The sequence below is a fragment of the Bos indicus genome, chromosome 8 (assembly GCF_029378745.1).
Source record: "Bos indicus isolate NIAB-ARS_2022 breed Sahiwal x Tharparkar chromosome 8, NIAB-ARS_B.indTharparkar_mat_pri_1.0, whole genome shotgun sequence".
Lineage (NCBI taxonomy): Eukaryota > Metazoa > Chordata > Mammalia > Artiodactyla > Bovidae > Bos > Bos indicus.
Genome location: NC_091767.1, coordinates 87177303 through 87249391, shown reverse-complemented (window position 1 = coordinate 87249391; position 72089 = coordinate 87177303). Strand labels below are relative to the sequence as shown.

The 72089-nt window shown below is 40.6% G+C and overlaps 1 protein-coding gene across 1 annotated transcript; it reads right to left on the bottom strand.

The window, feature by feature from the left end:
• Window positions 1-27885: 27885 nt before the first annotated feature.
• DIRAS2 (DIRAS family GTPase 2) lies at window positions 27886-64344 on the bottom strand. The gene is made up of 2 exons (XM_019966626.2): window positions 64181-64344; window positions 27886-31791 (listed from the first exon to the last, which is right to left on the bottom strand). Exon 2 carries the CDS (start codon window positions 31753-31755, stop codon window positions 31156-31158), a length of 600 nt encoding a protein of 199 aa, XP_019822185.1. The 5' UTR covers window positions 31756-31791; window positions 64181-64344; the 3' UTR covers window positions 27886-31155.
• Window positions 64345-72089: the final 7745 nt, after the last annotated feature.

Below are 72089 nucleotides of genomic sequence, written 5' to 3'. Positions count from 1 at the left end.
CTGAAAACAACTCAGGCAAATATCTTATTATTTAGGCTCTGTGCAGCTTAGAGGGCATGCAAGTCTTCAAATGACCTTGACTGGTAAAGGCAGGTGAAATGCACTTGATTAATTACCCACAATATCAACATTTTTCAAGGAACTAATCAAATTCTACCACATACAATGTGAGCTACATTCCATAGGAGCTATGATGAATTTAGAAATTTTCATCAGAAGTTGATGATGATGTCAGTTCATTCTATTCTCTTTCAAGGTGAGCAGATTATTTTGGTACTTCAGTGTATCAAGGTATTTATTTGTTCTTTCAGTATAGGCGGGATTTATGTTTACCAAGCATATGAGCATGATTTCCATGGTTCATTGTATTTCAGGGGCTTGTACAGAAAAAGACTGTATACAAACATAATGCATCACAAATACAATTATCTTATTTTAGATAAAGATTTCCATTTCTCTGTAGTTTATATCTGTTCAGTTTCCATTTCCTTTTTTTTAACTTCTTTATGCTATGGAGAGAGGAAGAGACAGAAATACTACTATTGTCAGATTTTGCCAGTGTTTCCATGGTTGCCAATGACATTCATGTTTTTTCTTCATAGCGCATAATAAAGCATGTATTATGTAAATAATTTCAAATGCCATCTAAAATTATGTTCTCCTGTAGAATTAGAGAACTTGGAGGCTAAGTATGTCTCTATTCTTTTATATGATCTAGAATCTCTTTTGAAAAATGATCCCACATTCCTACAACTAATTGTCATGGAAACAACTTCGAATATCTAAAATTCACTGTCAACTGGTAGTAAGAGGTCTTAAATGCTGCTCCAACATTGGCTGCTCCTTGAAGCCTCATTAAAACCATTTGCTTCACCTTTCCCACTGTAGCTAGTACTTTTATTTATGGGAAATTTAGATACCGTTCCTGAATCTTGAAAGAGCTATTCCTGCCTCCAAAATCTTGCCCAGGAGACCATCTTCAGCAAGCTCCTCTGAGACAGTGGCCTTTGTCTAAATCCACAGTCATATGGATAGTGCATGAAATTGAAAATAACTTGAACAAAATAATAGGTAAATGTAAACCAAAATGATAGACGAGATTAGGGTAGGCAGACACCATTTCCCCATGTGGCACGTGATATCATTTCCAAACACCAGTATAGAGGGTTTTGCATCCTCCTTTGTAAGTGCATAATCTCAGGACAAACTGTAGATCTACCAACAGAAGGAGCAGTGCCGGTTACCCAGGGAAATTTCACTGCTCCCTAATCTCAGTGCCTTGAAGCAACAAAGGTTTATTTCTCATCCTGCTGCATATCTTCTGTCTCTTAGCTTGGGCATGTCTTCTGACAGGGTCTAGGATGTTAAAGCAGCCATAAATTAGAGCTCTGGGGGGTTTGAGACAGGCAATTAGGATCTCTGGAATAAAAGTAACACACATTATTTCTATTTACAACCCATGGGGCAGAGTTAGTCATCTGTTTTACCAAACTTTAAAGGGGCTAGGAAATATAGTTTTTCCCCATACCAAGAGGAAAGAAGCCAGCAAGGAAGAAAATAGCTGGGAAATGGAACTACCCACCAATCCACTATTCTGGCTGGGTAGAGGGTCTCCTCTAAAAAGCAGTGAAATTGCCCTGGGTAACTGGCGTTGCTCCTTCCTCAGAAGTTGTGAAGAATTGAACTTTCCAACAGTATTAGTCAGGATAGCCTACATTGCATGCAAGTGATTCTGAAATACTGCCCACATTTCCCCTACCTTTCTCCATTGTTTTTTTTTTTTTTTTTTTTCTCTTTAATTTTTAATCAGTCTATGTCAAGAAAAAACAGGATTTGATCTAGCTTCCAGCTGTTATCACTAACAGTGTAGCAATTTTATGGATCAGAGTTTTGTTTGTAGCTGGGTAAAGGATAGAAATGGTATGGACCTAACAGAAGCAGAAGATATTAAGAAGAGATGGCAAGAATACACAGAAGAACTGTACAAAAAAGATCTTCACGACCCAGATAATCACAATGGTGTGATCACTGACCTAGAGCCAGACATCCTGGAATGTAAAGTCAAGTGGGCCTTGGAAAGCATCACTACGAACAAAGCTAGTGGAGGTGATGGAATTCCAGTTGAGCTATTCCAAATCCTGAAAGATGATGCTGTGAAAGTGCTGCACTCAATATGCCAGCAAATTTGGAAAACTCAGCAGTGGCCACAGGACTGGAAAAGGTCAGTTTTCATTCCAATCCCAAAGACAGGCAATGCCAAAGAATGCTCAAAGTACGGCACAATCACACTCATCTCACATGCTAGTAAAGTAATGCTCAAAATTCTCCAAGCCAGGCTTTAGCAATATGTGAACCGTGAACTTCCTGATGTTCAAGCTGGTTTTAGAAAAGGCAGAGGAACCAGAGATCAAATTGCCAACATCCGCTGGATCATGGAAAAAGCAAGAGAGTTCCAGAAAAACATCTATTTCTGCTTTATTGACTATGCCAAAGCCTTTGACTGTGTGGATCACAATAAACTGTGGAAAATTCTGAAAGAGAGGGGAATACCAGAACACCTGATCTGCCTCTTGAGAAACCTGTATGCAGGTCAGGAAGCAACAGTTAGAACTGGACATGGAACAACAGACTGGTTCCAAATAGGAAAAGGAGTTCGTCAAGGCTGTGTATTGTCACCCTGTTTATTTAACTTATATGCAGAGTACATCATGAGAAACGCTGGACTGGAAGAAGCACAAGCTGGAATCAAGATTGCCGGGAGAAATATCAATAACCTCAGATATGCAGATGACACCACCTTTATGGCAGAAAGTGAAGAGGAACTAAAAAGCCTCTTGATGAAAGTGAGAGTGGTGAGTGAAAAGTTGGCTTAAAGCTCAACATTGAGAAAACGAAGATCATGGCATCCAGTCCCACCACTTCATGGGAAATAGATGGGGAAACAGTGGAAACAGTGTCAGACTTTATTTTTCTGGGCTCCAAAATCACTACAGATGGTGACTGCAGCCATGAAATTAAAAGAGGCTTACTCCTTGGAAGGAAAGTTATGACCAACCTAGAGAGCATATTCAAAAGCAGAGACATTACTTTGCCAGCAAAGGTTCATCTAGTCAAGGCTATGGTTTTTCCTGTGATCATGTATGGATGTGAGAGTTGGACTGTGAAGAAGGCTGAGTGCTGAAGAATTGATGCTTTTGAACTGTGGTGTTGGAGAAGACTCTTGAGAGTCCCTTGGACTGCAAGGAGATCCAACCAGTCCATTCTGAAGGAGATCAGCCTTGGGATTTCTTTGGAAGGAATGATGCTAAAGCTGAAACTCCAGTACTTTGGCCACCTCATGTGAAGAGTTGACTCATTGGAAAAGTCTCTGATGCTGGGAGGGATTGGGGACAGGAGAAGAAGGGGATGACAGAGGATGAGATGGCTGGATGGCATCACTGACTCGATGGACATTAGTCTGAGTGAACTCCGGGAGTTGGTGATGGATAGGGAGGGCCTGGCGTGCTGCGATTCATGGGGTTGCAAAGAGTCAGACACAACTGAGTGACTAATCTGATCTGATCTGATCATTCCTAAGAAAATGATTGATAAACACATCCCTCAAATCCTAAACTGTCCCTTCAAATATATGTTATCTGTGAAGCTGATTCCTTTTCTTCTCTGGATATTAGACAAAACTCTGATCTCCACTGTATTTTAGTGCAGACTCTCTACCAAAGTAGAATGCTGGGATAGTGTGTGGTCATTCATTTCTTAAGAAATTGTGTGAAGAAATTCTGATGTTAAATTATATAGCAAAATCACAAAAATGTACTTCCATCAAGAGATGGTAAACTCATTTCTGCATTACCTTGCTCCAGGTTTTCCAACGTGCCAATTTCTCCCTAGTCTTTGCTGTTGATGAGAGAACCAACTTTTCCTTTTCCCATCCCACTTACTGCAGTGCTCTAAACAGATTTCATACTCAGTAATGATGACAGACTAAAGCCCAAGGCCAAAAGCATGGGAACACCTGATTAAGCTGTTTAATTCTCTTAAAAATATGAGAAACATTTATATGCCACTAAAAGAACCCAATCTTCCCCTTCATCCACTTCACCCCTATTCTAGGTAGATAATAGGACTTGCCTGAGATACTAATCAAACCATTACAAGAAGTTTTGCTTTTTCTGCTTTTCATATTCTTAGGAAATTTCTTATTTCAGGAAGTACCCAGAGGCAAAAATTGATGAGAAAGTAGAGAGGGAAGTAGAAGGAGTTAATTGTTGCCATGATCAGCAACAATAGGAAGATCACCTGAGATGTCATCCTGCCTTGAAACTCCACATTTATCTATGATACCTTCAGTACCAAGGGAAATTAACTTTATCATTGGCAGAAAAGAAATGGAGGCCAAATGACATCCAGGGCAGCATGAAATAAAAATTTTGCAATGACTTGAAAAGAAAAGAATGATGGGAGACCTGAGCCAGCATCTAGCACGGTCTGCTGCAGGCTTTCCCACTGCAGAAACAGAGCCATGGCTGCCGCATGCATCTGTGAGCAGCCACTGAGGAAAACACCCATGTCCCATTACGATTATGCTAATATGATTTTAATTGATTGCAAAAGTTGATAGTTTTACTTGAAATTGCACTGAAATTTTGCTTTTGTAAAAGAGAAAAACTTAAGAAGTTCAACCAGATTGTGTGCTTTCCAAATTGCATGTGTGCATCCGTGCTCAGTCACTTCAGCCATGTCTATTTCTTTGTAATCCTATGGATTGTAGCTCACCAGGCTACAGGATTTTCCAGGCAAGAATACTAGAAAGGATTGCCCTGCCTCTGGGGGATCTTCCAGACCCAGGGATCTAATCCGTGTCTCTTATGTCTCCTGCATTGGCAGGTGGGTTCTTTATCACTAATGCCACCTGGGAAGTCCCATTTCACATGTTAAGTAACATTAAAATACAAATAGTGTAGATTACCCAGAGGCTCACCAACCTCTTTTTTTTTTTTTTTTTCAAAGTTATTCATTCACTGTTCAAGTTAGAAAAGCACTGTTTTGGAGTGAATAATTGAGATTTTTCAACAATTGCATTCATCTCACATGCGAGCAAAGTAATGCTCAAAATTCTCCAAGCCAGGCTTCAACAGTACATGAACAGTGAATTTCCAGATGTTCCAGTTGGATTTAGAAAAGGCAGAGGAACCAGAGACCAAATTGCCAACATCCACTGGATCATCAAAAAAGCAAGAGAGTTCAAGAAAAACATCTATTTCTGCTTTATTGACTATGCCAAAGCCTTTGACTGTATGAATCACAACAAACTGTGGAAAATTCTTCAAGAGATGAAAATACCAGACCACCTTACCTGCCTCCTGAGAAATCTGTATGCAGATCAAGAAGCAACAGTTAGAACTGGACATGGAACAACAGACTGGTTCCAAATAGGAAAAGGAGTATGTCAAGGCTGTATATTGTCACTCTGCTTATTTAACTTCTATGCAGAGTACATCATGAGAAACGCTGGGCTGGATGAAGTGCAAGCTGGAATCAAGATGGCTGAGAGAAATATCAATCACCTCAGATATGCAGATGACACCACCCTTATGGCAGAAAATGAAGAATAACTAAAGAGCCTCTTGATGAAGGTGAAAGAGAAAAGTGAAAAAGTTGGCTTAAAACTCAACATTCAGAAAACTAAGATCATGGCATCGGTCCCATCATTTCATGGCAAATAGATGGGGGGAAAAATGGAAACACTGAGAGCCTTTATTTTGGGGAGACTCCGAAATCACTGTAGATGGTGACTGCAGCCATGAAATTAAAAGATTCTTGCTCCTTGGAAGAAAAGCTATGACCAACCTAGTTCAGCTCAGTTCAGTTCAGTCGCTTAGTGGTGTCCAACTCTTTGTAACCCCATGGACTGCAGCACACCAGGCCTCCTTGTCCATCACCAGCTCCCAGAGTTTACTCAAACTCATGTCCATCAAGTCGGTGATGCCATCCAACCATCTCATCCTCCGTCATCCCCTTCTCCTCCTTCAATCTTTCCCAGCATCAGGGTCTTTTCAAATGAGTCAGTTCTTTGCCTCAGGTGGCCGAAGTATTGGAATTTCAGCTTCAGCATCAGTCCTTCCAATGAATATTCAGGTCTGATTTCCTTTAGGATGCACTGGTTGGATCTCCTTGCAGTCCAAGGGACTCTCAAGAGTCTTCTCCAACACCACAGTCCAAAAGTATCAATTCTTCAGTGCTCAGCTTTCTTTATAGTCCAACTCTCACATCCATACATGACTATTAAAAATCAAAGATGTTACTTTGCCAATAAAGGTCCATTTAGTCAAAGCTATGGTTTTTCTGGTAGTCATATATGAATGTGAGAGTTAAACTATAAAGAAAGCTGAGCACCAAAGAATTGGTGCTTTTGGACTGTGGTGTTGGAGAAGACTCTTGAGAGTCCCTTGGACTGCAAGGAGATCAAATCAGTCAATCCTAAAGGAAATCAATCCTGAATATTCATTGGAAGGACTGATGCTGAAGCTGAAACTCCAATGCTTTGGCCACCTGATGCAACGAACTAACTCATTTGAAGAGACCCTGAAGCTGGGAAGATTGAAGGAAGGAGGAGAAGGGAACAACAGATTACGAGATGATTGGATGGCATCACCAGTTCGATGGACATGAGTTTGAGGAACCTCCGGTAGTTGGTGATGGACAGGGAAGCCTGACGTGCTGCAGTCTATGGGGTTGCAAAGAGTCGGACACGACTGAGTGACTGAATTGAACTGAACTGAACTGAACTGAGACTTTGGGTAACTGCTGAGGATGAGTGTAATGGGATAGCATTACCGCTCCCTTCTGTGTGTGTCCATTTGTGTGTGTATGTGTGTGTGTGTGTGTGTTGGGTGGGTGTGGATGGTGTGTCTTCAAATTTTTTGGTAGAGACATTTTGACAAGAATGGTAACAAAGCCAGGCTAGGGATTATGTTGTTTTCTATGATTCAGTCACCTTTAATCCTACTGTTCAGAGTGTCTAACTGACAAATACAGTTGTGCGAGGTGACAGTATAAATAATAAAAGGACAGGGCAGGTGTGTCTTCTCTCCTTTCCTACCAGAATACCAACTTCACTGTGAGTGGCCAGGTTTACCAGTAACACTCTTGCTTCCTTTGTGGAAGAGTGGCCATGGAAGACATTGCTGGCTGTGAAATTCTAGCTAAGGCTATGAGGTAGGGATTCCAGAAAGCTCCATTAAAGTGTGGCTGCCATGGCACCCTTGCTTCCCCTTTGCCCTTCCTCTTGCTTGCTGGGTGGGATGTGGCCCTGTTCTTGGTGATGAAGCAGCTATCTTTCGTGGAACCAAGATGAAGGCATCTAGAGAAATCTGAGGACCTCTGCAATGCGTCCCTTCAAGCTTCCTGGTTACCAAGAGGAAGATCTTAGTAATCAAGCCAGTATTGAGGAAGTTCTAGTCATTGTCATTAAGGTTTCCCTTATACACAACTAAGTATAGGCCTTCAGAAGAAGGACAGCCGAGCTCCTCGCAGTCCTCTACTAATGCTGTGTGGGGAGGGTGGCGACCTATCACAAAGACGCTGACCCTCAGCAAGGTGTCCACTGACCCCAATTGGCCTGGAAGCTGGAGAAGGAGGCCCCAGGACATCAAGAGGGGACTCTGGGGTTTATATCAGGAAATGGAAGCAAATTCCTCCCCAATTCCCCAGGAAAACTTCCTCTCAGAGAACTCGAAGGGAATAGGATCTTGAAAGGAAGGATAAAACTAGCTCTTTCAGAGTACCTATATTTAGCACTTCCTGAAAGCAGCTATTTTGAGTTGTGTGTGAATGAAAGCAACAGAGGACTTTAAAAGAGGGGAGAGAGAGAGATCCTGTGAAAGGAAGCAGTATATATTTAACCTAGAAGAAGACGAATTCAGAGCACCACATATTTTGGTCCAATTCTAGTTGATTCGTGGAAAGCATGGTCTTACAATTAATGAAAGAAAGAGGAAGACAGAGGAAAATAATTCAAGATTGAAGGTAGAGTTCAAGATAAGAAATGAGATGCTATCTCATGTACCCTGCCTGGGAACGGCTCTCATTGATTGAGACAATCACTGCTGTGACATTTTGAGTGTTTACTATGTGAGAACATTATTCCAAGTCTTTTGCCCCTCAGATTTCATTTAGTCCTAAAAGATATTGCTTCCAGCTTCAGCTGAGGAAATGAAGGTGTCCATTTGCCCCCAATCACAGTACAAAGCAGTGGGTCAGGCTTTGACACTGTTATTTTCTGTCTAACAGCAGAAACAGCCCTACGCTAACAGACTCTGCAGAACTTCTTGTTTTAAATGTGATTGCAAAAAATCTCAATTAAGAAAGTCTTCAATTAATCGAGTGTTCCGGGTAACTTAATTTCCTGGTTTAATTGAGCACTAACCAGAAAAACTTTTCCAAATGTTTTTCCAAAGTATGTAAGACACATTTTCTTGACTTAGTGAACCCAATTTAATTTTTTTTAGATAACTAAGTCACTGATGGTGCCTCAGGCTGACTGTTCTTACCATCCAATAGCACACAGTCTGCTTGGTGTTGTAGAGATGTTTTTAGGTGTTTTTTTTTTTTTTTTTTTTCCAATCTTCTACTAATTAAGGCTGACAAGGACATCTATGAGTGGAAGATTATTTCTTTTATATTTCAAATTAGTTTCAGATACGCCTAAAGTGCAATGTTAGGTCACTGGGTTAGATATTTCAGCTATTTTTAATGCTTCCAAAAATGTTTCCAAAGCCTACAATAGTTTTCACCATCAGCCCTCAGTATTATAATTACAAAAAAAAAAAAATGTTAGAAAGTAATTGTTTGCAATGAATTTGACTGTAAATTGGTAACTGATGAGTTGAAAGATCACTGAAGATTCTCATGAAAGTAGCATGAAGATGGATAGCAACCAGAAAGGAAGAAAATGCCTGGAGAACAAAGTCTCAGAGGGGAAAAGTGGTAACACACTTTCCTAAATTGCAAGCAACAGTGTCCTGATGATTGTTTCACAACCAGTGCTCTTCCCAGGTGGCACTAGTGGTAAAAAACCTGCTGCCAATGCAGGAGACATAAGAATGTGGGTCCGATCCCTGGGTCAGGAAGATCCCCTGGAGAAGGGCATGGCAGCCCAGTCCGGTATTCTTGCCTGGAGAATCCCATGGACAGAGGAGCCTGGCAGGCTACAGTTCAGACGGTCGCAGGATTGGACACGACTGAAGTGATTTAGCCCACTTAGGCCACACATGCATGCTTCAGAAAAGGGAGAGAAGGAAAGGAAAGCCCTGATTTACAGTGTTTGTTATGATGTACACATTTCTCTTGTGGTTGTTCTCAAATCACTTAGCTCAGAGTTAGGAAAAAATGGGCTCAGTTGAATCTTGTGATCCTGCAGGAGCTGGCACCATCACACCACTGACTACAAGGGAACAAGGGGACGATTAGAAGGGGTAGTGAGGATAAGGATCTTCGGGTGTGGATCTATCACCACATCCTCCACACTCTCTGCCCAAATTTCTGGACACTTACAGGGACCTCTAAACAGAGGGCTGAGGGCTGGATGCTCTGTGTGGTCAGGAAAAAGTCACACCCCTTAACCCTGGCACAGCTGAAACCCACAGGAAATTTCCTGTGTGTGAGATGGGTGTCCCCTAGCAACCATCATGTCCCCTAATCTTTTCATGTGATAGTTTTCAGTCTAATGAGACAACAGATGTCTTGAATAATGCATCAGACTTCATTGCATAGGCAATATCTCTTACTGGTCATCTATTTCTACCAAATTAGAAAAAACTAACAACACAAAAATAGCTCATTATAAGTGACAGTAAGTGCTTGATTATGGCTAAGTATCAAGATTAAAAATGGACCCAGAAAAGAGAAGATATTTCTCAGTGGGCCCTATTTTCAGTGCTTTATCTAATTTTGGCTGCAAAGCATGTAACACCCTAAAGACAGAGGTTAGAAGTTTCAGCAGAGTGATCATAGCAAATGGATTCTTAATCTAGTCACTTATTTCATTTGACTTTAGGAAGTGCTTCTTCATTTTTTTAGCATTTGGATATGGTTTTGAAATATTCATTGCTTTATTTCTCCAGAAAAATTAGAAAAAAAAAAAGCATAAAATACTGGAGAAATGTTGATGATTGAGCCATCTCACAAAATCCTGGATTCCTATCCATGACAGAGATTGCCAGTGTATCTACCTTGCCTTTTATTTTCTGTATTTCTGATGCTTTGACATCTGGGGCCTTCCTGACCCTGGAAGGACTGTGCGTCCCAGAGTTAGCCAGCTCCCAGAGATAGTAAACTACTCACCTATGAGCACACCTTTTTTGTGCAAGTCAACCAATGCAGAGCTCACATCCCAACCACCTTCTTTCTGGGGCTGTCACATTCATGCTTTTCCCTAATCACCCTAGAACTAGGCACCAGACAATCAAAGACAGCACTTTTGCCCCAGAGTCTGCTGGAATTATTCAAACTAGCCTATTACTCTGTCTTGCTCATTCTTTCCCAGAGAAACCATAATAAAGATTATTTTCCACATTTCCCCTCTCCCTCTGCCTCATGTTACTTCCCCACATGTTCCCCTACTCACCGCATAGCATGTCATGCCCCACATCTTAGGATCTATGAGTATAACAAACTATCTTTTTAGTGACAATTGTTTCCTGATCTGATGGTCTAACCATACCTGAAAAACAATAAAGTTTACATTTTAAAACAACCAATTGTCTTGCAATACCCATTTTTCCCTTCTTGATAACAGATCCTGAACTTCTAGATAAGCACGCTGCCTCCCAGATAAAAAGATAGTCATTTTTGAGTATCCCTGGCCACTAGCAGTGGCTATATGAATAAGTTCTACTCAGTGAGGGGAAAGAGGTGCTGTGTACTCGGCATGCTTTCCTTTATGTTCATCCTCTTGCTGTCAGCCTGCAGGGACTCTGATGGCTGGAGCTCCAGCAGCCATTAGTATGTGTCGCATATCCCAGAGAAAGGGGAACTGACTCATTTGATAAATCTAGATCCCTCGTGATTTCATGAAGCTATTGGACTCCTTTCAGTGACAAAAAATAAAAATCTATCTTGCTTCAGTAACTATCACTTGAGATTTTGCTCTTACATTCATCCATATAAGGTCATATAAAATATTCTTTTTAATGTAAATAATCATAATATCTTGACCTGGAGTAACTCAAGGTACTCAATATGTTCCAAAAATAAATGACTTGATCCTGCTACTGACATTATCAGTATCAAAATGAAAATAGTTTAACTCATTTTTAATGTCAAAAACCCTGCGAGTGCCTTTTCTTTCAGCTGTCAATATACTTAGTGCTACAAAGCAGCATACTACAATATATGCCCTGCCTGCTCCACTTTTCCTAAATGTAGAAGACTGCCAAGGTGCTGGTGACCATGATTTGATCACATCCCCAAATTTCACTTTTCCTTTGAACAATAAATTAGGAGCAGGAGGCGAATCATTAACCACCAACTGCTTTGGAGAATAAAGAAGTGTTTGATCTGGCATTCAAGTAAAGCCTTTACCTACTCATATTGACCACAGTGTATCTTGTCCCGACGTGTTTCCTCCTACAAAATAATCACAAATGTAACAAATAACAATGACAAACACCTTCTTTTATAGTAGGAATTCTCTGTTGACCTCTCATGTGTTCCACTGGTACACCATGGACTGATTCAAGTGTGGAACAGAATCAGCAAAAACACTAACACTTTGGTCACTGCTTTTCCACATGGTATGCCAATAATATTATATGATATCTAACAGTGAATAAAGGAATTTTAACAGAGAAAAACAGTTTCGGTTTTTCTCTCAGAGCATCTGTGATAAACATAGAGTCTGGTCTTGTAGGACTTTCTGTGATAGTATGGCTTGTGTTTCTGTAGCAAAATATTACTTGTGATTTATTAATTTTCTTTATCAACAATTCACTAACTTCACACTTTAAAATATTATTTTGTATTGATTCTGTTGAAAATTAGATCATAATTGCTTTTCTCATGATGGTAAAACTTTGAGGAACTGATAACCTTTCTGAACGAACAACTCATTGACATGAGGAGTCCAGACACATAATATTAACTTGTCAGATATTTTCTTCTCATTTTGTAAACACCTTTGTATAGAAGATCAGGGGAGGAGATTTCTGGCTTAGAAAATGATCAAGCTCACAGATTAACAGGTTCACTGTCTGCACAGATTTCCAGTGCTTTATGACACTGCACGCACACTCAGTTGCTTCATTTGTGTCCGACTCTTTGTGACTCTATGGAGCCTGCCAGGCTCCTCTGTCTGTGGGATTCTCCAGGCAAGAATACTTCAGTGGGTCACCATGCCCTCCTCCAGGGGATCTTCCCCACCCAGGGATCAAACATATGTCTCTTAAGTCTATTGCATTGGCAGTCAGGTTCTTTACCATGAGCACCACCTGGAAAGACCTTTATGACATTATATGTTTATTATTATATCTTGCCATTATGCTTCATTGAATCATGAATTAGACACTAAAAAATATAATTCAACAAGCCAAGAAAGTCCATGTAAAAAGTATAAAAGCACAGAGGCCAAGGTGAAATGCATAATACTAGCCCAAAGGACTAGCCCCAGTGGCTTAGGAACAGCTGCTGAGAACACAGCTATTAGGAACTCAATGCGATTTCTGTGAAAATCAATTCATTTTATAGCTCACATTAGTAAAATTTATAGACTGAACAAAAGTGCCTTTCCCTTGAAAACAATGAAACTGCCTACAGGCCATTCAGTTGACCATATTTTGAATTTTACTGGCTTATGGAGCAAAAGCAAGGCATTCTAGAATGCCTGAAGAGTCTGATTGACCAGCTTTTTGCATCATTTCTGTAAAGTAAATCATTTTTGATTGACATTTTTCAGCCTAAATTTGAGAATTTTTTTAATTGTCCAAGGAAAATAAAAATAAAAAAAACCCTTTACAAATGTGACTCTGACATACTCTAAGAATTTCATCCTTTATAGTATTGTATTTATTTGTATTGCATAGGTTTATTTATTCACTATTATTTTAAAAGGAAAAGTTTGATGAGAAGGAAACACTAAATTTTGAGCTAGTAGACCAGGAATTAGTCAAGGAACTAGTTAAGAGAGAGTGGATTATACTGCTGTAAGAAACAGCCCCCAAAATCTCAACAGTACCGAACAACAAAGGTTTATTTCTCTGCTGGGCTACATATATACTGCAGGTTATCAGGTGGCTTTGCTCCCATCTCATCCTTGTCCTCACTCTGAGAGGCAGGCCAGTGGGTCAACCACTGTTTGGACCATTACCATCCCATAGGAGAAGTGAAGCAGACTCAGAGGGCTTCTTATTGAGGAATAAATGTCCCAGTCTAGATATGACAAGTATTTCTTCCATGCACACACCTTGGCCAGAAGTAATCAGATCCAACCTGACAATAAGGGCACCAGGAAATGTAATCTTACCTTTATCCAGAGTGGAAGGATGGGGATATTTGGAGAACTGCACAGAATCCCACCATGAGCAATTAGGTGGGGTTGGCTGCTCCTTCTAACAAGCATTTACAGGGCATGGAGTTCCTGATATTTACCTTATGGTCATCTTACTTAGGTATTAGGTATACTTTATAGCATCTATTCTGAAGGCTGTTTTATTACTATGGTTGACTGTGGGCTATTCGGCACTTCTTTTCTTTCTTTTAGTCGCTGAATTGTGTCCAACTCTTTGCAACCCCATGGACTGTAGCCCTCCCAACAAAGAATATTGGAGTGGGTAGCCATTCCCTTCTCTAAGGGATCTCCCCAACCCAGGGGTGGAACCCAGGTCTCCTGCATTATAGGCAGATTCTTTACTGTCTGAGCTACCAGGGAAGCCCTTGGGCACTTGGAGTGGTATTAATACTTCCTGAAAGTTATGTGTCTTTATTATGAGATGAACCACAAAGAATGTAACCTTGACTTTTGACAAGAGGGTAATAAAAATTTCACATCTACTTTATATCCCCTGTTGTCCCTAATAAACTGCAGAACTTTCATCATAAATGCATTATGAGTGGTTTCATATGCACTTAGCTTTTTTTCTGATCCCTAAATCTCTCTTTTTATAGAAATTCGGCTGGAAGTTGGTAGTTTACATAAACTCCCTAAACCTAAGTGTTGCTTAGGGTAAAGGGAGTGTGAGGAGTTATAAGAGTAAACCAATAAAAACAAAATTAATAATGATATTATTATTATGACAATAGAAGTTACATCAAAATATCTGAGTCACAATGTCTTCCTTTCTGGGTCCACCAATAACTAGTGATATACTAGCATGGGGAAAGACTTCTTTCAGTTATGCAAAAGTAATGGAACGAGAAAGCAAATGAGAGAAACCCAAAAATGTGAAAATAAGACAACATGTGTGGTCATGTCTCAGTCTGCAGCAGGACAGCTGTGGAGCAGAGCCATTGTCTTAGGTCAAAGGAACATAGCTACCTAATGTTGAATGTAAGAAGCACCGAGCACTGATCACATCTGTGGTACCAGAACCAGGACAACAGCAAATCAATGAAGTTAAGGCAGGATTGATAAGGCGGCCGGGGGACTTGGTATTTGCAGGCACTGAGGAAACATGAGGAGCTGTGAAGATTCCAAGCTGGGGTTGGGCCAGGCAAGGATGGGACACTCCAGGCCATTGCTGAGGTTCCAACTTAAGACCAGAGAGATCACTTCACACTTAGAGCTGACCAAATTTCTCTAGGTGGTATGGTGGGTGGGAGTGCTACCCCGGATCATAGTTTCCTCTTCAGGCCAATCGGGAGGGGTTGCACGTAGAAGAAGGAGATCATGACCCTCACGCCAATTTCACCAGTTTGCTTCCCGAAAAATATTTACTGAATGGGAACTTAATTTAATAAGCATCTCCCCTACCCCAGGAAATTTATGAAGCTGGCAGACCTTCCCAATTAAACCTGTCTAATAGCACTGGTTCTCAAACTTTATTCTCTATTCCAATTACAAGAACTTTTAAACATCCTAAAATCAAAGCCACGTTCCAGACCTACTAAATCATGATTTCTGGGTGGGGCATGGATATTGATGGGGTTCAAGGTAGGCTGTGATAAAACATGTCAAAGTGGCACATTAATTACTTTAAATTAAATTTTCTTAACAAACTGCCTGTGCAAGAAGGATGCTTTGACCCTCCCTTGTTCCCCTGAAAGTAGGAAATAAATCTTCCATGTGAAAGTACCCTTCCTTTCACAGAGAAATCTTTATCACCAGAAAAGGGAACTTAGGGCCCAGTATATAAAGAAACTCTGCTTATATTCTTCACTAATTAGTACCCAAATATATTTCTTTGTCATGTCCATTCTCCAAAAATGAAGTTTCTTTGTCTAAAAGGTGTAAGAGCTGTCTGCTTCAGGGACTTCTCCGGGCCTCATAGTCTTATGGAGCCCCCATACGTACAGAATTACATTTGGTTTGCCCCCTGTTAAGCTCATATCAATTTAATTATTAGGCCAGAAGAACCTAGAAAGGAAATGTAGAGGAAAGTTCCTCCTTTCCAATTATTGGCTTAGTTGGCAGGATCCTCAGTGGCTGGAAACTGCTTTCCCTCAGGACTGGAGCAGATAAAGAGATTCTGGGAACTCGGACAAAAAGCCAAAGAAGGCAGGAATCCATATCACATCAGCATCCTGAATCTCTGTTTGCAAGATCCAATGGAAGCAAAAGTAGTGAGAGTCCTTTTTCTAAATATCCATAGACAGACGAATGGGTAGAGAAGGCATAGTGCGTATATAAATGGAATATTACTCAACCATGAAAAGGAACGTAATTGGGTCATTTGTAGTGACGTGGATGAAACTAGAGTCTGTCATAAAGAGTGAAGTAAATCAGAAAGAGAAAAGCAAATATATAGATTAGCAGAAATTAGTTGTGGAATTTGTTCCTTGGGGATAATAACTCTGGTAAAAATTTAGTAATGAGTACTCTTGACTTGTATTGATCCTTTTTTAAAACTTTTTCTAGAGATGGTCATGGTTTTTCTTTGTTCTGTTGTGTTTTTCATCAAAAGGAGGAAGACAAACAAGCAAATGTAGGGCAGAACGGTGGCATGTGCCCTTTAAGGCTCCTGTTCAGGCTTATCTCTGGTGAATTCAGGGGTCTCATCAGACCCACATCTGTTTAGATAAATTTTACTGTGGGTCTCCTAGGTAAAACCTAGATGAGGTTTTTCCTTTTATTTTTGCTTATGTTATGAGAGCTTGTCTTAGTGACCAGCAACAATATTTTCTCTGGCTTCTGCCATTTGGAAGGTATACTTACTAGAGTGCATCTGGTGGCCAGTTGAGTAAATAGACTGGGATTCTGAGACAGGAGGTCACAAGCATCACTCTCTTTGGCTGTGCCAGCTCCCAGGGAAATTTGTCACAAAGGGTCACAATCCAGCAGGGCCTTTGTTGTTCCTCTGCTCATGTGTGCATGCTCAGTTGCTCAGTCGTATCTGACTCTTTGCAACCCTATGGACTGTAGCCCACCAGGCTCCTCTGTCCATGGAATTCTCCAGGCAAGAATACTGGAGTGGGTTGCCATTGCCTTCTCCAGGGGATCCTCCTGACCCAGGGATTGAACTCATATCTCCATTTTTGGATGGCAAGTGGAGTCTTTACCACTGCACCACCTGGGAAGGGCCCTGTTGCTTTTCTAGTGCTGAGAAATACCACTCCATTACCACCTGCTTTGTGTCATACATCATCAGGTTTGTAACTAGAGGTTTCTTGAATACACCATTTTCACCACATCATCCTTACTTACCACTTGTGCAATTAAAATCTTTGCTTTCTTAGGCCATCTTTGAGAATGAACTTGCTGAATCTTGTGAGGCCTGCATTCTTTCACCTTTCCCAGAAAAGCCCTTAAACCCTGAGCTGCTTATTTTCAACTTCCCTTTCTCTACAAGATTTACAGAGGCACTCCAGCCTAATTTCTAGGGCCAGGGTCTACAGGTTACTCATGTTAAGACTCTAACCAGGAAATAAATTAAGCAGCACCATGGGAAATAAGGCTATTTAGCTGGGCCCTATAATCAGTTTCAAGCCTTCCTTACACAATGTCCTTCGCAGATATATCCTAGACTACCCATCCAAATAAGTAACATCCTCTAGACAGCAGAACATAAAAAGCACAGAAATATTTTGATCCCCATCTTAGCTGGAAATTTGTTCTCTGATATAAAAAATCAAATTCAAAATACTGTGATTGAGTGAGCAATCAACCTCTAAACATTATGATGAAAAAGCCTGCCCAGTTCCTTGAAGATAGCTTCAGTTCAGTTCAGTTCAGTTCAGTCGCTCAGTCGTGTCTGACTCTTTGCAACCCCATGAATCACAGCACGCCAGGCCTCTGTCCATCACCATCTCCCAGAGTTCACTCAAAATCACGTCCATCAAGTCAGTGATGCCATCCAGCCATCTCATCCTTTGTCATCCCCTTTTCTTCCTGCCCTTAATCCCTCCCAGCATCAGAGTCTTTTCCAATGAGTCAACTCTTCACTTGAGGTGGCCAAAGTACTGGAGTTTCAGCTTTAGCATCATTCCTTCCAAAGAACACCCAGGGCTGATCTCCTTTAGAATGGACTGGTTGGATCTCCAAGGGACTCTCAAGAGTCTTCTCCAACACCACAGTTCAAAAGCATCAATTCTTCAGTGCTCAGCCTTCTTCACAGTCCAACTCCCGCCTCCATACATGACCACTGGAAAAACCATAGCCTTGACTAAACGGGCCTCTGTTGGCAAAGTAATGTCTCTGCTTTTGAATATGCTATCTAGGTTGGTCATAACTTTCCTTCCAAGGAGCAAGCGTCTTTTAATTTCATGGCTGCAGTCACCATCTGCAGTGATTTTGGAGCCCAGAAAAATAAAGTCTGACACTGTTTCCACTCTTTCCCCATCTATTTCCCATGAAGTGATGGGACCAGATGCCATGATCTTTGTTTTCTGAACGTCGAGGTTTAAGCCAACTTTTCACTCTCCTCTTTCACTTTCATCAAGAGGCTTTTTAGTTCCTCTTCACTTTCTGCCATAAGGGTGGTGTCATCTGCATATCTGAGGTTATTGATATTTCTCCTGGCAATCTTGATTCCAGCTTGTGCTTCTTCCAGCCCAGCATTTCTCATGATGTACTCTGCATATAAGTTAAATATGTAGAAGAAGAGATGTGAAGAGATATCCCACGTCCAGGGTAAGAGAAACCCAAGTAAGATGGTAGATGTTGCAAGAGGGCATCAGAAGGCAGACACACAGAAACTATACTCACAGAAAACTAGTCAATCTAATCACACTAGGACCAGAGCCTTGTCTAACTCAACGAAACTAAGCCATGCCCTGTGGGTCCACCCAAGACAGGCAGGTCATGTTGGAGAGGTCTGACAGAATGTGGTCCACTGGAGAAGGGAATAGCAAACCACTTCAGTATTCTTGCCTTCAGAACCCCATGAACAGTATGAAAAGGCAAAATGATAGGATACTGAAAGAGGTACTCCCCAGGTCAGTAGGTGCCCAATATGCTACTGGAGATCAGTGGAGAAATAACTCCAGAAAGAATGAAGGGATGGAGCCAAAGCAAAAACAATACCCAGTTGTGGATGTGACTGGTGATAGAAGCAAGGACTGATGCTGTAAAGAGGAATATTGCATAGGAACCTGGAATGTTAGGTCCATGAATCAAGGCAAATTGGAAGAGGTCAAACAGGAGATGGCAAGAGTGAACATGGATATTCTAGGAATCAGCGAACTAAAATGGACTGGAATGGGTGAATCTAACTCAGATGACCATTATATCTACTACGGTGGGCAGGAATCCCTTAGAAGAAATGGAGTAGCCATCATGGTCAACAAAAGAGTCCAAAATGCAGTACTTGGATGCAATCTCAAAAACAACAGAATGATCTCTGTTCGTTTACAAGGCAAACCATTCAATATCACAGTAATTCAAGTCTATGCCCCAACCAGTAATGCTGAAGAAGCTGAAGTTGAACGGTTCTATAAAGAACTACAAGACCTTTTAGAACTAACATCCAAAAAAGATGTCCTTTTCATTTTAGGGAACTGGAATGCAAAAGTAGGAAGTCAGGAAACACCTGGAGTAACAGGTAAATTTGGCCTTGGAATACGGAATGAAGCAGGGCAAAGGCTAATAGAGTTTTGCCAAGAGAACACAACGGGTCATAGCAAACACCCTCTTCCAACAACACAAGAGAAGACTCTACACATGGACATCACCAGATGGTCAACATCTAAATCAGATTGATTATATTCTTTGCAGCCAAAGATGGAGAAGCCCTATACAGTCAGCAAAAACAAGACCAGGAGCTGACTGTGGCTCAGATCGTGATCTCCTTATTGCCAAATTCAGACTGAAATTGAAGAAAGTAGGGAAAACCACTAGACCATTCAGGTATGACCTAAATCAAATCCCTTATGATTATACAGTGGAAGTGAGAAATAGACTTAAGGGACTAGATCTGATAGAGTGCCTGATGAAGATAGCTTACAGAAATGCAAACAAAGAAGTTAAAATCAGCAATACTTAACTCACTACTCCAGTCTTTATAAAAACAAAAGCATAATTCTGAAATATCTCAAAATCCACTCAGACATTTTCCTATTTACCTTCGTACATTTTCAGATATTCCAAACACCAGAACACTGGAGATACAATTGCTCTGTACTTACAAAACAAAGAAAAAGTTGAAATAGTAATTACCATAGACTTCTATTAATAGTTAAATACACCCCAAACTCCTAAGAGAAAACTTGCATTCTTTCTCTGTCTTTTGAAGTTATAAAATTTCCTGGGGCTTTGAAATGTAAACATCCTGGAAGGTAATTAAAACTTTGCCCAGACTGAAGGAAAAGGGGATGGAGTGGGGAATGTTGATTTAAAAAAAAAAAAAAAATACACACCGCTGAAAATCCTCTCTTGTCCAAAATCTAGTTTATAACCTTCTTAAAATTACATGTCAAAGACAAATGGAAATCTTAAAAGAGTACAAAGCTTTAGCCATCTGGACATATAAACTTAATTTATTCCAACTGTTATGTATAAACTAGTGAATTTTATATCATTATATCTAATTCATGACTGAAATTTTAAGATGAAAACTATAAGATCTCTGTTTATGTTTACATGTATGTTTATATATGTATACAATAGATATACATACAGATACCTTCAGATACAATTACCAAATTAATTTGAAAAAGAGCTCTATTTAGTTGGCTCAAAATTAAGTTGTTGTTCAGTATCTCAGTTGTTTCTGACTCCTTGAGACACCATGGACTGCAGCACGCCAGGCTTCCTTGTCCTTCACGATCTCCTGCAGCTTGATCAGATTCATGTCATATCCTTCTGCCTTCTTTCCCATCATCAAGGTCTTTTCTAAATGAGTCAGCTCTTTGCATCTGGTGGCCAACGTATTGGAGGTTCAGCTGCAGTATCAGCCCTTCCAATGAATATTCAGGACTGATTTCCTTTAGGATTGACTGGTTTGATCTCCTTGCAGTCCAAGGGACTCTCAAGAGTCTTCTTCAATCATACCTCTGTGAATGTAAAATATCTTGTACCTGCTTTATGATACGTAGTAGTGACCGTGCTTTATCAAATCTGTTTTTAATGACGTTATTCTAGAATGTTTTCTTTCCAGATGATGATTGAGAAACGTGATTAAAAAATGGTGCCAGGTACCACAACAGTAACAGAACTTTGCTGTTTTCTGAGGTTTTGTTTTTTTACCTTTTTTTTTTTTTTTAATGGAGTGTGCTGGATGTCTCTATAATTTTGTTCAGATGACTGCAGAACTTGGAAAACCTGTTGCTGCTATTGATGCATAACATACTGCTATTGGTCTTTTTATATAAATAAATAAATCTATATATATACATATATATATATATATATATAATTTGAATTTTTGGAAACTTTAGCTGTGCTGTCAACTTTGGAAAAAGTATCCCAGTTGTACCGTGTTGGGTTGGCATTGTACAGAAATTAACAGCCATATTGGTCTAGAAACATTAAACAATTTTTTTCCATTTGTACAGGGGTAACACACTGTATTAAATACGTAAGGTCTTATCTACATGGGTTTGATTACAGAAACTAATAAAGTATTCTCTAAATAAAAAAAAAAGAGTCTTCTCCAACACCTCAGTTCAAAAGTACCAGTTCTTAGGTGCTTAGCCTTCTTTGTGGTTCAACTCTCATATTCATGCATGATTACTGGAAAAACCATAGTTTTGACTAAACAGACTTTTTGTCAACAAAGTAATGTCTCTGCTTTTTAATATGCTGTCTAGGTTTTTCATAGTTTGTCTTCCAAGGAGCAAGTGTCTTTTAATTTCATGGCTCAAGTCACTGCCTGCAGTGATTTTGGAACCCAAGAAAATAAAATCTGTCACTATTTCCATTATTTTCCCATCTATTGGCCATGAAATGATGGGACCGGATGCCATGATCTTAGTTTTCTGAATGTTGAACTTTAAACCAACTTTTTCACTCACTCTCCTCTTTCACTTTCATCAAGAGGCTCTTTAATTCCTCTTTGCTTTCTGCCATAAGGGTGGTATCATCTGCATATCTGAGGTTATTGATATTTCTCCCAGCAATCTTGATTCCAGCTTGTGCTTCATCCAGTCTGGCATCTCACTTGATGTGCCCTGCATATAAGTTAAATAAGCAGGGTGACAATATACAGCCTTGATGCACTCCTTCACCAGTTTTGAACCAGTCCATTATTCCATGTCCAGTTCTAACTGTTGCTTCTTGACTTTTTTCAAATACAGGTTTCTCAGGAGGCAGGTAAGGTGGTCAGGTATTCCCATCTCTTGAAGAATTTTCCACGATTTCTTGTGATCCACACAATCAAGGACTTTAAAGTAGTTCAGTGAAGCAGAAGTAGATGTTTTTCTGGAATTCTCTTGCTTTGTCTATGATTCAATGGATGTTGTCAATTTGATCTATGGTTCCTCTGCCTATTGTAACTCTAACTTGAACATCTGGAAGTTATCATTAAAGTATTTCTAAATCTCATGAATAGAAAATAACCCATATGTTTTTCTATGTGATCTAGGATAATTTTTGGTAAATAAAAGCCAGTTTGTTGGTTTAATTAATACAGACATATCTTTAGAGTTATCATTAAGTGTAATACTTTTTTTTCTACTTAGATTTACTAAAACTCAAATAAGCTTATCTCTGTTACAAAATTGTTAACAATAAAAATAACTTAAGATGATGGTTAGTTGCTTTAATGTCTCATTAAATCTTCACTCTTCAGGAGTAATCTATATATGATTGTTTTAAAAATGAATTAAAGAGATGTAAATAAGATAAGAGTTTTTAGATGAACTTTTTAAGTTGATTGTTTTATGATATATTCACTTACCCAAATCTCTTTGGCTTCCACCCTTAGAATTTTGCTGATTGAAATAAGGTGCATTTCTTAAATGTTTGATAATTTCCAGATAAGATAAAACACTGAGACATTAATTGTTAGACAAGTTATCTACTTTTGATTTCTTATTACAGAATCTAAAGATATTTGAGTCTATTAATAAATATGGCATATGCCACTTTGAAAACTTGTGCTGTGCAAAAACGCATATATCTAGAAATTATGAAACACATTCCATAAATTCGCCAATCTAAAAACCACTGTGTAGTAGTTCACAATTGTTTACTTCTTAATTTTCACTAGAAATTAAAGTTTCTAGGGGTTGAAAATTCTAATTAATACATATAATTAAAACTACTGGAAATTATAAGGGAAACAATTTTATTTGCAAGGAAAGTGGGATGTAGTTTCAGTTAGAAAATGGATAGGATGTGAAGATGTATTTCTGTTGAGGAAAAATAAAATAGTTTTGTCCTAAAATAAAGCTGAATGGGGAAAAAAAAGGAATAAATTAAAATGGATGTAGAAAGTTAAAGAAGGTTTATAAAAAAGGAATCTTAGGAAAGATCAGTGAGTTTGTTATAAAAATTTTTTAATGAGTTTGTTATAAAAATCTTAAAAAACAAGTTTTTCTATCAATAGTGTACTTAGATAAAACTAAAACTTAATTTTCCTTCATCTGTTCTCATGAAAGATTTCCCTGTATCTTTAATGTAATTTGCCTAGAAAAACAAAGGTTCTCTGTTTTGCCTTTATCAGGTTTTGATTATTTTTAAAAGTTAAATCTTTCCTATATTAAAATGACTTTTTACAACTATTTACCTTTCTGTATTTGCCTATGAAATTTTTAACTGTTGCCATTGTTAAATGAAGAAGTATTGTTTCACAATAACCTAAGATCCTAGGGCTTCCCAGGTGGCACTAGTGGTAAAGAACCCGCCCGCCAATGCAAGAGACATAAAAGACATGGGCTTGATCTCTGGGTTGAGATGATCCTCTGGAGGAGGGCATGGCAACCCTCTCCAGTATTCTTGCCTGGAGAATCCTATGGACAGAGCCTGGCGGGCTACAATCCATAGGGTTGCAAAAAACCAGACAGGACTGAAGCAGCTTAGCATGCTTGCCTGCAAGCTATGATCCTATTTAACCAAATGTTCTATAATCTCTTTGATATTTTTGATAAACTTCCCCCAAATTCAAATTCTAAATGAAGTGTTTTAGATCAAAAACTAACTTTGAGAATTTCTAGAGGGCTTCTGGCTCCCCTGAAAGGATTTACTGTGTGTCCTTACAAAAAGAGAGAGATTAAACTAATTAGGTGTATTTGATATGTTAAATTACATGGGAAACATTATCAAATAAGTGATAATAAACCTTCTTAGGTTATATTGCATGGGTAAATGTTATTAATGTAAGTGCTCTAGAAATTATATAAAATTCCTAAAAATCTGATGTTTCCAAGTATAGTGTTATTGTTTGTGATTCTAATTGCTATTTTTAAAATGTATGTCACAGAAATAATGTGATGTCAATTACATCAATGAATTTTCATTTGATCCTTAATCATGGTCATTTTTAAGTCTTTTTGCTCTTGCAACTATCTTTCATCTTCAGAAAAATTCATGGAAATGACTCTAAAGTGTTCTAAAATACAGTCTGATTTCAGATCGTACCACTAAACTAGATATGAAGTTACTAATAGAGAAACCGATGGCAATGTAAAACTGCTAGCTAAAGATCAACAAGAATTAATCACATGGGATTGAATGAACAAGATGATTTTAACTTTTATGACTTTTTTGTTTGAAACATTGCTAATTTTTGTTAATGTTTTGTTTTCCAGATATAAGGAAACCTTTCCTCTTAAACTATGACTTACAGAGATTTAGTAAATTATTCCCTTGTAAGGAAATTGAAACGCTTATCTTTTTCTCCCTACCTGATTCCTCTAGAACTGAAAACTCATTGAGTACTCTTTATGGCAATATAGTTATTTGCGTAAGTTCACTAAGAATCTGTTCTTATGCCAGGACACAATTGGAAGCACTGGCTATATGACCAAGGCTTTGACTAGAATGTCATGTTTCAGAGAGGCATACATAAACTCAGATATGATTAAACAGATTTAAGAAACTAAATGAAAGTCGCTCAGTCATGTCCAACTCTTTGCGACCCCTTGGACTACACAGTCCGTGGAATTCTCCAGGCCAGAATACTGGAGTGGGTAGCCTTTCCCTTCTCCAGGGGATCTTCCCAACCCAGGGATCGAACCCAGGTCTCCTGCATTGCAGGCAGATTCTTTACCAGCTGAACCACAGGGGAAGCCCAAGAATGGAGTTGGTAGCCTATCCCTTCTCCAGGGGATCTTCCTGACCTAGAATCAAACCGGGTCTCTTGAATTGCAGGTGGATTTTTTTTACCAACTGAGCTATGAGGGAAGCCCTTAAGAAATTAAAGTTGACTTAATAGAGCTAATAAAACCCCTTGAAAAAAATCTGATACCTTGTGTCATGGTCTGTGCACACAAACACACACACACACACACAGAAGTCGCTCAGTTGTGTCCGACTCTTTGCGACCCCATGGATTGTAGCCCACCAGGCTCCTTGGTCCATGGGATTTTCACAGGTTAGAAAAGAATTTTCAGACATGAGCAGGATTAGGGAAGAATAAAGTTTATTAGAGCGGGAGACGCTGCTGGAACAGTGGGCTGGCTGAAGGAAGAGACAACTGAAGGGACAATAATGAAGGTGCCAAAAATGCAGCAGGTTGACTTCCTGGCAGACCAGGGAGAGCTGATGCCTTTCACAGCTGCTGCTGCTGCTGCTGCTGCTAAGTCGCTTCAGTCGTGTCCGACTCTGTGCGACCCCATAGACTGCAGCCTACCAGGCTCCTCTGTCCCTGGGATTTTCCAGGCAAGAGTACTGGAATGGGTTGCCATTGCCTTTCTCCAGCCTTTCTGAGGCTGGAGGCCAAATTTTATAGCCTCAAGACAGAGAAAATTCCTATGGGAAGGGTGGCATTAGGTAATTGATTAGAAAGCTATAGGATGGGTAACGGGGTGGGTATTTTACTTAATATGAGGTCAGGGAGCTGGCCTGTTTAGATCAGGAGGCTTATGGCAGCAGTTGCTATGGGGCTTGGTTAATTCCAGAGATAAAAGTCCTGTGATCTTGGTATAAGACTCCCACTCCTGTGACATTGGCATAGAGCTTTATATAGGTTGCTTACACCTTTCCTGGCAAACTAATCAGGTAAAAAAAAGTCACTTTCTGGCAAGTATAGGGACCTCAGAATATGAAGGAAACTTCAAAATCAAAGGAATTAATCCAAATCTTTAGATCTTACAGGGGAAATCTGAAGACAAACAAGTCCTTGGCAAGCCTCCTAGCCTTGAGAAGCATTTAGAAGTTCAATCTGAGATTCCTTATGAAAAAAATCCAGCAAAGCAGATTTTAAAAGATTCTATATGGTCAATCACTATTCTTGCTGCACTCATGTAAATAACCAAGCCAAGTGTAATGAAGCTAAATTTTTCAAATAAACCTAATGTGTCTATGTTTGGAAAAATGAGGGTGATGTTTAGAGAGAAAAATTATGTTTCAGTAATACTCTTTTGTGGGTATTAGATTCTGTTGCAGGAAAAAGGAGCACATGAGAATAGTCATGTCGCAGCTCTTGTAAGAGTTGAGTGAGTTTCTGGTGTGGGCTGCCAAATGAAGAAAGAACTCCAGAGCAAGCTATAGTAAAGTGGAAGCGAATTTAGACATATAAACACATTCCACAGACAGATGTGGATGTGGGCCATCTCAAGTGAGAGTGGCCCTGGGGTATGGGGGTGGTTAGTTTTTATGGGCTGCTAAGTCACTTCAGTCGTGTCCGACTCTGTGCGACCCCATGGTCTGCAGCCTACCAGGCTCCTCCATCCATGGGATTTTCCAGGCAAGAGTACTGGAGTGGGGTGCCATTGCCTTCTCCATTTTATGGGCTGGATAATGATATATGCTAACAAATGGGAGGAATAATCTAGCAATTTGGAAGAAGAGGTGAGGATTTCCAGGAATTGGACCACTTACTTTTTTATCTTTTTGATCAAACCCCGGGTCTCCTGCATTGCAGGTAGACTCTTTACCGTCTGAACCACTAGGCAATCCCATAATTAAATTTTGTTTTTCTGTTGTTCTCATGTCCATTTAATTATTAGGCCAGCCAGAAGAACCTAGAAGTGTAGACGAAAATTTTTCTTCTCCAACAGTAAGTTTCAAGACTCCTCCACACAATTCCAGTGTGCAGCAAAATTGGAGTATAAGTAGGTTACAGCCTTGCTACTCAGTGACCAGAAGCATCCATATCACCTGAGAGCCTGTTAGAAATGCAGATTCTTAGGCCCCCACCCCAGCCTGCTGACTCAGACTCTGCAGAAGCACGTCTCAAGTGCTTTATTTGCACATGAAAGCTTGATAAGCACTCAATGGGATGCCCTTTAATGGGGCGTAATGGGGCCTGCCAGTTGTAATTATTTCTGTAAATGGAAAAATCCCTGAATAATGTAGCATTAATGACTTTGAGAGGGAAGCAGACGGCAGTACTCTGAGAGTCAGACTGGAGAATGCTGTTATAGACGCTTAAAGAAACTGAAAGGTTCTGGTTGATTGTTGTATCTGCATGGATTAATTTTCACAATGCTTACAGACCTTCCAAACAGTCATACATCGTCCAGGGATTTCATTTCGCTTGAAAGCTCGGTGTGTGACAAGACAGCTCCAAGTGCTTTGTGCTTATTGTTAATATAATTCTCAGGGCCACTCAGGCTGCGGATGTTAATGATTCCCAGTTTGCAGAAGCACAGAGTGGTTAAGAGCCTGCCCCCAGTCATCTAGCTATTCACTGGCTAAATGATGGTTCTGTTGTGTTGACAGCTATTGTCTTTCAAAATCAAAAGTAAGGTTTATTTCATAGTCAATATTGCGAAGAAGTAGTAAGGACCAAGGATGTCAGACAGAAATTGTGCCCAGGAACAGCACTGGGCTTTTTATATCAACTCCACTTAATAGCCTGGCCTTTGAGAGGAGGCAAGAGTTTGGGGGAAACAAAATTAAAGAGGAGCTTTTCTTCACTTCACTAGGCCTATTCAAAGCCAAGGAGGGTCCTGCCTCAACTTCTTTCCTCTCACCTCACTCAGCCCAGAGCATCACATCAGCCCAGTGACAGGAACCAGTGGGGAAACTTCCTCAGCACACCGCGGGGCAGCTGCTGCTGCCAAGCCCAGACCTGCAGGGCCTGACAGTCTCCCATGTGGTCATCAGGTGCAAGAAAGCAACTGTTGAAGAACTAGGTCAAGATCATCACAGACGCGCAATGTCATGAAGAGTAAGAAATATCACCACCTTCCAGCTGTGTGTCAGAACCAAAGCTTTATTTTAATATGCTTATTGTTTTCAGAACATCACTGGCAACTAGAAACTCATATGCAAGAGTGATTTTTATAACTGTAGATAAAATAGATAATGGAATTGTAACAGTAAATACACCTTAAATATAAATATACACATTGCCATCCCACACGTATAAAAGTCATGCTTTGTAAATGCTCTGTCCACACACTATCTTTGTGGGACACTGAATTTCAGGATGGATCTTCGAGGGTTTACATGTGTCCCATTAGTTATAGATACTTCCAGAGATCTTATGTAGGAGCAACACATTACAAATTTTGAAAAAAAAATTAAGTATCACAGAGCATTTTTTGAATATTTAATACTTTTGTTCTATAAAGAGTATTTCTTAAATATTACAAATGGTGAAACAAATATACTAGCTTACAGATATATACAATGTACTAATTTATACTTCAAAAATGCAGGAAGAGAAATTATATATATATATTTATATATATATATAATTTTAGATCGAATGAACAATTCAATATTGCTCTTGAGTTGGTCTTGCTGTATTGCATGCATGCCTAGGGCACGCCCATGGCTTGTCACCAGATGGAAGAGGGATTGGCAGGGACAGAATGGGACCCATGGAGCCCCAAGCTTATTCCCAGAGAGCCATCTTTTAAGCAATACTTTGAGTTTTGTAACTTACTGAGGCGAGGTCAAAATCTGTTGTGTCCATACACAAGGTAGGATGTGTCCTCAAGAATCACAACTACTTATTCGAGGATGGGGCCACATAAATGCTAAAAACATCTGATTCAGTGGAACTAACTCCTCGAGCCCTGAGTGTCAGTTGGAGAGCTTTGAAAAGATTATTTTGAGATAATCATCTATACCCTCAGTGCAGTTCATAAAAAATGATCTCAGAACAAAGACCCATGATTGAGGCATCAATAGCCTTCCAGTAAACTCACAGGCAAAATACAAAGGAACAAAATGTGTCCTGAATGACATCAGATTTTCAATAATTACAAGCTTCTCACATTGATAAAATTGTAAACACTGAAAAATGTAGACATTGCCTTGAGAGGACTAAATGAATTTCTAACTTGGATCAGGAGTAATGTGGCAGTCATGGGGAGCCTGCAAACTGGGAGCCTTGTGGACAGCTCATGGCAGACATCACATTTGACCATTAGCTTAACCCACCTAAGATCTCTACAGTTCATTTTGGCCATGAAGTCCCATTTCTTCTTCCACTTAACCCAAATCTAAATTACAAATGGATGGCATCTCTCTGAGAATGGAAATAGAACAAAAAAAATATATATAGGGATAAGTTGAAAAGCAAATGTTCTAGAAAATTCAGCAATGAGATCTCACTGTGAAGGCTGTGCAACACTCACTTGGAACAGAAGGAGCCCAGCAGAGGGTGTGGCTGTTAGGACTTGGAGAGGGACTTGGTTCTGGACCAGGAGTTCTGGGTTTCCCTGATCCCCACTGGTGGCCAGGCCAGCCATCTCTACCCTCCCTGCCCAAGTTCTATTCTAGGAGGCCAGAGTGGTGGGCAGACTATCAAGCCAATGGCTTGCAAAGTGCCTCCCACACACAAAATACATCACAGAGATGAGTTATTAGCAGAGCAGAAGGGATGAGGGGAAGGCAAGAAAATCAAACCAAAAGGGGGAATTTAGGATCTGTTGAGAGCATAGAGCTGCCCAGAAGTGGCCACATCAGGAGGGGCAGGGAAAACACAGAAAGTACAGGAGAGAGTGGTGTCCATAAAGGTCCTGAACTTGACCACTCAGTACCAGCTAGCACTGCTGCCCAGCAGCCTGGAAGCATCCCTGTACTCTGCCTGCCAGGCAGGCAACAGGAAGGTGTTCTGCAAGGGAACATTCCAGAGGAAGCCAGAGTGGGATGCAGACTGGAACCAAGAGGAAAACTTATAGGCTCTGTCAGTGGGAACTTTCAGGAAGCAGCTCCAAAGCAGCCTTGATGCCAGCAGAAGAATTAGCTGAGTAGTCTGTGCTCTGCCCATGACAGAGGCCTGCCCGACCTGTCTCCAGCCAGCATGCAGCAACCAGCAGTGGTTGGAGGATGCACATGAGATTTATTCCAGAGTGAACCCAGCATAGGCCAGCTCTTAGAAGACATTTCTAAAGGAACGTGCACCATAATTGATTACTTGAACTGATTTTCCAGGAATATACTTGTTAGAGATAATAATCAAAAACACAGCAAACAACTTCTGTCTCAAAGTATTTCATTAAGGTGCAAAATATGGCACAGACGTGTCTACGTCTGTTAGAAAATGGATGTGCTTCTGGTCTTCAGAGGGCCTTTATTGGCTGTTACTCAGTTGGAGATAGAGCGAGTTATTGAAAAAAAAGATCATGTTGGAGGACAAAAAATGTCTAAAAAATAGCTACTTTGATTGCTTTTATTTAAAATCTAAGGGCTGTAAGAGTTATACCCCTCATGGGTCAAAGGAAGGAAACTTCACGTTTCTAAAACTCTCAAAATATAACACACAAAAATATTATTGTGATGTTTCAGTATTGTCACAATATCCTCACACAAACGTTTCAAATGGAAATTGAATTTTTGACAGAGTGGCATACTCTTAGTGAATTCACCACTGTATGTGAAAAGAAATACTCTAAAAGGTTAAAATGATACCTGCTAATAACTAGGCTAGTGAGGACATCCCCTCAGATTGGCAAGGCTCACAGGTCAGCTCTATTACATTTAATTCAGTTAAAGAACCATAGAAGGGAACAGCTTTGGCCTGGTCTTCTCACCTCCTCCTGCCCCTCCCATCCCCCAGGGATGTCACTGGCTTCGGAGCAGAGGGGACGCCTGGTCTTGGGGGTTGGTGCCTGCAGCTCTGGGTTAATGTGTATAAATGCTCTCATATGTATCCAGATGGTACCTCCTGCTATCAGCAAAGCACATTCTCCTTCTGCCAGCACGAGCCTTCCTGCCTCCTGAGGGCCAAGGATGCCTCCAAAAATGGCTGATGTCCCTTGGGTTTCCTGCGATGCCAAGCGTGTTGGTTTTCATTTTAAGCATCTGTCAGATTCCCTGATTCTGGAGAGGGGGTGCTTATCGGTGGTGGTGTGAAATGCCCTCTGAGGACAGTTGGGCACATCTCAGTCAAAATGCAATATTTAACATGTGGGCATCTGACATGCTACCCTGACGACTGCAGGTGTCACGTGGGAGGGGGAGGGGCAAAGAGGGGGGACACACAACCGTTGCTCCCACGGGAGGGCGGTTCACATGACCACGCACTTGCCCTTGAGCTTCTCTTTCCTTTTCTGCTGCTTGCTCTTTTTCCCGTCGATCTGGAGGCTCACGGTCCTGCGCTTCTCCAGGTTGAGCAGCTCCTGGAAGAGCTCCTTCACGTTGAGGTTGAGCTTGGCCGAGGTCTCCATGAAGGCGCACTTCCACTTGCGAGCCAGCACCTCGGCCTCACTGCTCTCCACTTCGCGGTTTGGGCTCTCGTCACACTTGTTCCCCACCAGCATGATGGGGATGCTCTCCACGTCCCCTTTGATCTCGCAGATTTGCTCATAGATGGGCTTGAGCTCCTCCAGAGACTGCCGGCTGGTGATGGAGTAAACCAGGATGAAAGCATGCCCTTTGGAGATGGAAAGCCGCTGCATGGCCGGGAACTGGTGACTGCCCGTGGTGTCCGTGATCTGCAGGGTGCAGATGCTCTTGTCACAGCTGATGACCTGCCGGTACGTGTCTTCCACAGTGGGGATGTAGCTCTCCCGAAACGTGCCTTTCACAAACCGCAAGACAAGAGAGCTCTTGCCAACACCACCTGCGCCGAACACGGCCACCCGGTAATCATTGCTTTGCTCCGGCATGTTGTTTGCAGGCTCCAACGATTAACTAGGAAGCACCTACCAAAGGAACCAGATGTTTGAGAGAATTAGTAAAAGAAAACCTAGGAAAAGACTGCTTTACCGTTTCTTGATAGCTTAAAGAAAAAAAAAATTAAGTGGTATTATTTGCTTTCACTTTTCCTACATAACAATTCAAATTTCATTTTAAAATTCTCTAATTCTAAATCCAATTATAGATAACCCTCAGTTTTCAACAGGGCTGTTGATCTACTGAGTGGCTACCTGAAGTCAGTCTGTTCCTCCTTATTGGACCATGGTTCTGAGCAGCTTTGCTCTCAAATCACCCAGCACCCAGGGAAAAGATGCAAAGTCAGTCCAAGGGAGAAAGAATCCAGGAAAGGTAATGGGGAGTTGGAAACTAGTCAGTCCTCAACACACACACACACACACACAATCACAGCAGATCTTTACTGTTTAACCTAAAATGCTGCTGCTGCTAAGTCGATTCAGTTGTGTCCAACTCTGTGCGACCCCATAGACGGCAGCCCACCAGGCTCCCCTGTCCCTGGGATTCTCCAGGCAAGAACACTGGAGTGGGTTGCCATTTCCTTCTCCAATGCAGGAAAGTGAAAAGTGAAAGTGAAGTCGCTCAGTCGTGTCTGACCCTCAGCGACCCCATGGACTGCAGCCTTCCAGGCTCCTCCATCCATGGGATTTTCCAGGCAAGAGTATTGGAGTGGGGTGCCATTGCCTTCTCCAACCTAAAGTGCTATGAACATTCAATATACCGGTCATAATACATAATTTTTACAAGTACAGAGAGGGAGTTAAAGGGGAGCAGAATGCAATTAATATTTACACAATGTTTATATTAACTCATGAAATCCTCACCACCCTGCAGAACTGGTGTCATTATCCCCTGCAAAATGAAGAACCTGAAAACACAAAAAGAATAGGATCATGGCATCTGGTCCCATCACTTCATGGCAAATAGATGGGGAAACAGTGGAAACAGTGTCAGACTTTATTTTGGGGGGCTCCAAAATCACTGCAGATGGTGACTGCAGCCATGAAATTAAAAGACGCTCATTCCTTGCAAGGAAAGTTATGACCAATCTAGATCGCATATTCAAAAGCAGAGACATTACTTTGCCAACAAAGGTCCATCTAGTAAAGGTTATGGTTTTTCCAGTGGTCATGTATGGATGTAAGAGTTGGACTGTGAAGAAAGCTGAGCACCAAAGAATGGATGTTTTTGAACTGGGGTGTTGGAGAAGACTCTTGAGAGTCCCTTGGACTGCAAGGAGATCCAACCAGTCCATTCTAAAGGAGATCAGTCTTGGGTGTTCATTGGAAGGACTGATGCTAAAGCTGAAACTCCAATACTTTGGCTACCTCATACGAAGCGTTGACTCATTGGAAAAGACTCTGATACTGGGAGGGATTGGGGGCAGGAGAAGAAGGGGATGACAGAGGATGAGATGGCTGGATGGCATCACCAACTTGATGGACATGAGTTTGGGTGAACTCCGGGAGTTGGTGATGGATAGGGAAGCCTAGCGTGCTGTGATTCATGGGGTTGCAGAGAGTCGGACACAACCGAGTGACTGAACTGAACTGAATGTCCCTGACTTCACACAGCCAGTGAGATGAGCTGTTGCTCAATTGCTCAGTTGTGTCCAACTCTTTGTGACACCATGGACTGCAGCACGCCAGGCTTCCTTGTCCTTCACCTCCCAGAGCTTGCTCACACTCATATCCATTGAGTCAGTGATGTCATCTATCCATCTCATCCTCTACCACCCCCTTCTCTTCCTGCCCTCAATCTTTCCCAGCATCAGGGTCTTTTCTAAGTGAAGTGAGACCGGGATGCAAACTGATGTGTCTCTGTCCCACAGGCTGCTGGAGTCACAGAGGGCCTGAGTGTGAACTCTCATTAAGCACCAAGTATTGACAATTCCAATCCCAAAGAAAGGCAATGCCAAAGAATGCTCAAACTACTGCACAATTGCACTCATCGCACACTCTAGTAAGGTAATGCTCAAAATTCTCCAAGCCAGGCTTCAGCAATATGTGAACCGTGAACTTCCTGATGTTCAAGGTGGTTTTAGAAAAGGCAGAGGAACCAGAGATCAAATTGCCAACATCCACTGGATCATAGAAAAAGCAAGAGAGTTCCAGAAAAACATCTATTTCTGCTTTACTGACTATGCCAAAGCCTTTTACTGTGTGGATCACAATAAACTGTGGAAAATTCTGAAAGAGAGGGGAATACCAGAACACCTGATCTGCCTCTTGAGACACCTGTATGCAGGTCAGGAAGCAACAGTTAGAACTGGACATGGAACAACAGACTGGTTCCAAATAGGAAAAGGAGATTGTCAAGGCTGTATATTGTCACCCTGTTTATTTAACTTATATGCAGAGTACATCATGAGAAACTCTGGACTGGAAGAAACACAAACTGGAATCAAGTTTGCCGGGAGAAATATCAATAACCTCAGATATGCAGATGACACCACCCTTATGGCAGAAAGTGAAGAGGAACTAAAAAGCCTCTTGATGAAAGTGAAAGTGGAGAGTGAAAAAGTTGGCTTAAAGCTCAACATTCAGAAAACGAAGATCATGGCATCCAGTCCCACCACTTCATGGGAAATAGATGGGGAAACAGTGGAAACAGGGTCAGACTTTATTTTTCTGGGCTCCAAAATCACTGCAGATGTTGAGTGCAGCCATGAAATTAAAAGACGCTTCCTCCTTGGAAGGAAAGTTATGACCAACCTAGATAGCATATTGAAAAGCAGAGACATTACTTTGCCAACAAAGGTTCATCTAGTCAAGGCTATGGTTTTTCCAGTGGTCATGTATGGATGTGAGAGTTGGACTGTGAAGAAGGCTGAGCTCGGAAGAATTGATGCTTTTGAACTGGGGTGTTGGAGAAGACTCTTGAGAGTCCCTTGGACTGCAAGGAGATCCAACCAGTCCATTCTGAAGGAGATCAGCCCTGGGATTTCTTTGGAAGGAATGATGCTAAAGCTGAAACTCCAGTACTTTGGCCACCTCATGCAAAGAGTTGACTCATTGGAAAAGACTCTGATGCTGGGAGGGATTGGGGCAGGAGGAGAAGAGGACGACAGAGGATGAGATGGCTGGATGGCCTCACTGACTCGATGGACATGAGTTTGGGTGAACTCCGGGAGTTGTTGATGGACAGGGAGGCCTGTCGTGCTGTGATTCATGGCGTTGCAAAGAGTCGGACACGACTGATCGACTGATCTGATCTGATCTGATTGACAATTAACTAAGAAGCTTGGAGCGGTCCTTTCATTCATCACAATTAAAATGATTATAGATGCTTTATTTTTAAGAATGATAAGAAGTGTTACTAAGATAATAGTATAAACCACTATTAATGGTCATAAAATGGAGTAGAATGGGGTTTCCCTTCAATACAAATACCACCTCTTTCCTGACATATAGATTATTAAATATCTTTCATACTGCCCCTTTTTTGGTAAGAAAGGATACAAAAACATCCAAAAAATAGAGAATCAAGCAATATCCAACATTTTTAAAATGAAGTAGACAAGTAATATGGTAATGTGGAATATGGAACCCATTTTCTCTAGGCAACATTTGCTTTCACTTTTCACTTTCACTTTTTTTGGAGTAACTGAGGGACAATAATAAAAGGCACTCCTCAAAATCATTTTCAGAGACCAGTAAAAATTAGATATAATTAGCCATGGAAGAAAATGGGTATGTGCAGCGAATGTCTACTGGCAGACAAATCAGGTCAAAGCCCAGGACAGTGATATCTCATCTCATGATTTCTTTCTGAGTTCACTATGTACACTGGCCTGCAAATATGCTCAATTAAATACTCAGCTGTTCTCGTATGCGCTTTGGAACCCCTAACCTATCGAGAAGGCAATGGCACCGCACTCCAGTACTCTTGCCTGGAGAATCCCATGGATGGAGGAGCCTGGTGGGCTGCAGTCCATGGGGTCGTGAAGAGTCGGAGACGACTGAGAAACTTCACTTTCACTTTTCAGTTTCATGCATTGGAGGAGGAAATGGCAACCCACTCCAGTGTTCTTGCCTGGAGAATCCCAGGGACGGGGGAGCCTGGTGGGCTGTGGTCTATGGGGTCGCACAGAGTCGGACACGACTGAAGCGACTTAGCAGCAGCAGCAGCAACCTATCGAGAAACTTGAAGAAGCATTTATATACATATATGTGCACACAAACAACTGAATCTCTTTGCTGTACACCTGAAACTAACACAGCATTGTAAATTAACTGTACTTCGAGTTACATGGTTACATGTTACATGGTTAGTTACATTGTTACAACTTTTTAAGAAAAGAAGAAAGTGAACCCAGAGAAAGAAAAAAGAAAGATTAGAGTAGAAATTAATAAAGAATAGAAAACTAATAGAAAATAATTAATGGAACCAAAATTTGGTTTTTTGAAAATATCAACAATAATAATATTTGCATTAGATTGAAGAAAAAAAGACTCAAATTATTGAAATCACGAATGAAAGAAAAAACACTACAGATCTTATAGAAATAAAGGTTATAAGGGCATGACCAACTCCAAGATGACATGTTAGATAACTACGATGAAACAGATGCAAACTACTCAAGCTGACTCAAGAAGAAATACCAAATCTGAATAGAACTGTAATGGGATAATAATCAAAATATTATTTACAAAGAAAATGCCCAGGTCCAGATAGCTTCACTGGTGAATTCCAGGGAAGATCCCCTGGAGGAGGAAATGGCACCCCACTTCAGTATTCCTGCTGAGAGAATCTTACGGACAAAGGAGCCTGGTGGGCTACAGTCCATAGCGTTGCAAAGAGTCCAACATGACTGAGCATCTGAGTACATACACATATATACGTAAACATATATATGTGTACATATGTGTGTAATATATATGTATATATAACATAACACAATATATCAATGAAAGACAAAATCCACAATACCTCAGTAGATACAAAAAACTGACAACATTCAGCACTCAATTATGTTAAAATAAAAACAGTTGAAAGAAAAAGTATAGTCACTGAATCGTGTCTGACTCTGTGACCCCATGGACTATAGTCTCTGTCCATGGAATTCTTTAGGCAAGAATACTGGAGTGGATTGCCATTTCCTTCTCCAGGGGATCTTCCTGACTCAGGGGTGGAATCTGGGTCTCGCCCATTGCAAGCAGATTCTTTACCTTAAGCCAGCAATAAAAGTGAACTTCTTCAACCAGATAATGGGCATATAATGAACAATACCAAACTAACACAATACTTCATGGTAAAAGACTGAATGACTTCTCACTAAGATCCAGAAAAAGAGTATTCACTTTTATAGTTTCTACTCAACATGTTACTAGAGGTTTTAACCATGATAATTAGGCAAGAAAATGAAATAAAAGGCATTCAGACTGGGAAGGAATGAAGCAAAACTATCTCTATTGCGGGTGGCATAACTTGGTATTGCTGCTAAGTCGATTCAGTCGTGTTCGACTCTGTGTGACCCCAGAGACAGCAGCCCACCAGGCTCCCCTGTCCCTCGGATTCTCCAGGCAAGAACACTGGAGTGGGTTGCCATTTCCTTCTCCAATGCATGAAAGTGAAAAGTGAAAGGGAAGTCGCTCAGTTGTATCCGACTCCTAGCAACCCCATGGACTGCAGCCTATTAGGCTCCTCCGTCCATGGGATTTTCCAGGCAAGAGTACTGGAGTGGGGTGCCATTGCCTTCTCCGTAACTTTGTATCAATAGATAGGAAATCCTAGGGAATCCACTAAAAACTTTTAGAACTAATAAATTAGATCAACGTTTTCAGAATACAACACCATTTAAAAATAAACTATTTCCACATACTTGAACAATCTAAAATGAAGAAACCAATTCCATTTACAATATCATCAACAAGTATAAGATACTTGGGAATACCTTTAACAGAGAAGTAAAAGTACACCTCTGAAAATTATAAAATACTGTTGAAAGGAACTGAAGACCTACATTTTTGGAAAGATACACACGTTTATGTATCAGAGGACAATGTTGTTAAAACAGCAATAGTCCCTTGAATCATCTACAAATTCAGTGCAATCCTTTAGAAAATCCCAACTGACGACATAAATTGACAAGCTGATCCCAGTATCCACAGGAAAATTGAAGAGACCCAGAATACTGAACCAATGGTAACTGAAGAAAAAAAGAAGTTGGAGGACACACACTGTTTGATTTCAAACTTATTACAAAGCTACAATAATCAAGACAGTGTGATATTGCACAGGGCAGCAAATAGATGAATGAAAAACTTCAGAGTCAAGAAATAAATTCTGACTTTTACAGTCAAATTATTTTTGACAAGGATATCAAGATAATTCAAGAAAGAATATCTTTTCAACAAATGGTGCTGGTACAACTGATATTCATATGAAAAAGAAAGAAGCCTCCCTTATACCATATACAAAAATTAACTCAAAATGGATTGAAGACCTAAATGTAAGCCCCAAAACTAAAAAATATCCTAAAAGAAAATACAGGCATAAGTTTATGATCTTTGATTTGGCATTGATTTCTTAGTAGTGATCCCAAAAACATGAACAAGATTAAAAAATAGGTCAATTTTATTTCATCAAAATCAAAAAGTCTGTTTATTAAATAACACTATTAAGAAAGTGTAAGGCAACCCACAGAAAGGGAGAAAATTTCTACAAATCATATACCTGACAAGTGATTAATTCCAGAATATATAATAGATTCCTGGCATTCAATAACAACAGATCAGATCAGTCGCTCAGTAGTGTCCGACTCTTTGTGACCCCATGGACTGCAGCATGCTAGGATTCCTTGTCCTTCACTATCTCCCTGAGTTTGCTCAAATGCCTGTCCACTGAGTCAGTGATATACCTAAACACCTCACCCTCTCTCATCCTCTTCTCTTCAATTTTTCCCAGCATCAGGGTCTTTACCATTGAGTTGGCTCTGACTCTTTGCATCAGATGGCTGAAGTATTCAGATGGCTTCAGCTTCAGCATCAGTCCTTCCCATGAATATTCAGGGTTGATTTCCTTTAGGATTGACTGCTTTGATCTCCTTGCTGTCCAAGAGGCCTCTCAAGAGTCTTCTCCAGAACCAGTTTGAAAGCATCAATTCTTCAGCACTCAGCCTTCTTTATGGTCCAACTCTCACATCTGTACATGACTACTGGAAAAACTATAGCTTTGACTATCTGGACCTTTGATGGTAAAGTGATTGTCTCTGCTTTTTAATACACTATCTAGGTTTGTCACAGCTTACCTTCCAAGGACCAAGTGTCTTTTAATTTCATGTCTTCAGTCAAATCCACAGTGATTTTGGAGCCCAAGAAAATAAAATCTGTCACTGCTTCCACATTTGCCCCTTCTGTTTGCCATGAAGTGATGGGAAATGCAAATCAAAACCACAAGGTAAAGCAGTTCACAGACACTTGGAAGACTTTAACAAAATTCAAAATTAAAAACAAAACAAAACAGAAAATAGCAAATGTTGACAATGCTGTAGGGAAACTGGAACCACTGTGCTTTGCTGATCTGAATGTAAAGTAGTATAGCTGCTTTGGAAAGCAATCCATCACTTCCTTAAAAAAGTAAACAGAATTACCATAAGACCCAGTGATTTCCCTAATCCTACACCCATGAGAAATGAAAACACAGCCACACAAATAATTGTATGTGAATGTTCTTAGCAACACTACTCATAGTAGTCAAAAAGCAGGAGAATATCCAAATGGTCACCATCTAATTAAAGCATAAGTAAAAATATGGTATATCCATACAATGAAGTATTATTTAGCAATAAAATGATATGAAGTATTGAAAGGTGATCTAGCAAGGATGAACCTTGAAAACATGATGCTAAATGAAAGAAGCCAATGACAAAAGACCACACATATTGTCTATTTATATGAAATATGCAGAATTGCAGATCTATAGACACAGAAAGGATATTTGTAATTGCCTAGGGATGGAGTAAAGTGGATATTGGGGAAAACTGGGAAGTGACTGGACAGAGTTTCCTTTTCAGTGATGAAGTGTTCTAAAACTTACTGTAGCAATGATTGGACAACCCTGTGAATATACTAAAAACTACTAAGTTGCATACTTCAGTTGGATGAATTATATCTCAACAATGCTATCATTTTAAAAAAGACTACATAGGATAACACTCCACTGTATATGATGATATTGTCTACTGATTCAGTGAACATTCTAAAGTTAATAGGCTCAGCTTTATTTGTAACAGCCAGATGATGGAAACAACACACATCTTCACAGTAGAAATGACAATCAAAGAATGGAATATTCATACCATAAAAAGCAATATACTGAATTACTTTATCCATACAATAAGAAAAAGCTATGAAAAGAACAAAGAATAATACATGCAACAACACAGTCGAATCTGACAGTTGAGCTCTGCTAAGCAGCCTGCTGAGCACTAGAGATGTTGCATATTTTCATTGGGCAGTGGTTACAAAGGTGTTAACACCATTTATAAGATGGTTATATGATTATTCTGAATGATTTCATTCTTTTAAATTTATCACAGCGGGAGTTCCTTGGTGGTTCAGTGGTTATGACTTTGCCTTCTAATGGAGGGGGTGCAGGTTTGATCCTTGGTCAGGAAGTTAAGATCCTACATGCCTCATGGCCAGAAAGCCAAAAGATGTGGATATTGAATAATATTCCTCAAACTGAGAAGAAACTTTGAGATTAAGAAATAAAGCAGGCAACTCCATGAAGTACAATTACGAAGTTTATTGAAGGTAACTTACATATGGGTTGGATGAGGCAGATGGCAATCCAGAAGCATTCATAGCAGCACTCCACCCTGTTGAAAGGGCTACAGGGGAGTTTAAAGGGGCCAATGTGAAATATAGATTCTGATGACCAAGTGAGAAGCATGTATGCACCCATTGGGAACCAATGGTTTTTCCTCCTGGAGGTTGGTTGGTGTGTCTGTAGGGGGTTGGGGGTGGGGGTGTCTCATGACCATCTGTGCCAGCAAAGGCATTCATTCCACTTTTCATGTCAGGTGAAGGCTAGTGTAAAAGTTGATAGAAAACATATTCAACTTGTGAGTATTCCTTGTGAGTTAGGCAGAAGGGTCAGGAAGATTACCTGGAGAAGGGCATGGCTACCCACTGCAAGATTCTTGCCTGGAGAATCCCATGAACAGAGGAGCCTGGTAGGCTACAGTCCACGGGGTCACAGAGTCGGACACGACTGAGCAGCTCGCACTTTCACTTTCAGTTATACAGAGAAGGAAAGGGGTAGGACTGAGAACTATGATGGAGCTGCCAACAAGGACTCAGTGTGGTTCAGCCACACAGAAAGAGATGAAGACCAGCAAAGTTTCAGGTAAGTGGTGTAGGGGAGCGAAAGTCACTCTGCAGTGGGCAGGAGAGTGATGGGAATTGATGAGCTGGTTGGAAAGAAAAGAAGTACAGATTCTATTTAAGGAAATTCAGGAATTAAGGAAAGGAGAGGGATAATTGGCAAAGGCTAAGGTAAGGGTTAGACAAGTGCGGAAGAATATCTACATAGGTCTGCTTCTGGGTGTCCGATGGAACAAATCTGAAAGAAAACAGGAGCCAATGGGATTCAGAATGCACACACAGCAAGTTATTCTTCAAGGAGAGAAAGAAGGGCAGGTGACGGCAGAGGAAGCCCCAATTAAACCTGACCAGGCCATTCCCAACTGCTCCTGTTATCTCAGCTTAAAAACTTTAAAAACAAACAAATGAAAAATAATATAATGCATGTAATTGGTTAAAGAAAAATTAAAATATTATAAAATACTCTTATCTACTCCTAGACCCCTTCCTTCAGCAGCTCTAGTCTCTAAGAATGGAAGCTCAATTATTTCCTGGTGTTCACCTTTAAATTTTAAATAATGCATTCATTGCTTGAATAATACATCTTAATGTCCTGAGTTACTGATTTTTGGACCATCTCTCTCTCTCTCTGTAAAATTAGCACTATTATCTTCCTCCATTGCCTAATTGTATCACTTACGCTCTATTTTTAAAGCAAATATCAGTATTTAAATTTTCCAGTTATAATATTTATAATTTGTTCCAAAACTTATATTGTCTTCTGTGGTTCTTCTGCAGGTTGTTTCTAAATGCTATTAATAAACAGCATTAAAAGGACTTTGTAAAGATTTTTTACTGAGGAAGTAGACAAAATTGGACCCACTAAGAGAGAAAGGTCATTTTCACCAAACTGCTGATTGCATAATTTTCTGTGTCAGAAACACTGGGGTCTTACTTTTCCAGCTTTTTGTCTGGTTTTTGCCTAAATATTAATAATATAATTTTTGTATTTCAATTGATCATCTTAGGATTTATTTTATACTTCAGTATAAACATTACTGATAATTTCTTTTAGATGACATTAAAATTTCTGAGCTCACAGTCTTTCACTTGATTGATAGAATTCTGCAGCCAAATTAAGTTCAAATTCTTTTTTCTTTTCAGACTTTAAAAATCATTTAACTTTATCATCCAGGGTTACTGACACAAAATTCAAAGCCAGTATGATATTCTTTCCTTTGTAGGAAAGTTGTGTTTTCCCCTTCTCTTGGCAGGGTTAGGGTATTCTCTTTATTCTTGGAGTTATGACATTTCAGGATATATCTAGAACTGCTTCTTAATTGTGGTGCCTTTTTCCAGGGGCGGGGGGTGGTGGGGGTGGGAGGGGGCTGGTGTGCAGCATGTTGCTGGTTAAAAACTTAACCCTTTATGCAACTTGGGAAATTTTTCATTTGCTTTTTAAAATTACATCATCTTAATCCTTCTATCTTTTTTCTCTTTCTGAAACTTCTGTTAGATGATGAACCAAGTATACCTGTTCTTGATTTCTCTAAAATCTTTTCATTTATGTTGTAAATAAACTTTCTTGTACTCTGATTTTTTTCTTTCTCAAAGAAGCATTTTGTTATCAGGAAAGGTGATACCAGGCAGAATTTCAGTAAGACTATTAATTGAGATTTGTTGCTATTGTTCTTATCTGAGATTGCAGCCATGAAATTAAAAGACGCTTACTCCTTGGAAGGAAAGTTATGACCAACCTAGATAGCATATTAAAAAGCAGAGACATTACTGTGGCAACAAAGGTCCATCTAGTCAAGGCTATGGTTTTTCCAGTGGTCATGTATGGATGTGAGAGGTGGACTATAAAGAAAGCTGAGCACAGAATTGATGCTTTTGAACTGTGGTGTTGGAGACGACTCTTGAGAGTCCCTTGGACTGCAAGGAGATCCAACCAGTCCATCCTAAAGGAGATCAGTCCTGGGTGTTCCTTGAAAGGACTGATGTTGAAGCTGAAAATTCCAATATTTTGGCCACCTGATGCAGAGAGCTGACTCATTTGAAAAGACCCTGATGCTGAGAAGGATTGAGGGCAGGAGGAGAAGGGGATGACAGAGGATGAGATGGTTGGATGGCATCTCCGACTTAATGGACATGGGTTTGGGTGGACTCTGGGAGTTGGTGATGGACAGGGAGGCCTGGTGTGCTGCAGTTCATGGGGTCACAAAGAGTCAGACACGACTGAGCAACTGAACTGAACTGAGATACTTCTGGTTCCATTTCTTCACTGTGGTCCTTCTCTTTCACATGGTTGGTTTCACCAAATGTCTATTGGTCTCTTGTTGGCCATTGATATACAGAAGAATCATACTGGCTGGAGAGGCAGCTAGACTGGGTTCTCTTGATGCACAGATTTGTTCACCAGCAGCCTAGTCCCTGAATAGGAAGGCTATCTGGCATGACTTTACAGACAACCTTCAGCTTTTCTTGAACTTTTTTAGACTAAACTATCTCTACCGTCTCTTATACTTCTAAAAAGCTTATACATAAACAGAAAATGAAGGAAAGAATCAAGAAAACAGGGTATCCTTTCCATTGCAAAGTGTCATAAAATATAAACATGTGTGTTTTATAATAAAAAATTTTTAATGGGACATTTTAAATACTGACAGTCAAGTTAGAGGTGCAAAATTTTGGTTTATAAGAAATACATATTTGGTCTTTATCTATAGTTCTTAGCTCACAGCTTCCCAAACTCTTGAAATTTCCTGAGAGGTAAGAGCAGTGAGGGCATCTTTTTTTACAGTATTTGGCCTATTGTCCTTAGTTCCTAAAAACATTTCAGAACCATAAAGATGTAATGAGTGTTTTATTATTCATAAAAAGCCCCTTTCCATCAACTGGGTTGATGCTAATAAGGTGACTTTTGGAAAAGACCTAAGACTAGAGTTTGGTTGCCAGGATAATTAAACAACCAGGAACAGAGGGATGGAAATTTCAGCCCCACCTCACATCTCTAGGAAGGAGAAAGGAAAGAGTAGGGGAAGCCTGTAGGTTGAATCAATTGCAAATAGCCAACTATTTAATCAATCACACCTCTGTAATGAAGGCTCTGCAAAAACTCAAAAGGACGGGATTAGGAGAGCTTCCAGGTTGGTTAACACATGGAGCCATGGGGAGAACTGTGAACCCAGAGGGGAAATGAAACCTTCGTGCCCTTTCCCCATATTTCCCTAGACAGCTTTTTTATCTGGCTGTTCCTTTTATCATAAACCAGTAACCTAGTCCGTAAAACATTTTTTGAGTTCTGAGAGCCACTCTAGCAGACTAAACAAACCTAAGGAGGGACTACTGGGAACCTCTAATTTATAACAAGTTAGTCAGAAGCACAGGTAATAACCTAGACTTGCAGTTGGCATCTGAAACAGAGGTCAGTCTTGTAGGTTATCCTGTAGAGTCTGATGCTCTCTATGGATGTGTCAGAACTGAGTCAAATGGTAGGACATCCACCTGGTATCTGGAGAATCACTGGACATGTGGGGAAACCTCCTCCACACTGTAACTGGGTGAAGAATTATCAGAGGCTTATCCACAGCCTACAGGGTCCAGGACTGTAGGGAAAATACTGATTCCCTGAGTCACAAGAGGTGCCCATTCATGGATCCTTTGGAAGACATGTTAGATTCACGTGAATAAAATGTTAAAAAAAGAAGAAATATCTCATGTAAAACCACAATCTTTATCTACATTATACCCTGAATTAAGCCTGCTTCAAAAAAAACATATAATTGAATCCAGACAAAAATCATAGATTACAAGAATTCAGCTGTCAGTATTTGGAAAAGCCAGACAATTTAGTGTACTATCCTGCCAAAAATGTCCCATTAACAGTCTGAGATCAAGGGCACCGGCATTTCTTAAAGTTTATACAGGCTGTCTCAGATCAATTTTTGCCTTGGTTTTCCAAAATGCTTTCTCCTTGAGTAGATATGTCTTTATTACAATATTTAAACTTTATTAACTTTAGGCAAATTTCATATTTAAAGTGGGTACTTAAGAGCTTATATTTAAAACTACTAGTAATAAAAAGTAAATGGGTCATTTAAGTAAAAGTAACTGGTTCCAAATAAGAAAAGGAGTACATCAAGGCTATATATTGTCACTCTGCTTATTTAACTTCTATGCAGAGTACATCATGAGAAGCGCTGGGCTGAAAGAAGTACAGACTGGAATCAAGATTGCTGGAAGAAATATCAATAACCTCAGATATGCAGATGACACCACCCTTATGGCAGAAAGTGAGAACTAAAGAGCCTCTTGATGAAAGTGAAAGAGGAGAGTGAAAAGTTGGCTTAGAGCTCAACATTCAGAAAACTAAGATCATGGCATCTGGTCCCATCAATTTATGGCAAATAGATGGAGAAACAGTGGAAACAGTGGCTGACTTTATTTTGGGGGGCTCCAAAATCACTGCAGATGGTGATTGCAGCCATGAAATTAAAAGACACTTACTCCATGGAATAAAAGCTATGACCAACCTAGACAGCATATTAAAAAGCAGAGACATTACTTTGCCAACAAAGGTCCGTCTCGTCAAGGCTATGGTTTTTCCAGTAGTCATGTACGGATGTGAGAGTTAGACTTTAAAGGAAGCTGAGTGCCGAAGAATTGATGCTTTTGAACTGTGGTGTTGGAGAAGACTCTTGAGAATCCCTTGGACTGCAAGGAGATCCAACCAGTCCATCCTAAAGGAGATCAGTCCTGGTTGTTCATTGGAATGACTGATGTTGAAGCTGAAACTCCAATACTTTGGCCACCTGATGCAGAGAGCCAACTCATTTGAAAAGACCCTGATACTGGGAAAGATTGAGGGCAGGAGGAGAAGGGAAAGACAGAGTATAAGATGGTAGGATGGCATCACCGACTCAATGAACATGAGTTTGGGTGGACTCTGGGAGTTGGTGATGGACAGGGAGGCCTGGCGTGCTGCAGTTCATAGGGCTGCAAAGAGTCGGAAACGACTCAGCGAATGAACTGAAGGATTGTTATTGATATTACAACATAAATAAGGATATCTTTAAGAAATTAACTATTCTCAATAGAGCATATATTCTCTAGGTAAGAGAGTGTACTTTTAACAATTTTTAGAATTTCAATTTAATTAAGAATTCATTTCATGTACCTTCTTAGCTGAACATAAAAAATGAAAGATTTGTTAGTGAGAAATAGCTGCCTGATCATAAAGAAGAGTTAAACATCCCTGGCTCACCTTTATCCAAAGATGTAGAATCCTTTTTGAGTAATCTTGTTTCCTCGTGTTGTGGAGACACCCACCATGGCAATATTTCTGCAGGTGCTAAAGCAGGTGACTCATCTGCACTCAGGTAATGGAGCTCCCATCCCATAATATGGGGTCAGGGTCTGTGGGGGAGGGGGGTTCCGTAGGCACTCATCACAAGACTTGTGATAACAGCAACAATGAAATAAGTGGAGAAAAGTTGGGACATTTCTTGGAATGGAAAGGATAGAATAAATTATTCTTTAAGAGTTTTGTTACTGAGAGCCAAATAAGCCCACAGCTTAGGCACAGAAATAAGATTCAATGATGTCTGTCTAAAACTATTTCATTCAGGAAAAATATGATGGCTAGGAATCCAAACAACCAAATAAAATGCGCTTAGTTACACTTTTCAGCCTGACTATGTTTGGGGAATTTTCAGCTTTAATAGCTTTTCCATGTGGGTAAGAGAAATAAAAAAGCACACCATGTGAATAAGAGATAGTACAATTGTCCTGGTCAAAGGATCAGTTACCAAATTTGATCCTGAATGACCAATGCAGTATGATAACCTTGCAGGGAAATTAACACCAAAAGATGAAGACAACTGGAGGGCAAAAACTCTGCCAGCAAGGAGAAGAAAGTGCTCAATATCAGGAGTGATGGCTTAAGGTGCTACTACGTATAGCCTGGCATCCTTCCTTCACTGTCCACTTACTGGAACATGGCTCTTTGTATATGTACTTGCTTAGGTAGATTTCTATTTTTAGTCAAATGAAAGTTTACAAAATTGGCAAGTGGATAAAAAAAAATTCCATCACACAATCATGAACTAGTTTATTACTCATGCTTTAGGTATTTTAGCTAAGAATCCATTGCCATCATGAAGACATACCTCTACATTTTCTTCTAAGAGTTTTGTAGCTTTAGTTTTTATATTAAGGCCATTGCTCCATTTTGAGTTAATTTTTGAACATAGTGTGATAGAATCCAACTTCATTCCTTTATCTATGTATATCCAGTATCCTGAAACTATTTGTTATGATCTTGACCCCTTACCAAAATTCAGTTAATTACAAATGTAAATTAGGTTTATTTCTGGACTCTCAATTTTAATCCATGGTCTATGTGTCTATTCTCATGCCAGTACCACACAATTGGTCTACTGCATCTTTTTTTTTTAATTTTTTTTATTTTTAAACTTTACAAATTGTATTAGTTTTGCCAAATATCAAAATAAATCTGCCACAGGTATACATGTGTTCCCCATCCTGAACCCTCCTCCCTCCTCCCTCCCCATACCATCCCTCTGGGTCATCACAGTGCACTAGCCCCAAGCATCCAGTATCGTGCATTGAACCTGGACTGGCAACTCATTTTGAAATCTGTAAGTATGAAGCCTTGAACTTTGTTCTTTCTCAAGATTGTTTTGGCTCTTTGGGGCCCATTGTGGCTTCACATGAATAAATAAATTGGACTTGATCAAAATTAGAAACTTTTGTGCAACTAATAACAGTGTCAGGAAAGTTAAAAGAGTACCTACACCATGGAAGATATCATGTATCTGGTGTACCAGATATCATATATATATCATGTACATATATCATGTATCTGGTGTACCAGATACCATATATCACACCAGATTTCATATATCTGGTAAGAATCTAATATCCAGAATACAGAGGAAACACAACGGAATAACAAAAAGAAAAAACAACTTAAAATAGATAAAGAACTTGAATAAACATTCTCTAAATAATATACAAATGGCCAATAAGCACATGAAAAGATGCTTAACATCACAAAGTATCAGGGAAATGAAGATCAAAACCACAATGAGAAATTACCTCACACCCACCAGAATGTCTACTATCAAAAATCAAAGCAAAAAAAACAAACAAAACAAAATAACAGGTGTTAAGGAAGATGTGGAGAAGTTAGAACCCTCCTGCTGCTGCTGCTGTTGCTGCTGCTGCTGCTGCTATCGCTGCTATCGTGTCCGACTCTGTGCGACCCCATAGACAGCAGCCCACTAGGCTCCTCTGTCCCTGGGATTCTCAAGGCAAGAACACTGGAGTGAGTTGCCATTTCCTTCTCTAATGCATGAAAGTGAAAAGCGAAAGTGAACTCGCTCAGTCATGTCCGACTCTTAGCGACCCCATGGGCTATAGCCCACCAGGCTCCTCCATCCATGGGATTTTCCAGGCAAGAGCACTGGAGTGGGGTGCTATTGCCTTCTCCAGAATCCTTCTAGTAGGAATGTAAAATAATGCAAAATTCAACAGTTACCATGTAATCCAGCAATTTGCTTCTGGGTATATACTCAAAATAATTTAAACATATATTATAATATATTATTCAAACAGTTGAAAAGATATTTGTGTACCCATGTTTCTAGTTTTTAGCAGCATTATTCACAACAACCATAGCAACCTAAATGTCCATCACCAGATGAATGGATAAACAAAATAGCACATATACTAAACGGAACATTATATAGCCTAAAAGGAAAAAAATTCTGGTACATGCCACAACATGGATGAACCATGTGAAGTGAAATAAGCCAGTCATGGAAGAACAAATATCATATGACTCCACTTTCATAAAACATCCCTAGAACAGTCAAGTTTATTGAGACAGAAAATAGAATGGTGGTCTACCAGGGCTTGGGGGGAGGGAAGAATGGGGAGTAATCGTTAATGGGAATAGAGTTTCAGTTTTGCAAGATGAATAGTTCTGGAGATGGATGGTGATACAACAATGTACATGTATTAAATGCCACTAAATGCAATCGCAATGGTAAATTATATGTTACATATATTTTACCATGATAAAAATACATGATTATAAAAAAAAATATTTTCAGCAAAAATAAAACTATGAATTAAAAATTACACCCATAGTACAATTGGCATTGGCACAGCAGATAGCCTTTCTCCTTTGTCATCCACATTACAAATTAAGAGCAATAAGAATCTACTCTGATCTCACCAGGCCAAAAAAATACCTAATTTCTTGCTGCTGCTGCTGCTGCTAAGTCGCATCAGTTGTGGCCGACTCTGTGCGACCCCATAGATGGCAGCCCACCAGGCTCCTCTGTCCCTGGGATTCTCCAGGCAAGAATACTAGAGTGGGTTGCCATTTCCTTCTCCAGCTAATTTCTTGAGACCAGATGAAATCTACACCTACTTCTAAGCCCTGATTTTATACTGCATCAGTGCTCCTGTTACACATCACTATTAGCCACTGCTTTTAAAACTAAGCCCACAGAACTGCATTGTCCAATATAGTAGTCACTTGCCACTTGAAATTCAGCTAGACCAAACTGAGATGTCCTGCCCTGGATTTTGAACACATATAAAAAAGAGTGTTAAATATCTCATTCATAATTTTGACACTGATTCCAAGTTGAAATGATATTTCATATACATTGGGTAAAATAAAATATATTATTTGAATTAACTTCAACTGGGTCTTTACTTTTTTAGATGTGATTACAAGAAAATGCATGTGTGCTAAGTTACTTCACTTGTGTCTGATTCTTTTCAACCCAGTGGACTATAGCCTACCAAGCTCATTTGTCCATGGAATTCTCCCGGCAAGAATATTGGATGGGTTGCCGTGCCCATCTCCAGGGGATCTTCCCATTCTGGGGACTGAACCTAAGTATCTTAAGTCTCTTGCATTGGCAGGTGGTTTTTTGTTGTTGTTGTTGTTGTTGTTGTTTTTACCACTAGTACCACCTGGGAAGCTCTACTAGAAAATCCACAATTATAGATTGGCTCACAGTGTTTATCTATTGGGCTGCACCACTCAAACAAATTATACTTTTTAAGCAAAGTTTAGCACAGTATACTTAAACCAGTATGTTACAAAATTTACACTTGATTTTTTAAATGCTTAGAATCTTTTTAATATTGAAAGGCAAAATGTCACAAATCATTGGAAAAATACTTATTTTCCATCTATAATATATAAAATAATACACCAAAACTCTTAATAACAAACTAAAATGCAGTCCTTTCTCAGAGTCCTATAGGAAGATAATTAGAAAACAATTACGAAGGTATCAAGAACCAGTATTAGAAGTTTCACAGGGGACATGTTTACTAAACAGAGCAAAGTAGAAACATTTCAAACATACTTCAGCACATCTGTTATTTATTAGAATGATTCTCTTTCAATAATAAGATGCTTTAGTCCATATCTTGTTCTTTCACAGGGCTTCCCAGGTGGTGCCATGGGAAAGAACCTGCCTGCCAGTGCAGGAGACTCCGGGGACATGAGTTCCAACCCTGAGCCAGAAAGATTCCTGTGGAGGAGGAAATGGCAACCCACTCCAGGATTCTTTCCTGGAGATCCTATGGACAGAGGAGTTGGTGGGCTACAGTCCAGGGGGTCGCAAAGGTTGGATGTATGAGCTCACATGCAGCAGTACCATCCTTCTTTCAGTATTTATTATTTTGTGTTCTCTCTCTTCCTCTCCCTCCAATACCAGCATCATAAAGGCAGGATCCCTGTGGGGTTCACCCAGCAGCACGTAATTTTATTTAACCCAATGCTGGACACATCAGAAACATTTAGCGCATGTTGATTACCTGCTGTTGAAATACATTTTTGTGAGCTGACCAAGGAAAATTGTATGAGAGAAGATCAATGAACTCTTTAAAGAAACAAAATCAAGTTTTGAAAAAAATCTATGTAAGAGTAACTGCTCATAGGCTGGCAATGTCAAGAGAAATAAAAAAAAATTACATGAGGATGTATGATGACATTATAGAGACAGAAGCAGAGGTGAACGAATTTACTTCACTGTTCATCAGTCAGTTCTTGCAGCAAAGAAGCTGAAGCCAAAAAGGAGCTTCTGGGTACTTTATTTCTTAATATATAAGAATAAGACCTTTACAATATTCCATATGAAGATGGTGAGCCACGATGAAATTTTTTTTTTAACCACAGGATGGTTCACTAGTCATCTTGTAGCAAGGCAAATATATGTGTTGCAGAACTAAAAGGCAAATTGCGTGTTTTTCTATTACACAAAAAGCTACTGTTCTGTATTCATAACCATTTTCTGGGTGGCAGGCAGCTTTTAGCAATATGACATACAGCAGGTATTTTGGAAAAATAAGCACATTTTCTCCATCCCTGTAATAGAAAGGTGACATTTTAAAACATAAGAGAGGGATCAGTAGCTACTTTGGAAAAACAACTGTCCTATGGAGAGGGCACTTTGAAAAGAGATATAACAGAGGAAACATTTTTATACATGATTTTGCCAAACGCAATGCAAATGTGTCCCTTAAAAGCTCTCTTACTTGTACAATTACAAACTTGAAGAGAGATGTTTTTATCATTGTAAGTCTTCCAAATGAAGGGTTTCCGTGGGTATGGGTACATTTGATAAGAGCATGTCAATGCAGGATCTTTCAGTTACACTTTGAGGATGTACAGTGGACATCAGAGGTGGCCAGAAGCCAGAGAAAGGCTCCCTGGAAAGTTCTTATTGGAGCAAAGATTTGAGAACAATGATGGTGTGAATTCTGAATATCTGGGAGAAGAACTTCCCTGGTTGAGGGAAGGGACAAACACAGATGCTAGCATGATATGTTCTAGGAAAAGGGAGGATTCTAGAATGGAAGAAGGGGTGGAGAGAAGTAGATGGAGCCAGCAAGGTAATAGGCAGGGAATGTGTGGGTGGGTAGAGGCAGCTGTTACTGTGGTGAGGTCCAGCTGGGGCCAGGATGGTGGCAGGGGAGGTGGGTCAGTGCCATCACTCCTAATTAACTTGCCGGTTAGACAAGCTCCCAATGGCTTAGTGTGTAAAAAATCCACCTGTAATTCAGGAGCCGCAGGAGATGTGGTTCGATCCCTAGATCAGGAAGATCCCCTGGAAGAAGAAACAGCAACTCACTCCAGTATTCTTGCCTGAAAACTCCCATGGACAGAGAGGCCTGGCAGGCTACAGTCCACGGGGTTACAAAGAGTCAGACACAACTGAGCACACATGCGTGCAAGACAAGCTCACACCTCCACCCTTGTTCCCCTCCACCCTCACCCCCACTATGCTCACCCCCTCAACAGTGTCACCGGGTTTCACGTCTTTAGATGTCATCCATGTGCCAGCAGCAACAACCTGTACAGGCTAGGCTTCTTTCTTAAACTGCAGACTCACACTGCAGAATCATATGTCTCCCTCTCTCACCTGAACACCTCTGCTCTGACGCGTTGGAGACGTCTCAAATATAGTACGTGCAAAACACAAAAACCCTCTAAATCCACCCTAAACTGCTCCCTTTATAATCTGCATCATCTTAAGCGACGCCTACAGTCTCCTTCTGGGTGTCCAGGACAAACCCCTTGGAATCCTCCCAAACCCCTCGGGTTCTTTGGACCTCTTGCCCATTCCATCAGCAAAGTGTGCCAGTGATATCTTCACATCCAGACTTCCCCAGTGCCCTCACGATCTCCCGGCAATCATCACCTCTTAACTGGATCACTACCACAGCCTCCTAAGCGGTCATTTGCTTCAAGCCTTGAGCCACTCCAACCAGCGCCTCCCCCAGGCACTAGATTACATCATTCCTGTGCTTGAAGCCCACTGGTCCCCCTGTCTCCCTGAGAGTGAAAGGTAAAGGGTTCTGCCCCAACCTGTGCTCTCAGTTGCTGCCATTCTGCCCCCTGCTCGCTTCATTCCAGCCATCTTTGTCTCCCCATTGCAACCTGGACACACCTGTCACGGTCCTGCCTCAGGGCCTCTGAACTGGCTGTCCCCCTACCTGGACCACTCTTTCACCCACCACCTCCTGCAGGCCTGTGTTCACACGTCACCTTCTCAGTGAGAAGTTCCTTGACCCTTCAACTGGATTTACAGTAACAGCCTCAATTTCAGCAGTCTTAGGCCTCTTCTTGCTTAATTTTCTTCCATTGCATGTATCCCTTTCTGAATACAATTTGCCTTTTTACAACTGTGTTTATTTCCACTATATTATAAGCTCCAAGAGAGGTCTTTTCTGTCTCTTACACTGCTGTCTCTGCAGTGTTTGAACACTGCCTGGCCCATAAAGAGTGCACAATTAAAAAAAAAACAAGGAAACAAAAAAAATAAAATGAAGAATGAGATTTGCCAGTAGGTTGGCCAGCACTTTAAAAAAATAAATAAAATAAAAAAAAAAAAAAAGAATCTGTTCAGTGTGTGAATGAATCTGCAATTGAGTTCTAATGAACAGACTGGAAAGGACAGGCCAAGAAATGCACCTCAGGCAAGAGCAACGTGAGCAGAGACCTTGGCTTCATCTCTACCTGGCCATCACTATCTGTGTCAATTACCCTTGCTTTGGTGGTGGGCTAAGTGGGATCTCAGACATGGCTTTGAGGCTACGGTGACAGAGGACTAGTGTGGACCATACCATTATGTCAATGGCAGGGCATTTCTATCTCTGGAGAGGACTCATCCATGGCCATCTACTACAGGAGTGTATTGACAAAGTCAGGCCAAAACTGTTTGCAGGCCCCTTGGAGAGAGAGAGCCCTCCACATTTGATGCTCCATATCTGGAGCCCTCCAAACACTGGAAGGAGGGTGGCATGCCCATCAGTTAGTGACATCAACAGCAAAGAGTGATGGCTAGTGGATGAAAGGGTTAAGACACAAAGAGATAATAAAGTGTCAAGAAAAACTCCTAAGGTTTCCAAGTGGTGAAACTGGAGAGATGGGATGAGATCAAAGGCCAGGTTTTAGCGGGGAAGTCATGAGTTTGATTTTCAGCAGATAGAGCACAGGTGGAGGATGTATCCAGAGCAGCTGCAGCATCAGGGATCAGACTGCAGACATGGAAGTCATCTGTGCTGTGGCAGGGACTGAAGCCAAGTCTATGGATGAGATGACTTGTAAGAACAAAGAGAAAATAGTATAGGACCTAGATAGAACCTCAGGAGACTGCAAAATGTACTGTTTGAAAAGGCAGTGGGTATGCAAAGAATTATGAGAAGGAGAGACCAGATTGTGGAAATAAAAACAACTGCACTGAAGGGCATGTTGTGGAAGCCGAGGAAAGGGAGGACTTCAAAAATAAAGAGAGGGCTTGACTACGTGAACTGGCGGTGAGCTGTGAAGTACAGTGAGAAATTGAAAACACCCACTGGTTGAGAAGCAATGAACATCATCAGTGACCTTAGTGAGAGATGTTCTTAAAGCACCCTGGGTGGAAGCTGGATTGCTGTAGGTTGAGGAGTGAGCATGGAAAAGTGAAGCGTTAGTCGCTCGGTTGTGTCTGACTATTTGTGATCCCATGGGCTTTAGCCCACTAGGCTTCTCCGTCCATGAAATTCTTCAGGCAATAATACTAGAGTGGATTACCATTCCCTTCTCCAGGGGATCTTCCAGATTCAGGGATTGAATCCAGGTCTCCTGCATTGCGGGCAAATTCTTTACCATCTGAGCCACCAGGGAAACTCAGAGTGAGCACGAGACACACACGTTAATACATGAAATACAGACATTGATACAGGCAGCTCTGAAGTATTTCCTGAGATTGATCGTAAATTGGAGGAAAGCTTGTGAATTGAAGGCTGAATGCTACTCAGTTTTGATTAAAGAGACATGAATATGTTTAAATGTTAATGGGAAGGAAACAGAATATACTAGCAAGATAAATTGTAGTTCTGGGAGAGGCTCAAGGAGAAATTGAGCAAAGATGCTGTAGAATCAGGATGCTGTGGTCAGGAAGCGCATGCTCCACTGTTCCTCTGGAAGTGGGAAAGCCTCTTGCATTGATGAGATCCCCTGTGGCTGCAGGTGTTGAATTTAAGCGGGGTGGAGGGAAAACATGAAGTCACTTGGATGACATTTGAGCATAAGGTGAGGGAGAAGACTAAACCAGAGGGAACACCCTTGGTGAGAGTGGAATATCCAGGAAGTCTGAAGTTGATGGACTGACAAAAGGCAAGGGCATACAGTCAGGAGCTGAGAACCATTAATCAATGAATACATACTTGTGTCTATTCTCTGGTCACTAGGCAGGGCGGCAAAATTTGCTGTAAAAGGCTACAGCTACTGATGTGTCTAGAATCCAGTGACAATCAACATCAGACAACATGTAGTACTACCTGCCCTCAGCAGGCTTCCAATCAAGGCCAGGACCACTGGAATCATTACCGAGATAAATATCTCAAAACCAGAATAACAAAATATCAAGCAAGGTCTATTCTTGCAAAACTGTGACTTCAGTTACAGGACTGTCTGTGGGGAAATGAGCTCAGTTGAAGACCAGAAGAAAAGAGTGCTCTGGAAAGAGAAAACATGGATTTAACCAGATACAAAATAGGGAGTCCTGTAGGTCCAGCTTAAAGACAAAGCTGTAAAGGAAACAAAATCAATATTTTAGGATGAACTGGAGAGTGCACATACTAGGTAAATTACGAGAAGCTAAAACTGAAGGCCAGAATTCCATCCAGAACCAAAGTGCAACTATGAGACAATGGGCTTCAGGCCAGGCCGTGTAAGAGAATAAATCTGAGATAGTGAGAGAGAAGAATCATTAAGACGCTGATAAGATAGCGACCACCAGCACAACCCAGGAGTCCTGACGATCTAGCCAGTGTTGAGAGGTCCCAGGAAAGTCTGATCTTTGAAATGTCTCTGATTTAGTTATCAGCAGCCCCATTTACAGAGAAAGGAGCTGAGACCTTAGGCCGTTACGGTAACAGTGCACTGATGCGAAGCTAGTAAATAGCAGAACCTGCATTTCAACTCAAGTTTAGCAAACCCTTAAAGAATTCTGGCCAATTCAAATTAGAACCAAGTGAACAAGGAGCTCTGCATTATGAAATGCTGGAGGACGTTTTTCTACACTAACATGTAGTTATTGTCAAGCAACTTTCAGAACATCTCATATTTACTTAAAAATAATAATAATGGTGTCATTTAGTCACTAAGTCTGACTCTTTGGCAACCCCGTGGACTGTAGCCCATCAGGTTCCTCTGTCCATGGGACTTCCCAGGCACGAATACTGGAGTTGGTTGCCATTTCCTTCTCCAGGGGATCTTCCTGACCCAGGAAGGGATCAAACTCACGTCTTAGCAGACAGATTCTTTACCACTGAACCACCTGGGAAGCCCAATAACCATGTTAGGCAATGAATAATGGATACTGTGTATGTTTTCTGATTCACCAAAAAAGTTAGAGATGCATTATCAGAAGCTGAGCACTGAGCAACAACGTGCTGTGCTGTGCTTAGTTGCTCAGTCATATCCTACTCTTTGTGACCCCATGGACTGTTGCCCATCAGGCTCCTCTGTCCACAGGGATTCTCCAGGCAAGAATACTGGAATAGGTTGCCATGCCCTCCTCTGAGCAATGATACCAGTGGTTAATATCTCACCTGCTTGTATAACATCAGTTATACTTACACCATGCATATTTGAATCAATATTTTAACTAAGCCCTAATGCCAGGGACAAAAGTATCCTGATACAGCTGACCAGTGAAGGGCCAGGACACAGGAGACTGGAGTCAGAGTAAGAACTCTGATCTTCCTGGTCTTCACGGGTCTTAAGGGAAAGCAGTGGGATGATACAAAATGTTTAGGACTCACATACCTTTCAATGCTGCATTAAAATAAAGATTTACAGTTCCTAATTAGTACCAGTCCTAAAATTAAGGTTCGCATCACCTTGGCTGTCTCAGGGTTGTAGAGCAAGATCCCTGTGCCCAAAATATGGCTCGTATTTCTGTAATAGAAGTAGAACAGCTTCAGTGGAACCTGGAATTGTCCTAAAAGATAGAATTGAGTAATTGCATTGTCATCCACAAATTGGTACTTGCCATGGGTGCTTGCCATCTACCTCTACAAGGATTAAGCCATGTGCTGCTGCAGCTGCTGACCTCCAACACTCCTGAAGGAGTTCAGGGCAGAAAGCAGAAATGAGGTACTCTCTGCTCTGGGAAAACTGACAAGTCAAGTCTTCAGATAGTTAGATATTCTCAGGAGCTGATTTTATGAGCCCAATTCCTATATCTCCTCATATCTAGAAAAGCAGTAACATCCTTCATGGTGATGACTGTTTCTCATGATTAGCAGAAGTTTCACAAGACCAGTAGAAACTTTCTTAAAAAACATGTGCTTGATTGCATGTATTCCCCCTTTAGCAAAATTACATATATACTCTCCTTTCCCCCCACTGCCTCTTAGGAACAGTTTAGACTCTGGCTACTTAGAACTACATACCAGCTACATAGAACTCACTAAATGGCCTATCATTTATCACTATATTTCTCACTGATTGCTTTTTTTTTTTTTCAACAAACTCTCATCACATTTTTGAGTTGACTAACCTCCTATAAATCAAAATACTGTATCAAACTGTATGTGCATTTTAAATTTGGTAGAGACTGCCAGTTGCTCTCCAAAATTACTACCAAATTGTCCTAGTAATGTGTGACGGTGCTAGTTCCTTGGCCTGGCATAGCCCAGTGTGGGTGTATTATCAAAGTTGTAGCTACTCCCCATGTAACAAGAAGTCTATTTCTCATGATTGATTTAATTGTATTTGATTTGTGTGAGACTGAGGATCGGACTTCTTTGGAGAAGGCAATGGCAACCCACGCCAGTACTCTTGCCTGGCAAATCCCATGGACGGAGGAGCCTGGTAGTCTGCAGTCCATGGGGTTGCTAGGAGTCGGACACGACTGAGTGACTTCACTTTCACTTTTATGCACTGGAGAAGGAAATGGCAACCCACTCCAGTGTTCTTGCCTGGAGAATCCAGGGACGGGGGAGGCTGGTGGGCTGCCATCTACGGGGTCGCACAGAGTCGGACTCAACTGAAGTGACTTAGCAGCAGCAGCAGAGGATTTCTTCATATGTTCCAAGTAATTTGTATCTGAGGCCTGCATGTTCCTGCCCTCTGCTCAGATTTCTATTCGTTTGCAAGGATGGTATTTACCCTACTTCAAGGTGGTCATTCTCAAACTCGTCTCAGCAGACCAGAGCTATCCTGCTCATCTGGGACCACGTTCCACCTGCTCTGGCCCCGCTGAATCACAGTCTCTGGGGATCTGCAGGTATAACTATCTCATCAGGTGATTTGGGTGCTTAACATTTGAGACCTACCATACTAAGATAATTAGACCTCATCTGAAATATTTTTCAAATGTTTATTCCCAGCTGCCATTCATCCTTTGCTATTGTTTCTTCTTCCTAGAGAGAAATTTAAAATTTCTGTGAAGCCCAATTTAAGAAACTTTTCCTCTTTAGGATCCCAGTTTGGCACCATCCTTAGAAAATTCTTCCCTGCTCTGAGATCACTAAACATTCTCTCTATCCACATTTTCATTCTTTATGTTTAAATATTGGCTCCAACAACATGGAGCACTTTGAAACGGATGGTATATTTAGAGGAATTTAAACTATCATTTTTAAAAAAGGAAAGAACAAAGAGGAGGTACATAGAGTGCCATTTGTAAGTCCATCTGAAATGATAGAAAATATATAAACACATGGTTATCATGATATCCTGGAAAATTTAGATTCTTCTAAAAATGTAGGTCACCTAGTCATTTCTGTCACTCAACATTCCCAGCCCCATTTTGCTTGCATGTAGCTTGCCCAGACTTTACACAGATGTACACTTACATAAACCTTAAAAAAAAAGTAAGGTCAGATGTACATTTTGTGGTGCCCTCTTGACCACCATTCTGTGGTCAGGAACCCACAAAGTCTAAAGGGGCCTCCAAAGAGAAGCACAATCTTTAAGTGTCAGAGACTATTCCACAAAGGCCTTTCTTAAAATCTCAGGGGACTATTTCAATAATGCAATGAGATAATCCACTGCTCTTATAGGTGTGCGTGTAATGACGGGGTGGCAGCTGGGCATGGGGTTTGGGGAGGTACATTCAAATTCATACCAAAAGGAAAATGCCTTTGTGCTGGATTTTTAAAGTGACAGAGACCTGAGAGAACTGGCTTTGCTCTGGATGCAAAGACCGGGTACTGATCATTTTTCCTCTTTGCTCAGTGTCATTCAAAGATAAAGTCCAAATTCAAAAATCATAGAGGTGCTCCAATAAAACAATCTGAGTGTAAAGAGGACATAGGAAGGAAAGTTTACCCCTGCAAAGGCTTCTCTGTCTAAATACTGGTAAGTAGCTAGACCTTTCTGGAGCCCAGCTTCAGAAACTGAGGGGGTAGGAGCAAGGCGAAAGAAAGAGACAGAGAAATTCATTACTATAGAAAGGCCTAATACAAAGTTCCTCTCTTCTCCTATTTCTTCAGAAAACATTTACTTTCCAGACATTCATTAGCTTTAGAAAAATAGCATATAAACTCCTTTCACACAAAACATAGTTCTCTTTAAATGTCCTACAATCCTTTCCAAGGCAGAGAGTCATATGATAGAAATTGTACCCAGGCCCCCACCAGCACTCATTGATCACAGAAGCTATCCAGAGACTGGGGGAAGAAACTGACATCTTTTCATAAGGACATTCATATCGATGTGTCAAGAAGTCTCTGTGCTATGCTGTGCTTAGTCACTCAGTCGTGTCCGACTCTTTGCGACCCCATGGACTGTAGCCCACCAGGCTCCTCTGTCCATAGGATTCTATAAGCAGGAATCCAACCCCATGGACTGTAGCCCACCAGGCTCCTCTGTCCATAGGATTCTATAAGCAGGAATACTGGAGTGGGTTGCCATGCCCTCCTCCAGGGGATCTTCCCCACCCAAGGATCGAACCCCAGTCTCCCACACTGCAGGCAGATTCTTTACCATCTGAGCCACCAAGGAAGCCAAAGAGTGGGTAGCCTATCACTTCTCCAGGGGAACTTCCTGACCAGGAATCAAACTGGGGTCTCCTACATTGCAGGAGGATTCTCTACCAGCTGAACTACCAGGAAGTCACTACTAAAGCAAATATTATATATTAATGCATATATGTGAAGTCTAGAAAAATGAAAGATGATTTTATTTGCGAAACAGAAATAGAGACACAGACATAGAGAACAAACGTACAACACAAGGAGAGAAATGGAGAGGGGATAAATTGGGAGATTGGGATTGTCATGTATACACTGTTGATACTATGTACAAAATAGACACCTAATGAGAACCTACTATATATAATAGTTCAGGAAACTATTCAGTGCTCTGTGGTGACCTAAATGGGGAGGAAATCCAAAAAAAAAGGAGGTACATGTATACATATAGCTGATTTGTTTTGCTATATGCAGGAACTAATACAACATTTTAAAGCAACTCTACTCCAATGAAAATTAATTACAAATTTTCAACACCCCTACCCCAAACCAGAAGTCACTACTCATGGATCAGTCAATTATAAAGTATTACAATTAACCAAACTTTATTTAATGGTGTTGACACAAATAGATAACAACATTGAAGATATGTATGCCAGTGAAGGATAATATAAAAAGACCTAAATGCTAGCTTACTATTTCTTGATTTTCCAATAGGCTTGCTGCGACTCGTCCAGTAATTTAAATATGAAAATGGAATGACCTCCAATGAGGCATGGGACCTCACATGCTGACATCTGTCATCAGGAACTGGACCAAAGCAAACTCGTGCAAAACAGCAATGTCCAGCATAAGGTCTGCTCCCTTTGCTTCTGCTACAGTAGCTCGCTAAGCTGCATGTGGGCTGAATTCATATCTACTGGTTATTTTTCATAAAATCAAGGGAAGTGTTTGACCCAATCCTCTTGTTTTACTGATAAAGTAGTAAAAATAAGTTCAAGACCGCACAACTAGTTAATGGCAAGGAAGGGTAGGACACAGGTCTGATAGCAATTTAAGATCATTCGTATATTTATTTTTGATAGTGTTTAACCAGTTTAATTTAATAGCTCCTAATATTTCAGTTTTTAAATTGCTTTGCCAAAAGGTTAACATTCTATATTTGTGCTGGTTAATTCAACAGCCACTAGCCATGCAGGCTATCGACATCTGGAAGCATAGCTAATCTGAATCAAGGTACTCTGTAAGTATAAGACTTAGCCAAAAAAAAACAGCAAAATGTCTCAGTAGTATTTTGTATTGACTACATCTTTAAATGGTCATTTTTTAATATACTGGGTTAAAGAATATATATTATTAAAATTAATTTTACCAGTTTATTTTTACTTTTCTAACATGACTACTAGGGCATATTAAACTATGCATGTGGCTTACACACTTGAGTTCTATTGGACGGTACTGATTTATGGGAAGACACTTAACTGCACTAAGGGGAGAGCTACAAGCAATCTTCCTTTCCTGAATTTGCCCATAACAAAAGCAAAGGAAGAGAGGATGAGATGGCATTTGTTCCAAATATTTTAAAAAATACTTACCTGGTCAACAAACACAGACTTGCAAGCCACATAATAAAAATAAAAACTAAAACATAATTTGAAATTAAACTAATTTCAAAATGATTGAAATAAAACATAATTTTATGTTAAATGTTAAATGTGCATGCATGCATCAATTTAATGTGTAAAAGAATATTAGCAATCATGACATGAAAATCATCAGCTCCCCTTTTAAGAGTGGCTATTTTCCTAGAAAAATCATACCTAACACCAATTAGTGTCCTAGAAATCAGTCTGCCTTTAAAGAGACATCTATCCATTATAAACATCCATACCAAGTAGATAAATAGATGGTTGATAGCTGGATGATAAATAGATAATGGGCAGACCAACAAAACAGACAAACTCAATTCAACATAGAAGTGCTAATGGGGCATCATGGTCTTCTGAATTGAAAGTTACAGGTCAGCACTGAGTCCATTTTAACTTAAAACAGCTGGCAGGCAACCTCCTCACCCAGATAGCCAAACATTCCTCTTTGTAACAAAGAAATTCTCCTGTGCAAAAACTGATCGCCTTTATCTTGGGGAAAAATAATGATTTTGTCTAAATTAATAGGTTAATTTCCAATATACTAATATATATCAAGTATGGCCACAAAATTAGAAAAGTGAACATATGATTTTGTTTTCACAGCTATACTCTCTTTTTGATAAGAGAACCTTGTTAGTTTTCAAAGGTTTTAATTTTTCACTAAGATACGTAGATTTCAGTGTAGAGACAGTATTTACTTCTGAAATAATATATTTCTAATAAAGTCAGGTGTGGTTCCTTGGAGATGTACAGCGTGAAATGAATAAAGTCTTCTCTGTTCTTCCCGTGGTGAGATGGCACTGTTGATTGCTGAGAGTGTTACTTGCTAGCCACAAGCTGAAAAGGGACTTCCACAACTTGGAATTCAATTCGAGTGTTTTCTGAGTCTCTTCTTTGGAAAAACTCTACTAAAGCTGTAACAAGAAAAGGATTCTGGAGATTTCTGCAATAGCTGTGCATATATATTTGCCATCTGCAGAGATAACTGAGCAGCAGTTCTGTGCAATGGTGGAGACAATCACCTCTCCCCACCCCCCTTCCTGAGTTCACTGGGCACTGGAGTCCCTATTACCAAATTAAATGCCATGTGTTAAATAGGATGAAAATGCTTCCCTGCTTTGTGTCTTCTGTTTCTATAAAATGAACTATGGATTTTCCTTCATCTCAGCCCGTAGGATCTCCTCCTGCATTTCCAAAGATAGAATTGTTGATAATTTGCAATTTCAGGCAATGACCCCCCCAAAAATATTATCCCCTTACAAATTTGTTAAATTTATTCTAATTTTATCCTCCCCTTTTCTCTCCCTCCCACTCCACCTCCTCAAATCCAAATGTCACTGGGAAAGAAGCACATTTGGACTGATTTGGAATGTAAAATGCTCCAACCTTTTACTGTTACCTAGAAAATCTTCCTTAAAAAGAAATTTTTCCTCAAGTTTTTAGTTCAAAACAGAAAAGGTCCCCTATGCTAGGACTAGCTTCTCACATGGAAGAGGGTCATTCAAAAAATAATGTGGGCAAATATGTAGAATAAATTCCTAAGGAAGGCAAGTTGTGTCACTGCACAGTGGGAAGAAACTGAATTCCACCACAGCCATGTAGATAACCATTCAATGGATATAATATGATTCACAGAGCTTCTAGTTCAAAAGTCTCCCAAACCCCCATACGAAGGTGAACTGGAGTTTTAAAGGGGAAAACCAGCATTTTTCAGGACAGAACACTCAGGCAGGTTCCCACCAGGCGGAAAGCCGACAATGCTTTGCAGGCGAGCCTGGGAGCAGTCAGCAGTCATTGTCATCTTATGGGAACCACAATCTTACAACTAAAGATGGGGTGCGGCGCCTTTCCCATCTTCTTTTCTTACAGCAACAAAACAGGAAGAAACACATGTAGACATCATGAAATGCATTATTTAAAAGGAGAATTAAAACATTTAGCCAAGTCTCAGCTAAGCCCGCGAAGAGCTCCGGTCTAGTACGAAAACACGCTGAAACACAACAGCAGCCTCTAACGTGCTCTCACTTTGGACCAGATCTTTTCAGGACTCCCGTAAAACCATTAAATCAACTTCTACATAATAGAAACACCTGCACCGTATAATTTTCTAAAACACAAACTCCTGCTTCGGAATTCCAAATAATGTGTAAGATTCAAATGTTTTTAAAAGGATATTTTTATAAAAGTATCAGGATGCTCACTCTCTCTGACAAGGATACAGAAATGCAGTTTTTTTACTCTCTCATCTACTCCAATCTTTATATTGCTGACTCGCCCTCCCAGATAGCGTTAAGCTCTTTTAAGGGACTAGCAGACAAGAATGCCAAAGCCGTCAATGCTCCAGTGCAGAAGCAGCGAGGCCACAGCAAAGGAAGAAAAATCTCGGTTACCTGAGGATGAACACAACTCTTCGCAGAGCTGCTTCTGAGCTCGCCTCGAATAGGACCGGGCAGCGCAGGCTGTGCGGATACGGGCTCCTCCCGCAGGTAGGCGGGGCGCGAGCTCCCTTGCGCTGCCGTGACGGGCTGTCAGCTGTGTGCCCGCCCGTGCGCCCGGCGCCCCGCGCCCCCGCGCACCTGCGGCCGGGCTCGTGTGCCCCGCGCCCCCAGCGCACCTGCGCCGCCCAGCCCGGGCGGGCCCGGAGCTGTCACTGCCACTCCACCATCCTGCAGCCTCCCCCGCCTCCTCCCCTCTTCAATCTCGGACTTCTCAGCTGTGCCAACTGCTGCAGCGGTGGATGCTCCTGCTTAAATGGCGCCTGCTCGCCTCCAAAGAGCGTTTAGGTGCCACCTACTGCATGCTCCTGGAATAGATGGTCAATACTGGAATTCTCAGCGAATTCAATGAATTAAAATAATTTCATTGAAAGTGCACCAGATTCTTTTGTTTCAGATTGTTCACATAACCGACTGTAGTTACTACTGGGTGCCTAAGGCTTTCTTGCAGTGTCCAGATTCTAAATTAAAAACCTCATTTATAAAGCAGATAAAATAGGGCCATGATGGACAGGCAACCACACATTGCAGATTAATACATTCTAATTTAACAGGCTCCTCTAGCAAAACCACCACAGGCAATCCGGGGCTAAAATTGTCTTTACACCAAGTAGTTTCACATTAGTATTTCAGGGAAATAACCAAGTATATTTTCTGAATTGGTAAACCGTGTTGTCAAAGAAGCATTGATCAAAAACAGGTGAATCAGCAAGAATTAGGTTTATGGCTAGCAATTCTGTGCTGAAACTTTTAAAGAAATGCTCTCCTATAACATGATCCATATTAAATGTAAACTACACTTAAGGAAGATTTCTTCTCGCTATTGTAACCCGCTCTTTTTTAATACCAAAATTTTCTAAAAGAATTGGATATTTTCATATTCTTTAAACTTGATTTAGCTTAAATAATCCCATTTATCAGTACTAAGACTGTTTAGAATTTACAATTTTACAGCATTACCCTATGATGCTTATTTCCAAAGTAAATTTCTACCTTGCTACTCACAGGAAATATATGGGTTTTTTAAATCTTACTTTAGTGTGATAAATATAATCAGGAAATTTTTTTCAGCTTGCCAGTCCACCCTAATTCTGATCTTAAAGCTATGGTCACTGGATTATGAATAAAATACCATTTTTGTCATGTAAGGCCACTATCAGCAAATCAACTCCTATATTAAAGGTATAAGGATATAACTCTCTTCCCAGTTTCCTCTTCATTACAAAGGAGTGGATAGCTATTAGGAAAGCCATCCTAAACCTGGAGGAGGGCTCAGAGACCCAGAGACCCTGTGTGTCTGCCTCCATTTCTAGAATCTGCAAGAACCATTAAATCAAGGTGTTTTCCATGACAATTCCGAAATGTAGGTTATCAATTAAATGAAAAAAAAAATGGAAGTTGAGGGCTGAATAGAGAAGGGTGAAAGATATAAAAAGGTAAAAATACTGAAGGCAAAAAGCCAATTCTGGCACCAAACTAGTAGGGAGAAAGAATCTGGAGGTGGTGAAGGAAGCCAATTTGATTCTGCAAACTCCACACTGCGGTGGAATCCTGCATTTCGCCACATATAATCATTATTTGTTTTGAGAATGTGAAGCAAGGGTCCCAGAGGGCCCATTTAAACAAGGAACAGTACACTTCGAATGATGGCCCTGCTGTCTTGTCACTCTCCACAACCCCTGACTTTTCATCAGCCAGAAGAAACAGATTGCTCCCAGGATTACAGCCTCAGGATCTGATGTAATAAGATCCTTAGAGTTCTAGGCCTGTTGGAGGTGGGATGCTCTAAGCCAGTTTCTCTCAAACTCTAACACACATCAGAATCATCTGGTTGGGGGGAGCTTGTTAAACAGCCAGCTGGTCCACACCCCAGGTTTTCTGATTCAGCACTGCTGGGTTGGGTTCCAAAATGCATGATTCTAACAAGTTCCCTGGTGTCCCTGAGGCTGCTTACAACTGGGACCCACTGAGCTCAGCCACCCATCAGGTAATGCAGAGACTGATAACAAGTGGTAATATGCTCAGGGAGAAGAAGTGTAACATTCCTCTATTTTCTAAAGCACATCGAAACTCACTCAACCCAATGTCCCTTACTCTGAGGAAACCTGGTTCTTCTCTACAGAGTCACACATGCACCCAAGGATCTTTTGGGGGTTTTAAAAAAAAACCTTTCCAGCTGTGTTCCCACTTTGCCCTTCTATGTAGGACTCAGCACAGGTAAACTAGGCCTCTATGCAAATTAGAAAAAAGACCCTGCTCTGGGCAGACTTCATCACTGTCCCCCTAAGACAGTACGTAGCTTGAGGGACAGAGGATGCTTTGTGCAAAGAATGTGCCGGGGACAGGTGCAACCCACTCCAGGTCCCCAGCTGAATGAGTGCGTCACCTGTTGAACCCTAGCCCCACTCTTGCCACCTATTGGTCAGTTTAGTACATTACTCAAACTGCACAAGCAATCACATCAATTTTACTTCCCTGGAGCCAGCATGGTCCAGGTGAGGGCTGGCAGCTCCGTTTAGGACCTGGGTCTACAGATCCAGAGTGCCAGATGCCATCAAGGAAGAGGTAGAGCCACATTCTAACAATGGGGTCCTGAGCTGAGGGATAAGGTGGGAGGCACTTCAGCTTGCAGTTGAGCAAGCAAATGGACTGAAAAGACAGCTTTGGGCTATGTTATGTGTCTTGTCTCACTTTCAATCTGTTTTCTCTAACACAATGGTTCTGGACAGCAGCATCAGAATCACCTGGGAAGTTTTTAGAAATGGACATTTTAGCTCCCTTTACTGTATCAAACTCTGAAGGTGGGGCCCAACAACCTGTGTCTTAGCAAACAATCCAGGTGATCTGGTGATTTTGATGATGCAGACTTTGAAACACATCAAACTAAAGTGTTGCATTTGTGTGTGTGTGTGTATTTTTAACAAATGCCATGTCAACATATCTCCTTAAAATTTGTTGAAAGGGGAGCAATGCGCCCCCTCCCCAGATATTTCTGCTTCTTCAGATTCCCCCAGAAACCCACATAAGAGTGGGCTACAGGACTCCACTGACCAGAAGACACCCCCTTTCCCAGCAATCTTACCAGCAGTTGGGACGTCCATCTCTAAGGCTGGCTCTCTTCACCTCAAACTCCTGCCTCTATCTTCTCCCCTATAAAGTCAGGCAAACTAGCCACTGAAAATGCCAGGCCCTCCAAACTGTGACCTTAGCACTGAAATGCAAAAAGCTTTGCACATCTATGTGAAGAAAAGAAACACAGGCCCATGAACATAAGGAAGAAGAAAATAAATTTGACTTTGATTTTTGTTCTTGAGTCCCCTAGCCTCAAAATAAGACTTTTGAAATTTGAAAAAAGGTCCCCCATTGAGAGCCACCCTGGATTAGTCATTGTATGTATGCTATCCTCCCTCCAGACCCTTTTGGGGGAAAGTCACAGGAAGGAAATCAGCTGACAGCCTTCAACGGCAACACTCCAGCCACAGGGGAAGGAGGCTTCAGTCTCGAGTGGTGGTCATGGTGGTGGGTGGCAACACCCTCTTCAGAAGCCGAGGATGATCTGGAGAGAATGAAATCAATTTGTCATGAATGAAGAATTTCAGAGGCAGAACTTTTTACAGAGAATAAAAGTTCTATATTATTCTACTAGTTTTAATTATACTTCTTCATTTTTACTCATCCCTTCAGGCTCTGTACAACTGTATAAGATGCTTTTCAAGTGTAGGGAGATTTTGTCCCTCTCTTTCCTTGCCTCCCTCCATACTGTGTACAACCCAGTAAGGACAAGGCACCATGCTTGCTATCTGTTATTAATCTTTTCAGCTTACCCAGGCTACACAGATACTAATGCTGACATCTGTTTTCTGTAATCTCAGAGAATTTCACATCCCTGCCTTATCTAAGGTTGACCTAGTTCTCTTGGTCTACTAAAATATTAGTGAACACATACAGATGATTCTGTCCACAAAATGCAACCCTGTGCACTGCTCTGCACATCCCAGGATCCAGGCCATCAAACCCCTTGCCTTCCCTCCTCCCTAATCTTCCATTCTAGCTGATGGAACATTTGTGTCTTCTTCATCAAGTTCCTCTAAATCCTACACTGCTTTGTGGAAGAATCTGCCACCCCCCTTTTCCCTGTTTAAAAACTGATTGTTCTCCAGTCTCTACTTTTCCTGTAGCATCTCAAACAGAGACTGTTTTCTTTTTTCTCTCTGCTCCATTATCCCCTTGATCTCAGTGCATCATATCTTCTGAGCCTATCTCCCTATCTGGCTGCAAAACCCTGCCTTCTTTTACACGGTACCATCTTCACTTCATCTTGCTGTGCTTTGGGTCTGATGGCCTTTCTCTTTACCCGATCCAGTGCCACTTAAAAGATTCATCCTGCTCTCTGCTCTCTTCTTTCCATGGTCTCTTTGTTCCCAGTGACTCCCCTCCCACCCCATCCCAGTCATCTCCACTGATGGCCACAGCCTGCTCTCTGCGATCATGATACATTACAGGACAGTGAGATATTGGTTTCAAACATCCCCTTTTCTAGCCACTCCTCCTCCTGAACAGGCCAGTTTCTGTACTGTGCTCAGGATTACTTTCTTCCTAAGCATTTGTCTCTTTCATATCATCATTTCTCCCTTTTCTATCTGTATAATACATAGTAGAAATATGTATTTTGTCCCTCTCACTTTTGTCCCCTTTGAAAAGTCAAAAAGACTGAAGATATCATTGAATGAGTCTGAGCTTCTAAGCTGTCTCCCCTCATCTATGCTTTTGATCTCTAGTCTGTTCCACAAGCAGCCAGGAAGATTGGAGCAAATACAGCCTAGAGGGGCATCCCAGAGTTTTTAGAATCAAGCCCAACATTTATGTTGGCTCATGAGGCTCTCATGATCCAGCTGCTTGCTGCGTTTCCAATTTCATTTCATGCCCTACATCCCGCTGCTGTGAAGTGCAAGCCAAACTGGCCTTCTTTCAATTTCTCAAATACACTGAGGCTTTCCTCCCATGAAGGCTGCTGCATGTATTCTGCACATCAGCTCCGTGAGCTTATTTTTCCATGGTCATTCCACTATATTCATTGCCTCAAATCTAGTCCTAAATACGTTGTCTGGAGAGAGATCTTCCTTGCCTCCTCTGTTTAAACTTGCATCACCTCCTATTGTGTGTTGAATTGTGCCCCTCCAAAAAGATACATGAAGTTCTAATTTCCAGTAACTCAAAATGTGACTTTTTTTGGAAATAGGTTTGTTGCCAAAATAACTGGTTAGGTTAAAATGAGGTCATACAAGAGTAGAGATCAAACCAGTCAATCTTAAAGGACATCAACCCTGAATACTCATTGGTAGGACTGATGCTGAAGCTGAAGTTCCAATACTTTGGCCACCAGATGCAATCAGCCAACTTATTGGAAAAGACCCTGGTGCTGAGGAAAATTGCAGGTAGAATGAGAAGAGAGTGACAGAGGATGAGATGGTTGGATGGCACCATAGATTCAATGGGCATGAACTTAGGTAAACTTCAGGAGATGGAGAGGGACAGGGAAACCTGGCGTGCTGCAGTCCATGGGGTCGTGAAGAATTGGACACAACAAGCAGAGTAGAATGGCCCTTACTTTAATATGGTTGGCATCCTTCTAAGAAGAGAAGAGACATACAGGGAGAAAATAGCTATGTGATGATGGAGATAGAGATTGGAGAGACACATATACAAGTCAAGGAATGCCAAGGGTCACCAGAAAACACCAGATGCTAGAAAAGGCAAGAAGAGATTCTCCCTGAGAACAACTTGAAGCTTCTAGAACTGTGAACTGTAGCTTCTAGTCTTCTAGCCTCCAGAATTCTGAGACAACAAATCGCTGTTTCTTTAAGCCCCTCAGTATGTGGTACCTTGTGGCCACCGCAGCAAACTAATACATTTCCCATCATCCAGTCCTTAGATTCTGCTTCCTGTAGAGTCTAGATCATGATTAATTCACATTTTCTATTTGTTTATTTATTAGCTCTTTATATACTTACTTATTTTTGTCTTCCCTTTCTATAAAATGTAAATGAATGCAGGCATCATAATTACCTCATCCATCATTGTCCCAGTAACATTGGGTTAAAAAAATCTGAGGGTGAAGTACATAAAAACTACCCCCTCCCCACCCAAGTTCTAAACCAAGTAAGATTATATAGGAGTCAAAAAACGAGCAAAATGGTAAACTGGGAAGCTTCAGACCTTTGTTCACCCAGGGAAATATCAAGTAAAAGCCAACAGACCGAGTGAAGTAGCTCTGTTGGAGCTCTAAAAACCAGTCAAGAATATGCAGTAACCAAGTGAATACGCAATCAAGAAAAAGTCACATTCAAATTGGTAGGAAATTATCTTGGTGTTTCTGCTTACTCTGTCCCAGTCTGGAGTCAGAAGAAGGCACAGTGTGGTCCAATGGAAGGCCAATTCCTAGTCCCTCACTTGAGTCAAAGGAAAAAAAGTGAAATGTATTTGCAACATTCTATCTCATCTGGCAGCTACCCAAAGGACAAGGTTTGCCTTGTCTGATTCAGAAATCACATAGGACTGATGATGAAGGCATTCACAGTATGCCACCCCTAAGTATGCCACTTTTGTATATGAATTATTTTGAGCTGAAGGCAATAAGGAACCAACAAACTCAGGAAAACCTCTTTACCTCCCCCTTACCTGCCTAAAGTAGGTAACCTAAAGTAGACAGAAAGTCTAAATTTCCTTATTGGAAAGGAAATCCGCAAAGGAAATTTCCATTAGAAAAGATATCTATACCAGATAGAGAGCTATTTCCAAAAATAACTTTATTATCCTTAGAGAATCTTATCAGCATAATAAAACAACATTAATTTTAAATACATTTTCTTTCCTTATCTTCCTAAAATTTGCCTTCCTTACACCTAGAAGTTCCAAACCCTTACTCTTCTTATCTTAGGGTGGTATGTTAACCTCAGTCATCTGGCTGCCTCTTTGAGTCTCATATTTTTGTGAGACTCCTATTCATATATAGGTAATTAAAGTTGTTTTTCCTCCTTTAAATCTGCCTAATATCAATTTAACTTTTAGATACAGAACCTAATAGAGTAGAAAGAAAACCTCTTCTTTCTCTATAGTGGCAATATTTGTATATCAGGTGCCAAAACATGTGGAAACCTCAGGAAGACCATAGATTACAGATAGAAGAACACAACAGAATGTCTAGTGCAATGAGAAGAAGCAGGGGTGACACTCTTTAGGACATTAAGACATTTAAAAACAGTCATGTATATGGGGAAACAATGGGGGAAAGCACAGAGAGGGAAAGTTCCAGAGAAGGTGCATGCCCACAAAAGCCTAGGAAGACGTTATGCCTTTATGTCAGGCTGATTAGCAAAGGCCTTCCCCTGCATAGAATCAATCTGCAAAGACAGGGAAAGTAGGCTGTTTTTTTTTTTTTTTTTTTCCCAAATGTCCAATTTTCAAAAAGAAATATACAAACCACAATAAGAAATAGGTAAATGTGGCCCATTCAGAGGAATAAAATGAATCTCCAAAAATGAACCCTAAAGAAATTTAGGCTTTAGACTTACTAGACAAAGACTTTAAAACTCCTACCTTAAAATTCTCAAAGAACTAAACTATAATGTGGACAAAGAACAAAAGGAAATCAGAAAACGATATATGAACAAAATAAAAATATCAAACCCTTGACAATTTATGAACAAACTCAACAAAGTTATAGGATACAAAATCAATATGCAAAATTAAGTTGCATTTCTATTCAGTAACAGTAAACAACCTATTAAGGAAATGAAAAAAATTA

Bases quoted from the DNA above. Each gene is read 5' to 3' on its own strand.
- DIRAS2 (XM_019966626.2), bottom strand. From the start codon at position 31,755: ATGCCGGAGCAAAGCAATGATTACCGGGTGGCCGTGTTCGGCGCAGGT.